We start from the raw sequence: 72,089 nt of genomic DNA on the forward strand, positions 1-72,089 counted from the left end.
GTGGCGATACGGCTTATGTACTTTGCCAAGTAGGATCCATGCTTGTGGCTTGTGTAGGCTATTATGTGACCACTAGAGACGTCATATGCTTTTTCGTGTTCTCTTTTGTTGTCATATGTTTCAATCTCGATACACATGTCTTGGTGTTGATTCGGACTCCGAAGTGCTCACTATGATGGTATAATTGATTTTGCGTGTGACTTTCCATTTACCAATGAACTCTGAAGGTGTACAAATTATGAAAGAAAAGTTCTATAAAAAAACACATGTAATCCATTCCTAGATGTGTTGAATTTGTGTTGCACACCTGTGATGTTCTCGTTACTCTAGCCTTAGCCTTCTTGTGTGCCTGTTCCTTGAAATGTGTCGCTCAATTTTTTTCCCCACTCGAAAAAGTTTCGCTCGAAGAACGAGAGGACCCGAGAAAGAGATTTGTTCTTTTTTAGCTTCTCGCTCACAATCAGAGATACTATCAAACATTGTTACTTGCAATAACTTTCACATGCACCAAATACGGTATTCTTTAGATCAAACAAAGTTAAAGTAACTTTTGCACTCATAATAATCTAGCAATCTTCAATAATCTATCTAACATATACATAAATAATTACCAATAGTATTGTAAACATGTTCTGCACACACTTTATGTGAACCAAACACATTAACATACATCTGCCATGCATATGCAAATCTGCAAGTACCTCAAATCAATCATTGTGCATAGTAGTGTGTGCAAAACATACACGAAACTAAAATCGCTGTCAAAACTTTTGCGACGAGTATCTATGAAAAAACATTGCAGAGCCAAAAATGAGGTACTCTAGACAACCAAAATAATAATAGCAAGGTCCTTTAAACCTTAAACACAGTATTCATTACACTTTTGCCTCACGAAAGAGGACTCCCAAAGATACGACGATGTCCCCTCTTGGTGTGCCTACTCCCGGTGTCCTTGACTAATAGCTAGCTACACATATTTACTTTTGAATAAAAGAAAAAGAGATAAAGTTACCTTACTCGTCTACCGCTTCCTTTTCTTGCCTCTTGAACTCGTTACGTACCAACGCTCTGATATCATGAGAAGAATGTGGGAGAGAGGGTGAGCTTGAGCTCCTTGTTGCAAGTAAACTTCTTCACACACACACACACACGAGTAGACAAGCAAACTTCTTCACACACACACACACGAGAGTAGACAAACACACAAGAGACCTATCATCCTTACATGGCATCTATATCTGTATGCATGCCTCAATATGAATGGTAGTAGGCTTTCCCTTGTATGAGCTCTTCCTCTCTACCGCCTCTTGTGAGTGAGATCCAAAGTCTAGGACTCCTTTTCTTATATTCATCAAAGCAAACCGAACTCTTCCTCCACATCTATAGCTATGTATCTCTCCAGTGTGATAATGGAGTCACATACCGAGCAACCAAACTAGAGCACCACACAAGAAGTTACGTTTGCAACTCTTTGACGAGTCTCCAATAACACATGTTTCAACAAGCCTAGGTAAGCAATTAAACACACACACACACACACACACAAAGAAAAACCTAATAACCATGTGAATGTATATGTGTAATTAAAGGTAACAAAATATAAGTTACTTTGATGAAATAAAAGAAAATCCATGCTCCCCAAAAAAAAAATGAGGTGCCACAACTATAAAAAATGAGTTCAAGACTATTACTGCTTTTTATAAGAAGTTTAAAACTTGAGAACTCCTATGAGAGATGAGAAGATGGATGAAAAGGAGAAAAGTGTGTGTGTGTGTGTGTGTGTGTGTGTGTGTGAGTGAGAGAGAGAGAGAGAGGGAGAGAAAGAGAGATTGAAATTTAGAGTCTTGCATGTGTCGAGATAAAAAGCATCAAAAAATAAGATATGCTTGTACATACAAACTTAGTGATGAGCAATACTTGAATGAGAATGTGCACGCGCATGCGCGGGTTTGTGTGTGTGTGTGTGTGTGTAATCAAATCAATAATGAGTACAACAAAGCTTCACCAAAGGGTAACACTTCACTTACAAGCTTTATAAGCACTACCCAGTTGTTATATCCATGTATTGGTGAAACTAGTTTGAATCCGAATTCACATCTTCCAAAGATGTTTTCTTTGAAAAAACGTGGTTTCTCAATTCAAAGCATTTTGGTGAAATAGAATATATTAAGGATAGGTGAAGCCGTGCATTGGTGTAGGATGGTTGCCAAATATGATTGTAGAGTAGTATTAGAATAAAGTTGAACCACCTTAACTACCCATATCTATTAGGATATATCATTCTTTCTTATCGATTGGATTCTTGGTAGACACGAGTAAGAGATGTCTGAAAGATTACAAACAACTTCATACTCAAATCTGATAACTAGACAAAGTTGCTTACCTCCTCTCTTTTTTTGTGGATGATGCAAACCTGTAAGGGATAGGGCCAGCAAGCTGTTCCTTCGCTTTGTTTGTTCACCAAGCTGGGTACAGCTATATGAGAGGCTTTTTCAAGTATACAGCTATATGAGAGGCTAACCAGCATAAGGAGAATGTAGAAAGCAGTTGGTTAACCAACATCAAACTAAATATAGCTCAAGAAAAACGCCGGTAAACAAGCAAGACTGGAATTCGAGCTTTGAATCCTGTCGGTAGGATCTAGCAAAGCTTACGGCTAGAATAGGTTTTAAATTGGTAAATTGTAGAGATCAGGCCCCAGTGAGTAAAGTCATGCATAGATTTGGTATGAACAAGCTTTTTTAAGATCTTTGGGACGCGTATACACTACCAGCACTTGCATTATATAAGCCGTATGACACTTTACCAGGATGCCACTTTAACATGCGTGCACAAAGGCTTCATATATTGATCACACTAAGAATGCTCTGCCTGACCAAAGTATTCACCCGCTATTGTCGTAAGGATATTAAGCATGTGAAGCTCTTCATCATCCGATTTCTTTTCCAATCTCAGCTCTGCACATTTTCGCAACAGGTCACGGAAGGCGGCACTAGTTTGGTCGTCAAGTGGAGAATCCACAACAGCTGCCAACGCAAAAAGCCACACTGCTCTGTCATACACAAGATTGCTTTGCTCTTTGAGCCATGACACATGATATCTGAACAGAGTTGCTCTTGAGACCTCGTCCAATCTCAGCAGAACTTTAAGAACAGGAGAATGCACAACTTCACAAATATTCTCTTTAGGAGAGGCGTCTTCATCTGTGGACGATATGCTTGCATCTACAGGCAAATCAAGACGAATTTCACTAGATATACTTGAACCGAAACAAAAAGACTTCCAAACAGCTTTGTTTCGAATCAGTGGCAGATCCTCAACAGTGTCTTCTTGCAGAGCTGACGTATTAGGTAAGGCCTGCAACAAGTCAAACGTGGAAAAAAAATATCAGAATACATACAACCATAAAATATCAGAATACATATCAAAATATAAGAATACATACAACCATAAAAATATGCAGCTACAATCATAAAAAAGAATATCTCAACATGTGGAAAAAGAGAGAACTTGGCAACAGCATAGCTATGATGAGTCCCACATGTCATGTGCATGCACATGGACATGCTCATCCCGTCCATACATGCTGGCCGACTGCATATGGGCCTATATAAAGGCTCAGCCAAGAACCTTTTGGATCATCTCATTCCTTTTGGGGATCTGATCATAGATTAGGACTCTTGGCGCCAGAATTATGTACCCTTTTTGTACATACTGAAAATACAGCTCTCTCTCTCTCTTCTCTCCATCTCTTCTTTGCATTTTGCATCTGTGTTCCTCTGAAAGGTGTTTAGGGTTGAAAGAAGAAACACAGCTTCTGCGCATGGGAGATTCGTATTAGAGCTTCAGGTTCAGCAATGCTAAATATTGATGGTGTCCCAGATGAAGGTGCCCAGTCCAAGGAGAGTAACACCACATGTGTCAAGACCCCCCGAAGCTTGTTGGTGTTCGGCAAACCCAAGGGGAGCGTTTCATGAGAGTTGGCAGCCATTTGGAGCTTCCCGATAGACTTTTACAGAGCACTCCAAGGGATGGAGTTCATCCGAGGGGTGGAGACAAGGATGCCCAAGACCAGTTCAAGGATTCATGTTTGTGTTCAAGGACAGGTCAAGAAGGCAAGGGGACAAAGTGGAACAGATGCATAGATCTTCATCTGATTTGGAGTGAAATAGGAGACATAGCACGGTTTTCAGTGAAAAGGTTGCCACGAAGAGAAGGATGACAAGTTTGGGAGTCCACCTGGAGACAAAGGGATGATGACAATCATCCAGGGTCAGAAGTTGGAATCCCATCATCAAGTTTACCAAAAAGGGATGTCATGTGCATGCACACGGACATGCTCATCCCAGGGCTAATCTCTGAAAGGCAGCAGATAAACAGAAGAATTAGGGCTTGAGCAGGGCACTGGAAGACGCCAAAAAGGATCCCTTTGGATCAGGCCTCAATCAGCCAGGTGTGAGAACCACTCTGGGCTGGTAGGCAGCACTTATGGATTTTATGTCCATAGATGCTGGCCGACAGCAGTTGGCCGGTATATGGGGGTGTCCCAAGGCCTATTTAAAGGCTCAGCCAAGAACCTTTTGGATCATCTCATTCCTTTTGGGGATTTGATCATAGATTAGGACTCTTGGGAGTCAAGACTACCTTTTGGGGATGCCTGTTGCTGCCAGAATTATGTACTTTTTTGTACTATATGAATATACTGAAAATACAGCGATCTCTCTCTCTTCTCTCCATCTATTCTTTGTGTTTTGAATCTATGTGTTCCTATGAAAGGTGTTTAGGGCTGAAAGAAGGCACAGAGCTTCCACACATGTGACACCACAATGGACCACACCCCCACGTGTACCCTGCAAATTTATGTAGACAATCACAGAAACAGACTTGAGAGTAATTTTTCGCACGACTATCAAATGGTGAATGCCAGAAATGTTATGACTCCTGCCCAAGTGCCACTCTGTTTACTCTTTGTATAGAACTTGGGGTTGCAAAGGCAAGCAAGGTGTCCATGGAACAGTTACGAGCTGCAGCTCCCCGCCCCCCCGCCCCTCCCCTCCCACACTTCATCTCCCTCTTCACCCCTCCTGCTGCCTACCTTCCCCTTTGCCCCCTCCTGCCCATCCGCCTTCCCCTCCTTCCCCTGTTTTCCCACCATTGAGCCCCCATCTCCTCTGCTTCCTCTTCCGCCTACCCTCCCCCACATTTGCCTCTCCCCCCCACCTGTCTTCGTCCCTCCGTCTCTTGCACACCTCCCCCATACCTGCCCTTGCCCTTCTTCACCCTCCTGCCCCCCCGTGGTATCATTTTCGCTCCTCCACGATCCCCTTTTCTCCCCCCTCCTCCCCCAACAGGTTATCACACTTGGACCATTGTTCTTCCAGGCAAGAGTCGGCTTCTTTCGTCTTGACCCTTCTAGGAGGACTCCATGGCAGCCACTCCGTCATCCCCGACTGAGGCTGCCACCCCTTGCCTATTTTCTGAAGCGCACCTCATCTACAATCTCCTCGCTTGTGGCCTCTTCACTCGTTTGCATGATAGTTGGGAGCCACCCAGCACACCATCAGATTCAGGATTTGCTACGGGCAGTCCTCATTAGTGAGCCCAAAAAAATCTCTAATATTCATTTTCTTGGGCACGGCTACTCCCAGGTGGAGTTTGAATGACCCGCACCCTTGGACCCTCACCCGGACCCACCCTAAGATCCCCTAGTAGGAGCAGAGGAGGCAGCAAGAGGTCATCCCCCCATCTCTTCAGCCCGGCAAGCAAGAGAGTGCCCCCCCACCCCCTTCTTCCTATCACGTGCACAAGGCAGTGCCATAACTAATCCTCATCATAGTCCCTAATTAAGGCAGTTAATCAGCATATTAGGAGCATTTAGGGCTTCAGCCAGCATGTAGCAACAGATGTTCAGCACATGGCAGCCAGTCAGCATCACAACAGTCATGAGAGTACAAGAAAAGGCACACAAAGCAATGTTGCAGATTACATGATAAGTGCCAAAAGTACAATATAAGATGATCCCTATAATGAAATAAGGGTGGGTTCACACCTAGATTGCACGGGGGGGAAAACCCCCTCTTATGGAGGATAAAAAGTGTCCCGGCTTGTCCTACGGGATTTCACCCATCACTGCCATGACAGAGAAATCTACAAACCCCCCTAGAGTGATGATGTGCACATGTACAGGGAGATGGCGCATCAATATAAATCAAGCAACCAACAACCTGCTGATATAGTCTCTGATCAAGAATCCTAAATGCTATGCTTGGCACCTGTCTCCAACTAGTGTACACACAAGCTTACAATTTTCAAGATCAAAGTTCAAACCTATAAGTAGTCTCTGTATGTATTTTGATTGCACACAAGCTTGCAATTTTCAAGATCAAAGTTCAAACCTATAAGTAGTCTCTGTATGTACTTTGATTGCATCATGACTATGCCATCATCATGCTATAGTATGCATCATGACTATGCCATCATCATGCTGTAAAAACTGAATCCCAAGTAAATACAACTGACCCACATCTCACATCTCACATCTCAAATGATGAATGTAATTCAGCTTAGAAAGCTGAAATCTGTTCCTCATCAAGGCTTGTGAGCAGCACGTCATCAATTTACAAGACGATGACCAACAGACTATCCTGAGTCCTCTTGACATAGAGGATACTTTCACTAGGATTGTTGCAGAAACCATGTGCAACCAAGCATGCATGAAACTTTTCACACCAAGCCCTCGGAGCCTGCTTAAGGCCATATAAGGCTTTCTTCAACCTGCATACTTTGCTTTCCTACCCCTTTTGTACAAAACCACGAGGCTGAGATACATATACCTCCTCGTGCAAGTCACCATTCAAGAAAGCAGTTTTAATGTCTGACTGATGTACATGCCATCTTGATGTGTTGCCAATGCAATGATGGACCAAATGGTGATCATACGAGACGTGGGTGCATCATAATCAATGATGAGCATAACCTTTGGCAACAAGCCTTGTCTCGTAGCCGGTCAATCAATGCTACCATCTGCTTTTCGCTTCAACTTATAAACCCACTTGATGTTGAATGCCTCTTTCCAACAAGTATGCATTAAACTCTTTGGACATGTACTCCTCTCATCTATTTGTACGTAGAGTTTGAATCTTACATCCAAATACATTTTTCAGCCATGAGTTGAAAGTGCTTAATGTTGGAGAATCCACAAGCAAAAGCATAAACTGAACAAGAGAGAGAGTAGAGAGAGCTTGTGGACAAGATCACCTTTTAAAATAGCAATAGGCTTTACAATGGCAATAGGCAACAAGAGATGTTGAACAATGTGCAAGGGAATGGATGAAGTGCACAATGGGAGGCCTCCTTTTATAGTAGGTGTGGAAGCTGGCCGACTACTCGTAGAGCTGGCCGACAGCTCCACAACTCCTAAAATAGGAGAAAATGAACAAAATACCCAAAAATGGGTAGAGCCTATAAATACACAATACATTGGGATGCGCTAATAGTTTAATTCTAACACCCCCTCTGCAGCTCATAGTGTGCAACAATCTGAAGAAGATAAGTTGATGAAGATGCAACCATGGACCCTCTGGCACCGCGAATACTGGAATCACCTCAGAGAGAGCACCCGCCAACCTGTTTCCTCGAAACACCACGAACAGCAAGGAACTTTGCTTGGCTACGAATTCCCACACAAATGTGCAGTGAACTCCAAGGATAGATGATGAGCTGCTGGACACACCACGCCCATAATCCCCAGCAATGGACGGAAAAGTTAAAACACATCACGTCCCAAAAGCCTTGTACAATGAACTCGGAACAGATCCAGTTCATAATCTCTACTACACAAAAGATAACCATGTCCTGCCAAATGTCTAATGCTTGGAATTTAGAATCACGGTTCCCATGCACCAATAAGTGGAGCTGCAATCAGCCCCCCTCTCCTGCCCACAAGCCTCCTCTGGCTGGAAGCACATGGGAGGAACTACATGTATACTAGAGAAGTACAGCATCTGGGTCCTCCTGACCCGAAAGCGCCCTGGGAGCCCTAGAAGTAGTACTAGAAGAATCTGTATCACTCTCATGTGTCGTGTCTTTGCCCTATGAAGACTTGCCCTTGGTCTTGTCCTTCTTCTTGCAAAAACAATCCTTGGGCAGATGCCCTCTCTTCCCACAAGAGAAGCAACGACTCCGACCTTTCTTTTGAACTAAAGTAAGTGCCTGATCAGAACTATTAAGAGACACCTTTATCTTACCCTAAGAAACAAGGACGGACTCTTCCTCCAAGAGTAGGGAGCTAAGATCATCAAAATCCAACTGAGTGGATGTGACCTGGCACCTCAAAGATCAAGAAATCACATCATAGTCCGGGAGAGGCTTGGTGAGGATAAGTGCAGCCATTTGAGCAGAGGACAAAGCAGCACCATTGCCAGTAATAACTGGTCATGGATAACCTTGGCCTTCATGAGGAACGACTGCGTAGAACTGCCTGCAGGGAATAACAAACCGTAGAGTTGCCCTTACAAGGTAACTGCCCTTATCGAGGAATCTCGAGCAAAGAGATCTTTCAATTTATAGACCATACCTGATGAGCACTGGTGAGAGTTTGCATGGCCGGTGATACCTCCTCTATGATGGTCCGCACAAGCATTGAATACACCTTCGAATCTCAATTCTCCCAGTCTTGTAATTCCGCAAGGAATTCATTCTCTTGATCCTGAGTCCACCGCCTAGAGTTCTAAGGATGCTCGGGCTTCTTCTCATTGCCCTGAACAATATCCCACAAACCCTTGTGGATGAACCAGATCCGCATTTGCAGTTTCCAATGGGCATAATTGGGTCCTTTCAACTCGTCATCCTTGTTCGTACAAGGGGGAGATATATCCACAACAACAAAAAACACAAATCTCAACTCTCCAAGACTCCTCTCAAGTGCTTTCCAACGAAGCGAGACTCCAGAACCAATCAACCCCCTCTCAAATCTAAGAGAAAGAGGCTAGACAGCAACAAAACAATCCTAGAACCATGACCAGAAGGGTAGGGACTCGTGGAGGAAGAAGATGTAGAGCCACTTGTCTGGCAACACCACATGCAAGAAACTCACCACAAACAGATGATGACGCAGAAACGCAGCCAAAACACTTCACAAACTGCCTCTGTAGAGCAAAACGCAGCCTTGAGGGCTGGCCGACAGCAAGCAGATGGTGGCTGGACCAGAAAACACAGCAAGGTACCAAAACGCAGCCATTGTAGGGGACTAATCTACAACCGGAGAAGCTATGGAAACAAAACGCACAGTAAAGTAGAAGACGACGAGCAATTTGCAGAAGGATGGAACCGCCTGAACCTAAGCGAGTGATACCATGTTGGAGAATGCACATGCGGAAGCATAAACTGAACAAGAGAGAGAGAGAGAGAGAGTAGAGAGAGCTTGTGGACAAGATCACCTTTTATGATAGCAATAGGCTTTACAATGGCAATAGCCAGTAAGAGATGTTGAACAATGTAGTGTACAATGGGAGGCCTCCTTTTGTAGTGCAGTGTGGGAGCTGGCCGACTGCTCATAGAGCTCCTAAAATAGGAGAAAATGAACAAAATACCCAAAGTAGAGCCCATAAATACACAATACACTGAGATGCACTAATTCTAACACTTAAAGCACGTAAATACCTTTGACTCCTGCTTCAGAGCATAGACCCAGTTGAATCCAGAAGGGTCATCATTGAACGTAACGTACTAGAGAGAACCTCCAATGGATGATACCCTCATGGGACCACATACATCACTATGTATAAGCTGCAATTTTCGGGAGTCCTCACTAAACCATCCTTGGGAAATGGTGTCCAATGCATCTTGCCTAAAATGCAACCCTCACAAACATGCTTGACGGGTGCATCGGCACTGGATGCCTTTCCTGCCTTGAGTGGCAAAAGCTTGGTTACCAATTCTCATTTCCGATCTGTTCGTCCAGGATCGCTCCTCTTGCAGGAGCAAAGACACGATCTCATCAAAAGAAAAGGCATACGCATTGCCTTTCATGAGCAAACGAAGTGTAGTAGCAAAGCCCTGATATGAATCACGCAATGCATTGAGGATGGTAGAGACAAGTGAACTCTCCAGAATATTTTTGCTAGGATTTAGGAGCCTTTTTACGCATTAACCATTCTATTTATGGGATTTTTCGGTGTTTTGTTGTCCAAGGACCTGGCCAACAACGGTCGGGTACAGGTAGGGGCAGTTCCCTAAATCTATAAATAGGCTCATCCAAGATCAGTCGGATTACCATCATGAAGCTTCGTAGGAGGGGATGTCACATGCACATATGTGGACAAACTTAACCCTCTATTTTAGTTAGGATTTAGGAGCATTTTTAGGCATTAACCATTCTATTGTCAAAATATGCAGCGGAAATGATAGCCAAACTTGGGTAGGCAAGAGCAAGTAGAATGCAGAAAATAGACAACACAAGAAACACAGAGAGATAGGTGTGTAAACTCTTCTCTATAAAAAGATCCCGCAAATGACTGAATGAGAAAGTGGTGGGGGCATGGGGCCTATTTATATGCCCCCTGCATGCAGTCGGCCTGCTATAAAAGCACTCCACGACTGCATCAGCAGTCGGCCAGCAGTAAAATACTCCACGAATGCTGTTTCAGTCGGCCAGCCACACGACTGCTGAATGGGCAGTCGGCCAGCCACCAGAGTCTTCTGCCACCATCTGGCATCCCTCCACACCACTAAAATGGGAAAAAAATAGGGAAAAATACGGGGAGTGAGGAAAAATGATAAAACACCTTATACAGGGCGGGCACACCCACAACAGAGGCCCTGGTGTATAAATATAGACAGGAGATGACTTCTAACACCCCCTCTCAGCTCCTGGCTGCGAAATCAACCCAAGGGAGCTGGAGTGCCGCCTGAGCGTAGCCTGAGGTAAAGACTTCGTGAAGAGGTCCGCCGCATTGTCCTCTATCGAACAATAAAGTAGCAAGATGTCACCAGCCAAGATCTTCTCACGTACAAAGTGATACTGTATCTCTATGTGCTTGGTCCGGGCATGGAAGACCGGGTTCCAAGCAATAGCTATACAACTCTGGTTATCGCACTGGATAACTGTGGGCTCCTTCTGTGGAAACCCAATCTCGCCTAGCAGCCTCCGCAGCCATACAACCTCACAAGCAGCACCACAAGCAGCCCGGTACTCTGCCTCTATTGAAGAAAGGGCAATAGTTGGCTGCCTCTTGCTGCTCCAAGAAACTGCTCTTGAGCTGAGGGTAAAACTGTATCCTGAAGTAGATCTCCTCGTGTCTGGATCTCCTCCCCAATTTGAGTCACTCCAACCTTGGAGCCTGACTCCATCCCCTCTTGTGTAAGAGTCCCAGATCCTTCGTACTCTGCAGATACCGCAAGATCCACAATCCTGCGTCCCAATGAGTCTTCAATGGCGTCTGCATAAAAGAGCTCAACAGCCCCACGGAGAAGCTCAAGTCCAATCTGGTGTTCAGCAACCAGATCAATGAACCAACCAACTTCCGGTACTGCGAGGCATCAACTGGCTCACAAGGATCAGTAAACGGTTAACTTTGTGTTCGGGTCCATCGGCGAAGTAATAGGCTTGCAGTTCTCCATCCCAAAGGCCTCAAGCAACTCATGAACATACCGCTGCTGAGAGACAAAAAACCCCCTCTGGGTCTGCCAGATTTCCAATCGTGAGAATGAGATCATCCACATAAAGGATGATAAGCGTGACCATGCCGCGTTCCCGAAAGAGATATAGGTTTGGATCTGCAACCGATCTCTGAAATCCAGTTCGAATAAAGAAGGAATCAATCTTCTGATTCCATGCCCTGGGAGCCTGCTTAAGACCATACAAAGCCTTACGTAACCTGTAAACCATCCCTTCAGATCCTGGAACAATAAAGCCTAGAGGCTGCTCAACATACACCTTCTCCTACAGGTCACCATTAAGGAACGCAGATTTTACATCCATTTGATACACGGGCCCCCTCCAAGAAGAAGCAAGGGCAAGAACGGTCCGAATCGTGGACATCCGTGCTGTCGGTGCAAAGGTATCCTCGTAGTCGATGCCTGGCCGCTGAGCATAACCTTTAGCCACAAGTCTGGCTTTGTGTTTGTCCACCGACCCATCAGACGCATATTTGGTCTTAAAGACCCATTTGACACCAATGACTAACCGCTTCAACGGCCTCGGTACCAACTCCCAAGTGTTGTTCTTCTCGATGGCATCAAGTTCCACCTCCATGGCTTTCCTCCAAGTATCCTGTGAAAGGGCTTCCTTTACGGAAGTGGGCTCTCTGTCCCGCATAATACGAGACATCAAAGCATAGTTCACCTGAAGAAGCTCCGCTGTGTTGCTTTTATCTCGGACTCTATGTGATCTTCGAGGGCCATCCTCTGTGGTCCACTCGGAGGGTAGCTCCGTGACACCTGACTCCCGAAGGGTGTCTAACAACCACCTAGGTACTCGAACAGATCGTTGAGCCTCTTGTGGTCGCGGGGGCTCTACTCCAGCTGCAGGCTCAACCTCCTGTACTGACTGAGGTTGATCAACTGGAATGATGGTCTGGGAATCATCATCAGACTCCTCTAGATCTCCAAGAAGTGGCGGCTCCTCGCGACAGTGGATACTGGAACATGCTCGTCAAAGACCACATCCCGGCTGACAACAATCTCGTTCCTGTCTCGATCATACAACCTGTATCCCTTGGAAAGAGAGTTATACCCCACAAATACAAGCTTGCAGGACTTGGAGTCAAGCTTCCCCCTTTGCTTCTTCGGAATATGTACATACACGTCACTCCCAAAGACACGGAAGTGCGAGACATCAGGTTTCCTGCCAAAGTATGCCTCAAATGGAGTCATATGGGATACTGAAGTCGTCGGAGATCGGTTGAGGGTATGGACAGCCATTGCCACAGCCTCTCCCCAAAGTGGACGAGGAAGATCACGATGCTCCAGCATGGTCCTCGCCATCTCCACCACAGTCCTGTTCTTACGGTCAACAACTCCATTCTCCGAAGGCGATCCTGTATTGGCCAGTTCCCTTTTGATGCCATGATCTGCACAAAATCTGAGAAATACAGTCGAGGAGAATTCACCTCCTTTATCAGCCCTGAGAGTCTTGACCTGAAATCCGGACTCTTTCTCCACCATCACGTGCCAATCCTTGAACCGAGCAAAAGCTTGGTCCTTCTCGGAAAGAAAGTAGACCCACGTGAATCTGGTACAATCATCAACAAGAAGCATAAAGTAAAGAGATCCTCCCAAAGATGGTGTCTGCTGAGGTCCACACAAGTCAGTGTGAATCAACTCCAATGGTTTCGAAGCCCGCCTGGAAGCCTGCTTCGGAAAGGATTCCCTGTGCTGCTTACCACGTATGCAAGAACTGCAACGCCCTTGCCTACTACCAACATTTGGCAAGCCAACCACCATCTGGTCTCGGAAAGCTCGCCTCAATGCATCCACATTTAAGTGGCCAAAACGAAAGTGCCACAAATCTCCGACCTGAGAACCTGTCAACGAGGAGAGTGCAGAGAGCTTGTAGATACCATTCTCCACACCGCCTTCCCAAACAACCTGGCCAGTCTCTCGGTCCCGTAGAGCAACTGAATGCTCCCCAAATTCCACCCGAAAGCCAGTCTTGCATACTTCATGCACTGACAGAAGATGAAAACCCAGAGCAGGGACATAAAGAACACAGGAAGCATGCTTGCCCCCTTGCCGTCGGGAATAATCTCCATCCGGCCCTCACTATGTATCGGAATAGTGGAGTTGTCGCCAATAAAGATGCAACCTGACTGCCGTTTCAGATCCAGAAAGAAGTCACGGGATGAAGTCATGTGCCTGGAAGCACCACTGTCAAGAATCCATTCCCGGGTATCCTTCGCGATGAAGCCAACTGCCTCCTCGCTCGAAGATGATGAACCGTCGGAGTCCACAAATGCCTAAGTCTTTGCAGCTGAGGCTGAGGAATCAGCACTCTTCCCTGTCCGCTTAGAGCACTTCCTCCAGTAGTGGTCTTTCTCGCCACAATCATTGCAGAATCTTTCGGCCTTCAGCTTCTCTCGTTCTGAGTCAGGCTTCTTCTCAGAAGACTTCTCCAGGGAAGCCTTCCCTTTGCCCATGTTGTTATTCCGGCCTTTCGACCGTTGGCCAGTTAAGGCCTCCGAACCGCCGCTATGAGGAGGGTTCGTGAAACGTTCCTCCTGGTCCAAGACCATTGGCACAAGCTCCTCCCAGGTTATGGTGCTAAGCCTGCCACTCGTAATCAACGAGGAATGGAAAGCAGAATACTAAGTGGGACAGCAAAGTGATGGCCATGTCTTCAGATGATATTTCTTTCCCAGCTTGTAGGACTTCCTGCTGAAGGGCCTACAGCTTGTTAATGTGTTCCCGCATCGTCGAGGACTTTGCAGGGTTCATAACCCGCATCTGCACTTCCAAGGAGATCCGTTTCATGGGTGATACCCTGTTATAAAGTGAAGCCAAGTGCTCCCATATGCCTCGCGCCAGCATCATGTGCTTTACATGATTGATCACTTGTGGTGTGCAGTTGAGGAAAATAAATGACCGGAACCTGGCGTTGACACGATCCCACATGTGTGCCTGTGCCTCTCGGTCCTTCCTCGTCGACAGTAACTCCCCTTCCTCTGCTTCCGGCCGTGGAACCCCGATGATGATGAAATCAGCAAGGTCATATGACTCCATCATGACCTTCCAGATGCCGTAATTGGACCCGTCCAACTGACGGTCCACTGGGAACGTGGGGAGAGTCGAAATATAAACGTGCTTCTCAGCCATCTCTAGTAAATCTGCCATCGCGGGGAGAAAACTGCAAGGGTGGGTGGGTGGGGAAAAAAATCTGTAAATCCTGCAAGTGGCTGTCCAGCACCTTTGGCCCGCCTTTCTCTTGCACCTTCTCTTCCTGTACAGTCCAAAACAGTCCACCAATCAGCAACCTAACGCTCCCCCTCTTGCTCAGAAAAAACTCCCAAGATCTATCACGAGCCTAGGGCTCTGATACCATGTCAGAGTATGCAGCGGAAATGATAACCAAACTTGGGTAGACGAGCAAGTAGAATGCAGAAAATAGACAGCACAAGAAACACAAAGAGATAGGTGTGTAAACTCTTCTCTATAAACAAGATCCAGCAAATGACTGAATGAGAAAGTGGTGGGGGCATGGGGCCTATTTATATGCCCCATGCATGCAGTCGGCCTGCTGTAAAAGCACTCCACGACTGCATCAGCAGTCGGCCAGCAGTACAGAAGTCCACGACTGCATACAGCAAGTCGGCCAGCAGTAAAATACTCCACGAATGCTGTTTGGGCAGTCGGCCAGCCACACGACTGCTGAATGGGCAGTCGGCCAGCCACCAGAGTCTTCTGCCAACATCTGGCATCCCTCCACACCACTGAAAAATGGGGAAAAAATAGGGAAAAATACGGGGAGTGAGGAAAAATGATAAAAAACACCTTATACAGGGCGGGCACACCCACAACAGAGGCCCTGGTGTATAAATATAGACAGGAGATGACTTCTAACTCTATTTATGGGATTTTTGGGTGTTTAGCTGTCCAAGGACCTGGCCGACAGTAGTCAGATACAGGTAGGGGCAGTTCCATGAGCCTATAAATAGGCTAGAGGAGTTCATTGTGTAGTCATCTAATCCCATGATTTGTGGGACAGGTCATAGGGATAGGAGATTCCTTTTGGAGGCCATGTTGATTCCTTTTGGAGGCCATGTTGGCTAGGATCTATGTACATCTTGATACATATATGCAGAAAACACTGTTTTCGCAGCAACATATCTCTCTCTTCTCTCTGTTCAACTTTGCGTATTTGCACAGTTCTTAATACATGCAGTTCTTCCGCATGCGACATACATGAAGGGTGGTCATGAGACATCTGTAAAAACCAGTTTATTGTCCAAGTCTAGTCTTGCAGCTCATGATGTCCATGCAGCTACAAGGAGGAGGTGGTGAATGGCATGGTGGGCTGGGTAGTAACAAAAGGTCTCACGATGAACTACAGTTATCCTGGTACCACCAGTGCCCTTCTCACAAACCCGAAACTCAACCCATCATGCAGCTTCTGGGTCTCTACATGAAACTCTGGTTTCTTAGGACCTATTGCAAATTGCAAAGTTGGTTCTCATGCACAATATAGCTTAAATCGACCGACACTGTCACTCCATCGATCAAGTGAATTTTTCCCATGCATCTGTTACATGCACTAAGGTTGATCGTGATAACACACAACAGGGCCTTCTTTAAACCTTTATGTGGTGAGAATCTGTAGCATCACCTTTAGAGAGTAGGGAGAGAGTAGAGAAGGAAGAATGTAGGAGAGGCTAGGGATACAAACTCTTACTCTCCTAGATTTTAGGGGACATGCCTAAAATTTGGACCAATGAGCTTTCACGACTTTGTAGTACCAGTGGATAAAATGTGCACTCCCCCTTCCCTTTTATTGGTCCACCACAAATCCCTTTTAAGTAATAAAAGGATTAAAAATAAAGTAAAGAGGCCCTCAAATCACTATTCATTAGGAAAGTGATTAAAAATAAAGTAAAGTGGCCCTTTTTATATTTCCATTTTCTACTAATGCAATGTGTCCAAATCAAGTTTTTTCTCACATTTCTTATCTTAAACCATCCAATGTTTTAGGGTCATATCGTTTCCAAATAAGACAAGAACTGAAAACTCCAAGAGCAAGTGCACAGCAGAAAAACGCAGAACTAGGAGAGAGAGAGAGAGAGAGAGAGGTGTAACTCAACTATATACACAAGAAAATCCCGAAATACAATGTACAATGTGGGGGGGGGCAAGGGGCTCTTTTATATGGCCCCAAGGCAACCAGTCCGCCTGCTGTAAACTGAATGGGAGAGTTGATTAGGGTTAGAGTTCATGTGTGGGAGACATACACAAAGAGAACAAGGGAGAGAGAGAGAGAGAGAGAGAGAGAGTTGTGGGGATAAGTCAACTCACCAAGTGATGAGTGTGTGACTCCCCCATCACACATGTATATTGCACTAGTACACATAGTGCACTTAGTACATTAAAAGTACTAAGTGTACTATGTACTATAACTTATGGGCTTGTACACACTATAAGGGTGGGCATAATGCCTTTACCCCAACAACCTCCCACTTAAAGGCAAAGTGCCCTTAAATGAAGGAAAAGAAAAATCAGCATGTACATGAAAATATACAACGCCATATCAAGGCTGAAACTGGCCTCATCCAATGCCCATCAAGTGTCTGCAATGAGCAAACCGCTCCGGAGGCAAACTCTTTGTCAACAGATCAGCCGGGTTGTCATCCGTATGAATCTTAACAAGCTGAATTTGCTTGTTCTCTATCACCTCTCTCATGAAGTGATACTTCACATCCACATGCTTCGTCTTTGCATGAAAGACAGGGTTCTTTGCCAACTGGATGGCACTCTGACTGTCACAATGCAACAATGGAATATCCCCTGTATAGCCCAAATCAACCACTAACCGAGATAGCCATAATGCCTCCTTGCAAGCCTCTGTGGCTGCAATATACTCGGCCTCTATAGTAGATAAGACAGTGCACTTCTGCATCCTGGATATCCATGACGCAGCACCTCCTGTGAATGTAAAAACATAACCGGTAGTAGACTTCCGGTTATCTGGATGACCGGCATAATCCGAATCTGTGTAACCATGCACTAATGCATCCTGTTTGCCAACACAAATGCACATATCCTGTGTGCCCTTCAGGTATCTCATGACACCTTTCACTGCTTCCCAATGCTTCTTGCCAGGGTTGGCCATGTATCTAGAAACCACTCCCACTGCAAATGCAATGTCCCCGGCCTAGTAGCAACCATGGCATACATGAGACTGCCACAAGCTGAAGCATACGGAATCTTGGCCATATCAGCCCTGCCACTATCTGACTGTGGGCTGTCCATAGCACTGAGCTTCACATATGGAGGCATAGGAGTACTAGTCTTCTTCCCCCCGTCCATATTGAACCTCTGCAAGACTTTGCCAATGTATTCCTTCTGAGACAAATACAACACATGCTGATTTCTGTCCCGAAGTATCCGCATACCCAAAATGTGATTTGCATCACCCAAATCCTTCATATCAAAGGTTTGATGCAGCCTCTTCTTCAAGGCATCCATCTCTTTACGAGATTTCCCGGCAATCAACATATCATCAACATACAAGATGAGGATCAATAGACTGCCATCCAAAGCTTTCTTGGTGTACAAGGAGTGATCTATGTCACTTCTCCTGAAATGCTGTGATTTCATGAATGTATCAAATTTATGATACCATTCCCTTGGTGCCTGTTTGAGCCCATAAAGACTCTTTTTCAGCTTGCATACAAGCTTCTCCTTTCCACTCACTGCATAACCCTCTGGCTGTTGCATATATATCTCCTCATGGAGATCACCGTGAAGAAAAGCAGTCTTCACATCCATCTGAATCAAGTCCAGATCATCATGCGCAACCAAAGCTAACACAGCTCTAAGTGTGGTCATTTTGACCACTGGAGAGAAGATCTCCTCAAAGTCCACACCATATTCCTGCTTGAAGCCCTTAGCCACTAACCTGGCTTTGTATCTTGGCTTTGCATCTGGTGCAACTTTGAGCCTGTAAACCCATTTGCATGGCAAAACCTTCTTGCCTGCAGGCAAATGCACCAACTTCCATGTTCCATTTTTGTGCAGAGAATCCATCTCTAACTTCATGCCACGCTCCCAAAGAGCCTTGTCTACTCTCTGTAAAGCCTCCTTGTAACATGAGGGCTCCCCACAGTCAGTAAGCATCAAGTAGTCAACCCCTGGAACAAACCTGTCAGGGACTCTAGAGGGACTAGTGGACCTCCGTACCCAATGACCATCATTTGCAGGTAGCTGTCCAGCCCGCATATCACCCATTGGTGGCTCCTGTTCCATGCCATAAGGCTGAAATATCATGCCCGGTATCTCCTCTAACTGTGGTATATCCATAGGGATATCTTCTGCCATCTCTGGCTGTCCATTTGGACCATTTTCAGCACCATTTAAGGGCTGGTTTTACTGCTGTAATGGCTGATTTACAGCCCTTGGTTGTTGTCCATGATGTCCATCATCATCAAAGATGACTCTGCCAGGCTCCTGTTGCCTTGCAGGCTCCTTATACATGCATGTTTCATCAAAAATGACATCATTGCTGCGTATAATCTTTCTATTCACGGGATCCCAAAGTCTATACCCCATTTCACCTCTGTCACCATATCCTAGGAATATGCATTTGTGAGACTTAGAATCAAGTTTGGTGCGCATTTCCCTGCGCATGTGCACGTACGCAACGCAACCAAACACTCTCAAGTGCTTGTATGACGGAGGCTTCCCTGCCGATACTTCCTCTGGCACTTTCCCACCAAGCCTCGTGTTAGGTGACCTGTTTATAAGATGAACGGCTGTCATAACAACTTCAGCCCAAAAACCATGAGGTAACGTAGCATGTGACAACATAGAACGGACCTTCTCCTGAATGCTCCTGTTCATCCTCTCTGCTGTCCCGTTTTGTGGAGGATCATAAGGAGTAGAGAGCTCCCTCTTGATGCCTTTAGCATCACAAAAGTCCTGAAACTGTTTGGACATATACTCTCCACCATTGTCGGAACGCAAAGCCTTCAGTGTTTTGCCAGTTTGATTCTCAACATGAGCAACAAACTTCTGAAACACTGCGAATGTATCACTCTTCAAACAAAGAGGATAAACCCACACCTTGCGTGTGGCATCATCAATAAAAGACACAAAATATTTTGCCCCTCCCAAAGAAAGCTGAGGCATCTCACATACATCTGTATGCACAAGCTCTAACTGAGCATCTTTCTGTCCAAGAGCTTTCTTGTGGGGGCACTGTAGTTGCCTACCATATATACAATGCTCACAAAACTGAAAACTTGAAAACTTTAGAGAAGGCAAGTAACCCAAACGAGACAATTGCTCCATTCCTTTGACACTCATGTGTCCCAACCGGCTATGCCACATAGAGATTTCCGGCAGCTCGGTTGCATTTACATTAGCATGGTGACAAACACCTGCATGCATGAAATAAAGAGTGTCCACCTTAGAGCCTCTGGCAACAACCAGTGAGCCCTTACTAATCTTCCACTTTCCACGACCAAATGTGGTAACATAATCAGCATCATCAAGCTGTCCAGTAGAAAGCAGGTTCTTCTTGATCTCAAGCACATGCCTGACATCATGGAGCATAAGCTGTGAGCCATCTGAAAATACAAGCCTCACATCACCTCTACCAAGAATCTTGCATGCATGGTTATCACCCAAATAAACTACTCCTTCATTGCCAGCAGTATACCTGACAAACAAGTCTCTGCAACCTGTGACATGAAAGGAGGCACCTGAATCAATGATCCATGAGTGCATACCATGACCATCTCCTGTAAGAAGTGAACGGGCATCAAGTGAAGACGTGAATAGAACCTCATCCTCACTGTCACCTGCATGTGACACATTGATTGTTGGGGTAAAGCATAATGCCCACCCTTATAGTGTGTACAAGCCCATAAGTTATAGTACATAGTACACTTAGTACTTTTAATGTACTAAGTGCACTATGTGTACTAGTGCAATATACATGTGTGATAGGGGAGTCACACACTCATCATGAGTTGACTTATCCCCACAACTCTCTCTCTCTCTCCCTTGTTCTCTCTGTGTATGTCTCCCACGCATGAACATTAAACCCTAATTCTCTCTCCCATTCAACTGGTATCAGAGCTAGTTATTTTTCTAGGGTTTCGTCGCTGCAGAGAACCTGCGTGTGCTGTATGGATCTGCGTGTTACATCATAGCAGGGGTTGGTCGCCTGTGAGTGCTGGTTCTCGTGTGTTGGGCGCAGCCTGTGTGTGAAGAGGCCAGAAGCGAACCAGAACCAGGTGTAACTGGCTGCGAACCACAACCAGCGTGGGCTGCCCAGCCAGTAGCGTGGGCTGCCCCGCAGCCACGAGGTCTGCCCAACATCGCCTTGCACACAGCCAGGCGTCTACACGTTTAGTGCGAAGGGGAGGCAGGCGAACGTGGGCAAGCATGTCAGCGCATCGTAGCGAACCACTAGGCGAAGGCGTAAAACCAACTAGTAGCACCTTCTCCAAGGCGCCGTCTACTGTGTAGCACAACAACGAGTGGCGCCGTCACCTGCAATCAGCAACGAGCACCTGCAATCAGCAACGAGCACCTGCAATCAGCAACTTCCGGCGCCCGTCAACAGCACATTCTACGGGCTTCTGGGCAGCGCTCGTAGAAGGCCCCAGGATAGGCCGTTTTGTCGTGAATGGGCGGCCAAGCAAGCTCCACGTCACCTTCTCCTCTACGGCAAACATCACCAGCAGCTAGGAGAAGCCTTGTACGCCTGCATTTGCCCATTTCTGCAAAAGCAGCAGCAGCATCATCAACCCCTTTTTCTTGCAACAAAAAAAAAATCAGAAATTACAAGGTATCTTGCTTCAATTTTTTTTTGGGACTTGCAATTGAGCAGGTACAATCATCAATTGAGCAGGTACAGGTGCCGAATTGCTCAATTTCTGAGCAAAATTGGCAAAATTGGGTGACATTGGTCACAATCAGGATCAATTTGCAGGAAATTGGTCACAATCAACATCAACTTGCAGGAAATTGGTCACAATCAGGATCAATTTGCAGGAAATTGGATGTTGAAATTTGGGGCTTTTGATGTAATTGTGCAATTAAGCATTGATACATGCTGTATGATGTGAGAAATCGCACATTTGGGCAAAATTGCAACAAATTGCAGTGCAAATCAAGGGGCTTTTGTGCCGATTGGATTGATTTGCATGCAGGCAATCGCATTTGATGTTGAGGATAATGTGTTGATGCCTTACAAGCACTCAGTGTGCCTGTAAATCAAGGGGCTTTCATGTATTGGATGTATACGTGGCCAGGGGGAAGCACTGTGAAGACTTTGGATGCCTTCATGTGCGTCAATGTACCATGTATGATCAAAAATTGATCTTAAATCAAGGGGCTTTTCAAGTTCGTATGCTTGTTGAGCTTGGCAAAGCAGCAGGCAAGACATTTATGCCTTGAATCCTCAAAAATCAGCTTGCAGTCAAGGGGCTTTTGCCCAATTTGTGTTCGGGACTGTTGTATGCAGTGTTCGGGACTGTAAAAGTCTGATTTTCACTCATTTGGACAGCCAAGAGAGCATTTATTGCTACTGTACCTGCTGGTACAGATTTGGCACAGCTTTGTGCAAGTTTTGGCATGGCTGTACACTGTTTTGAATGAGGAAAAGGTTCAATTTCAGCTGCTGTACTTGCCGGTACAGGTTTGGTACATCACAGGTGAGCACTTAGTACTGCTCTACAGTACTTTGGAAGGGCAACAGAGCACATTTAAGGTGCTGTCCTAAATCTGCAGCAACCAGATTTTGGTGATTTCATCACATAAAGTGGAAGAAAAGTTGCATTTGTGCTTCCGCAGTGGGAGATAAAGCTTGGGAGAACAACTGTGAGCACTTTGTGTGCTTTTGGTGCAGTGTTTGCACACTTGCAGGGAGTCAGGCATTGACAGGTTGCATATTGCTATGGCAACCACAGGTGAGAGCTCTTCATTGCTTCACATCAAGAAGCTTGAAGGCTCACATAACTATGATATTTGGCAAACCCAGTGCTATAATGTGTTGCTCCAGAAGAAGCAGCACAAGCCTATCAAAGAAAGGGGTGTAAAGCCCGCTTCTCTTACTGCTGAAGAGTGGGAAGATATGGATGAGCTGGCAAGATCTACTATCATGTTGTCTGTGTCAGACTCTTTTACTTTTCAGCATTCGTGAAGAGAAGACAACTTGGGGAATGTGGCAAAGATTGCAGGACTTGTATGCCCAGCAAAGTGCCTCAAGCAAAGTGTATTGATTGAAGAAACTCATAAGTCTTCAGATGAAGGAAGGGGCGTCTATGGCAGCCCATCTAAATGAGTTTAATGGTATTGTCAGCCAAGTCATTAATCAAACGTTGGCAATGGACGATGAGTTCAAAGCCACTTTTCTCTTATGCACTTTGCCAGAGAGTTGGGACACATTCAGGACAGCCACTAGCAATTCGAATGCTATGTTGTCATATGCAGATGTTGAGGGTGCTCTTCCTCAAGAAGAGATGAACAGGAAAAACAACTCTGTTGGAAAGTCCAATGCAATGAATGCACGTGGGAGATCCCAGCAAAGGGGTAAAAGCCAAGAACGGGGAAGGAGCAAGTCTCGCTCCAAAAAGGACTTGGAATGCCATTATTGTGGCAAGAAGGGACACATTAAAGAGCAATGCTACAAATGGAAATATGATCAAAAGGAAAAGGGAAAAGGCAAAGACAAAGACAAAGATGAAGCCAAAGATGTAAAGCCAAAGGGCAAAAGTGGAGTCAAGATTGAAGAAGTCAATGTGTCACATGTAGGTGACAGTGAGGATGAGATCCTATTCACGTCTTCACTTGATGCCCATTCACTTCTTACAGGTGGTCATGGTATGCACTCATGGATCATTGATTCAGGTGCCTCCTTTCATGTCACAGGTTGCAGAGACTTGTTTGTCAAGTATACTGCTGGCAATGAAGGAGTAGTTTATTTGGGTGATAACCATGCATGCAAGATTCTTGGCAGAGGTGATGTGAGGCTTGTGTTTTCAGATGGCTCACAGCTTATGCTCCATGATGTCAGGCATGTGCCTGAGATCAAGAAGAATCTGCTTTCTACTGGACAGCTTGATGATGCTGATTATGTTACCACATTTGGTCGTGGAAAGTGGAAGATTAGTAAGGGCTCACTGGTTGTTGCCAGAGGCTCTAAGGTGGACACTCTTTACTTCATGCATGCAGGTGTTTGTCACCATGCTAATGTAAATGCAACCGAGCTGCCGGAAATTTCTATGTGGCATAGCCGGTTGGGACACATGAGTGTCAAGGGTATGGAGCAATTGTCTCGTTTGGGTTACTTGCCTTCTCTAAAGTTTTCAAGTTTTCAGTTTTGTGAGCATTGTATATATGGTAGGCAACTACAGTGCCCCCACAAGAAAGCTCTTGGACAGAAAGATGCTCAGTTAGAGCTTGTGCATACAGATGTATGTGAGATGCCTCAGCTTTCTTTGGGAGGGGCAAAATATTTTGTGTCTTTTATTGATGATGCCACACGCAAGGTGTGGGTCTATCCTCTTCGTTTGAAGAGTGATACATTCTTAGTGTTTGAGAAGTTTGTTGCTCATGTTGAGAATCAAACTCGCAGAACACTGAAGGCTTTGCGTTCCGACAATGGTGGAGAGTATATGTCCAAACAGTTTCAGGACTTTTGTGATGCTAAAGGCATCAAGAGGGAGCTCTCTACTCCTTATGATCCTCCACAAAACGGAACAGCAGAGAGGATGAACAGGACCATTCAGGAGAAGGTCCGTTCTATGTTGTCACATGCTGCGTTACCTCATGGTTTTTGGGCTGAAGCTGTTATGACAGCCGTTCATCTTATAAACAGGTCACCTAACACGAGCCTTGGTGGAAAAGTGCCAGAGGAAGTATGGACAGGGAAGCCTCCGTCATACAAGCACTTGAGAGTGTTTGGTTGCGTTGCGTACGTGCACATACGCAGGGAAATGCGCACCAAACTTGATCCTAAGTCTCACAAATGCATATTCCTAGGATATGGTGACAGAGGTGAAATGGGGTATAGACTTTGGGATCCCGTGAATAGAAAGATTATACGCAGCAATGATGTCATTTTTTATGAAACATGCATGTATAAGGAGCCTGCAAGGCAACAGGAGCCTGGCAGAGTCATCTTTGATGATGATGGACATCATGGACAACAACCAAGGGCTGTAAATCAGCCATTACAGCAAGAAAACCAGCCCTTAAATGGTGCTGAAAATGGTCCAAATGGACAGCCAGAGATGGCAGAAGATATCCCTATGGATATGCCACAATTAGAGGAGATACCGGGCATGATTTTTCAGCCTTATGCCATGGAACAGGAGCCACCAATAGGTGATATGCAGGCTGGATAGCAACCTGCAAATGATGGTCATTGGGTACGGAGGTCCACAAGACCCTCCAGAGCCCCTGACAGGTTTGTTCCAGGGGTTGACTACTTGATGCTTACTGACTGTGGGGAGCCCTCATGTTATAAGGAGGCTTTACAGAGGGCAAACAAAGCTCTATGGGAGCGTGCCATGAAGTCAGAGATGGATTCTCTGCACAAAAATGGAACATGGAAGTTGGTGCATTTGCCTGCAGGCAAGAAGGTTTTGCCATGCAAATGGGTTTACAGGCTCAAAGTTGCACCAGATGCAAAGCCAAGATACAAAGCCAGGTTAGTGGCTAAGGGCTTCAAGCAGGAATATGGTGTGGACTTTGATGAGATCTTCTCTCCAGTGGTCAAAATGACCACACTTAGAGCTGTGTTAGCTTTGGTTGCGCATGATGATCTGGACTTGATTCAGATGGATGTGAAGACTGCTTTTCTTCACCGTGATCTCCATGAGGAGATATATATGCAACAGCCAGAGGGTTATGCAGTAAGTGGAAAGGAGAAGCTTGTATGCAAGCTAAAAAAGAGTCTTTATGGGCTCAAACAAGCACCAAGGGAATGGTATCATAAATTTGATACATTCATGAAATCCCAGAAATACAGGAGAAGTGACATAGATCACTGCTTATACACCAAGAAAGCTTTGGATGGCAGTCTATTGATCCTCATCTTGTATGTTGATGATATGTTGATTGCCGGGAAATCTCGTAAGGAGATGGATGCCTTGAAGCAGAGGCTGCATCAAACCTTTGATATGAAGGTTTTGGGTGATGCAAATCACATTTTGGGTATGCGGATACTTCGGGACAGAAATCAGCATGTGTTGTATTTGTCTCAGAAGGAATACATTGGCAAAGTCTTGCAGAGGTTCAATATGGACGAAGGGAAGAAGACTAGTACTCCTTTGCCTCCATATGTGAAACTCAGTGCTATGGACAGCCCACAATCGGATAGAGACAGGGCTGATATGGCCAAGGTTCTGTATGCTTCAGCTTGTGGCAGTCTCATGTATGCCATGGTTGCTACTAGGCCGGACATTGCATTTGCAGTGGGAGTGGTTTCTAGATACATGGCCAACCCTGGCAAGAAGCATTGGGAAGCAGTGAAAGGTGTCATAAGATACCTGAAGGGCACACAGGATATGTGCATTTGCTTTGGCAAACAGGATGCATTAGTGCATGGTTACACGGATTCGGATTATGCCGGTCATCCAGATAACCGGAAGTCTACTACCGGTTATGTGTTTACATTCACAGGAGGTGCTGTGTCATGGATATCCAGGATGCAAAAGTGCACTGCCTTATCTACTACAGAGGCCAAGTATATTGCAGCCACAGAGGCTTGCAAGGAGGCATTATGGCTATCTCGGTTAGTGGTTGATTTGGGTTATACAGGGGATATTCCATTGTTGCATTGTGACAGTCAGAGTGCCATCCAGTTAGCAAAGAACCCTGTCTTTCATGCAAAGACGAAGCATGTGGATGTGAAGTATCACTTCATCAGAGAGGTGATAGAGAACAAGCAAATTCAGCTTGTTAAGATTCATACGGATGACAACCCGGCTGATCTGTTGACAAAGAGTTTGCCTCCGGAGCGGTTTGCTCATTGCAGACACTTGATGGGCATTGGATGAGGCCAGTTTCAGCCTTGATATGGCCTTGTATATTATCATGTACATGCTGATTTTTCTTTTCCTTTACTTAAGGGCACTTTGCCTTTAAGTGGGAGGTTGTTGGGGTAAAGGCATAATGCCCACCCTTATAGTGTGTACAAGCCCATAAGTTATAGTACATAGTACACTTAGTACTTTTAATGTACTAAGTGCACTATGTGTACTAGTGCAATATACATGTGTGATAGGGGAGTCACACACTCATCATGAGTTGACTTATCCCCACAACTCTCTCTCTCTCTCCCTTGTTCTCTCTGTGTATGTCTCCCACACATGAACATTAAACCCTAATTCCCTCTCCCATTCATTGATTTCTTCAATCTTGACTCCACTTTTGCCCTTTGGCTTTACATCTTTGGCTTCATCTTTGCCTTTTCCCTTTTCCTTTTGATCATATTTCCATTTGTAGCATTGCTCTTTAATGTGTCCCTTCTTGCCACAATAATGGCATTCCAAGTCCTTTTTGGAGCGAGACTTGCTCCTTCCCCGTTCTTGGCTTTTACCCCTTTGCTGGGATCTCCCACGTGCATTCATTGCATTGGACTTTCCAACAGAGTTGTTTTTCCTGTTCATCTCTTCTTGAGGAAGAGCACCCTCAACATCTGCATATGACAACATAGCATTCGAATTGCTAGTGGCTGTCCTGAATGTGTCCCAACTCTCTGGCAAAGTGCATAAGAGAAAAGTGGCTTTGAACTCATCGTCCATTGCCAACGTTTGATTAATGACTTGGCTGACAATACCATTAAACTCATTTAGATGGGCTGCCATAGACGCCCCTTCCTTCATCTGAAGACCTATGAGTTTCTTCAACCAATACACTTTGCTTGAGGCACTTTGCTGGGCATACAAGTCCTGCAATCTTTGCCACATTCCCCAAGTTGTCTTCTCTTCACGAATGCTGAAAAGTAAAAGAGTCTGACACAGACAACATGATAGTAGATCTTGCCAGCTCATCCATATCTTCCCACTCTTCAGCAGTAAGAGAAGCGGGCTTTACACCCCTTTCTTTGATAGGCTTGTGCTGCTGTTTCTGGAGCAACACATTATAGCACTGGGTTTGCCAAATATCATAGTTATGTGAGCCTTCAAGCTTCTTGATGTGAAGCAATGAAGAGCTCTCACCTGTGGTTGCCATAGCAATATGCAACCTATCAATGCCTGACTCCCTGCAAAATGTGCAAACAATGCACCAAAAGGCACACAAAGTGCTCACAGTTGTTCTCCCAAGCTTTATCTCCCACTGCGGAAGCAAGAATGCAACTTTTCTCCCACTGTATGTGATGAAATCACCAAAATCTGGTTGCTGCAGATTTAGGACAGCACCTTAAATGTGCTCTGTTGCCCTTCCAAAGTACTGTACAACAGTACCAAGTGCTCACCAATGATGTACCAAACCTGTACCGGCAAATACAGCAGCTGAAATTGAGATTTTTACTCACTCAAATCAATGTGCAGCCATGCCAAAACTTGTACAAAGCTGTACCAAATCTGTACCAGCAGGTACAGTAGCAATAAATGCTCTCCTGGCTGTCCAAATGAGTGAAAATCAAACTTTTACAGTCCCGAACTCTGCATACAACAGTTCCGAACAGAAATTGGGCAAAAGCCCCTTGACTGCAAGCTGATTTCTGAGGATTCAAGGCATAAATATCTTGCCTGCTGCTTTGCCAAGCTCAACAAGCATACGATCTTGAAAAGCCCCTTGATTTAAGATCAATTTCTGATCATACATGGTACATTGACGCACATGAAGGCATCCAGAGTCTTTGCGATGCTTCCCCTTGGCCACATATACATTCAATACATGAAAGCCCCTTGATTTACAGGCACATTGAGTGCTTGTCAGGCATCAACACATTGCCCAAAGCATCAAATGCGATTGCCTGCATGCAAATCAATCCAATCGGCACAAAAGCCCCTTGATTTGCACTGCAATTTGCTGCAATTTTGCCCGAATGTGCGATTTCTCACATCATACAGCATGTATGAATGCCCAATTGCACAAATACATCAAAAGCCCCAAATTTTGACATCCAATTTCCTGCAAATTGATCCTGATTGTGACCAATGTCACCCAATTTTGCCAATTTTGCTCAAAAATTGAGCAATTCGGCACCTGACCTGCTCAATTGATGATTGTACCTACTCAATTGCAAATTGGACATGCAAATTCCAAAAAATTGAAGCAAATACCTCAGGTAATTTTTTGATTTTTTTTTTGTTGTTGCAGGAAAGGGGGGTTTGCTGAATTTGCTACTGCTGTATACTACTGTTGTAGTCGGGCAAGTGCTGCACGTGTGTTAATGCTGATGCAGAAAGGGGGGGGGGCGCTTCTTGCTGATGTGCCTGCTGCTTTGCAGGTACGAACGGTTGGGCAGCCCTCTGCGCTGCCTGGTTGGGCAGCGTGGCTGCTGCTGCCTACGCCCAATGCGTTGCAGCCTTACGCCTTGTGGACCAGCGAAGCGACCAAAGCCTTGTGTGTTCGCCTGGGTTCCCCTCGTAGAGCCAGCCGTCGACCAGAGTTGCCGCCTCCGCCTGTTGACGCCTTGTGGCTGCGCCTGGGTTCCCCTCATAGCCAGCGGTCGACCAAAGCCTTGTGTGCCTTCGCCTAGTGGCCAACGGTCGACCAACGCTTCCCCACGTTCACACAACCTTACGCTCACACAGACAACCTAGCGTTCAATGCTCACACACAGAGAGAAAAAAAAATCAGCGCCTGCACCTTCTTCTCCTCTACAGCAAATTCGACACCACCATTGTTGGAAGTAAACTGCACATGCAGAGAGCTGCAGACTGGCTCTGATACCAGTTGAATGGGAGAGTTGATTAGGGTTAGAGTTCATGTGTGGGAGACATACACAGAGAGAACAAGGGAGAAAGAGAGAGAGAGAGTTGTGGGGATAAGTCAACTCACCAAGTGATGAGTGTGTGACTCCCCTATCACACATGTATATTGCACTAGTACACATAGTGCACTTAGTACATTAAAAGTACTAAATGTACTATGTACTATAACTTATGGGCTTGTACACACTATAAGGGTGGGCATAATGCCTTTACCCCAACAGTAAACAGCCGACACCAACCACTACTACCCACGACCAGCAATCAGTGCCAGTCGGCCAGCAGCAGCAGACACATGTCGGCCAGCACTCTCCAGTCGGCCAGCATACATGGGAAAGCCGGGGGCAGCAGCGCAGTCGGACAGCCCTCCACACCAAGGAAAAAATATAGAAAGTGGAGAAAAATGAGAAAACACCTAAATCGGGCAGGCACACCCGCAGCAGAGGCCCTAGTGTAAATATCCCATAATTGTGCTTGTGCCTCCCGTTCCTTCCGAATATAGGGTAACTCCCCTTCCTCTTAACTCCGGCCATGGAACCCCAACAACAATGAAATCAGCCAAGTCATAAGACTCCAAAACAGATTCCATCATTACCTTCCATATGCCATAGTTGTTCCCGTCCAACTAATGGCCCACCGGGAACGAGAGGAGTGTCGGGATCTTCACGTGCTTCTCAACCATCTCAAGCAAATCTGCCATTGTGGGGTTTTAACTAAAAAGGGAGGGTGGGTGGGAAAAAATGAAGAACTAAACCTGCAAGTGGCTGTCCAGCAACACGGCCCGCCTTTCAGCTTGCTTCTCCTCTTCCTGTACAGCCCAAAACAGTCCTAAAGTCTTGTGAAAGGAGGTGGATGAGATAAGAAATAACAAGTGGCTGTCCAGCACTCAGCCCGCCAAACGCTTGTAATCCTATTTCCTCAAAGCCCAAACAGTCCTCCAAACAGCACTTCAAACTACCCCCCTCTTGCTCACACAGTTCCCGAGATCTTCCAAGAGCCTAGAGCTCTGATACCATGTCAGAATATGCAATGGAAATGAAGACAAGAGCTGAAAACTCCAAGAGCAAGTGCACAGCAGAAAAAACGCAGAATTGGGGGCGAGAGAGAGAGAGAGAGAGAGAGAGAGAGAGAGAGAGAGAAGCGTGTAACTCAACTATATACAAAAGAAAATCCGGAAATACAATGTACAATGTGGGGGGGGGGGCAAGGAGCCATTTTAAATGGCCCCAAGGCAGCCAATCAGCCTGCTGTAAACAGCCGACAGCAACCACTACTGCCCACGACCAGCAATCAGTGCCAGTCGGCCAGCAGCAGACACATGTCAACCAGCACTCTCCACTCGGCCAGCATACAGGGGAAAGCCGGGGGCAGCAGAGCAGTCGGACAACCCTCCACACCAAGGAAAAAATAGGGAAAAATATGTAAAGTGGGGAAAAATGAGAAAACGCCTAAATCGGGCGAGCACACCCACAACAGAGGCCCTGGTGTAAATATCCAGACAGGAGATGACTGCTAACACCCTCCCCCCCTGCAAGCAGGAGTATTTGCTTATATTATTCTTTGGAGAAAATGTTGTACAATGCTGAGTACAAATGATATGAATGCCCAACGCAAGGACGAGGAGGCCCAAACGTCGACGGAGTATCCAGCTATCAGGAGGCTCTGCTGAAGACTCTCCTTGGCCATTGATGCATGCAAGTCCAAGGACTGCACATATGCTGGCTGAGATGTAAGGAAATCTTCCTTGTTGCCTAGAGATGAGTAGGATGCTGCAAACTGAAGTTGTTTCTGCTGAATACCTGAATATCCATTGTGGGAATAAGGCCATGCCTTTTATACTCCCTCAAACAGCAGTCAGCTGCCTCTAGGAGGCTTTCGGCTAAAGCAAGAAGTCCCACGACTGATGAAATACCAGTTGGCTGTAAGAAAATACCCTAACGATTGCAAGATGCCAGTCAGACAGCATAAAATGCTGGTCGAGTACAACATTCTGTAACTTCTCCCTACAGGAGGCCTCACAAATCGGAAGATAGAATACACATATTTTAGATCACTTAACTAAGTTAAACAATGGACAACACTTGCTACATTAAAACTGAAAAATAATAAGAGCACTTGACACCAGCACTGGGGCCGGAAAGGGCCGGGCCCCCCCCCCTCAATACTATTGTATTTCTTGGAGTAATTATTTGTACAAGTGTTCACGGGCCCTAGGCCAGATTCCTCCATAACAAGGAGTGAATACAACTGGTAAACAATAAGAGGTTGTCGGTGTAGACCAAGTCCCAGGTAATCTCCCACCTTCACTAGGTGAACACCTGCCCTCACTGGTTTTCCGAGACCGTGCACCAACAGGCACGCCCGTACTAATGCCTGGCAAGGAGAACACCATGGAGGGAGCAATACCTGGTGCTCCTGAATCAGCTTTGCTCCCAGTTTTCCCTCATACCCAAAATGACCTTCACTAGCTCCTCCAAAATAGAAGGACGGGGTCACGTAATCATGGGAAAAAGTCACCATCTTGATGGCCTTACTGAAGGCAACAGGGTGTGATATTTTTGCCTGACAAAACTTGTTCAAACAACATTTAATTTTTAATTATTACTAAATCTGAAAAATACGGAGATAAATACCTAACAAATATTCAAATTCGAGTCCCAAGAGAGGCTCATCTCCTTTTTATTGCACACTCAAATTGTAGGTGTTGGGAACCAGCTGGTACAACTGAGGATACAATCAGGTATAGCAAGTACAGTAGGTATTGCATGTACTGTTGGTACAGCAAATACAGTAGGTGCATCAGGTACTGTAGGTACAGATGCAAGTACAGCAAGTATAGTAGGTACATCAGGTACAGTATGTACAACAAGTATTGTTGGTACAGATACAAGTACAGTAGGCAGGTACAGTGCTGGTACCTACATCTATACCAGTAGTACTTCTTGTACCTGCATCTGCACCTGTAGTACCTGTTGTACTTGCATCTGTACCTACAATACCTACTTCACTTGCTGTACCCATAGTACATGCAGTACCTATTGTACCTGCTATACCTGCTGACTGTACCCTCAGTTGTACCAGCTGCTTCCCAACACCTACTGTTGCCAGGATTTGCTAACAATTTGAGAGTGAAATAAAAAGGGGATGAGCCTCTCTCCTAGGAATCGAATTTGAATATTTGTCAGGTATTTATCTCCGTATTTTTCAGATTTAGTAATAATTAAAAATTAAATGTTGTTTGAACAAGTTTTGTCAGGCAAAAATATCACACCCTGTTGCCTTCAGTAAGGCCATCAAGATGGTGACTTCTTCCCATGATTACCTGACCGCGTCCTCCTATTTTGGAGGAGCTAGTGAAGGTCATTTTGGATATAAGGAAAAACTGGGAGCAAAGCTGATTCAGGAGCACCAGGTATTGCTCCCTCCATGGTGTTCTCCTTGCCAAGCATTAGTACGGGCGTGCCTGTTGGTGCACGGTCTCGGAAAACCAGTGAGGGCAGGTGTTCACCTAGTGAAGGTTGGAGATTACCTGTGACTTGGTCTACACCGACAACCTCTTATTGTTTACCAGTTGTATTCACTCCTTGTTATGGAGGAATCTGGCCTAGGGTCCATGAACACTTGTACAAATAAATACTCCAAGAAATACAATAGTATTGAGGGGGGGGGGGGGGGGGGGGGGGCTTTCCGGCCCCAGTGTTGGTGTCAAGTGCTCTTTGTTATTTTTCAGTTTTAATGTAGCAAGTGTTGTCCATTGTTTAACTTAGTTAAGTGATCTAAAATATGTGTACTCTAACTTCCGATTTGTCAGGCCTCCTGCAGGGAGGAGTTACATTGGTATTAGAGCCCGATCGTCTCTCTTTCTCAAGAGGAGACACAGTGTTTTGAGATCGGAAGCAAACACAGACACTTGACTCAATGGACAACCAAGGCAATCCTTTGGAAGTGCCAAATTCAAGAGGTCAATCAAGTGCCTCTTGCAATTCCGAAGCATTGCATGGAAGGCACAAGCCTCTTGAGAGAGTCTATGACAATGCTTTCATGGGACAACCATCCCATGGAAAAGAGCCTGTGCATGAGGATATTGACGGCTGAATTAAAGCACATGAAGAAGCTTTTGCAGGCAAAGGAGCAAGAGCTGAAATTTTTGCATGAAGAACCCCATGTACAAAGGGTCATTGAAGCAAGGAAAGCTAATGATATGATGGATATGACCTTTGAGTCCATGGCTCGTGAAGTGGGCAAGAAGCCAAGGGAGTTGGCACTCTCCTATCTCATCCGAAAGGGTGATCTCAAGGAAGGAAAGGATGGTGAGTTAGTATTCAAGAATCCGCCTCATTTGAAGCAGAGGTCTTTTATACACAAGGAAGAGGTATCAATCACTTCTCGCCATGCATCTACTCCTCATGGGACAGGAGGCGCAACAAGTATGTGCATGTTGGTGCACGGTCCCGGAAGACCAATAAGGCAGGTGTTCACCCACTGAAGGTGGGAGAATGCCTGTGATTTGATCTACTCCAACAACTGCTTCTTCATCGACAAAATCTTATCGTTTTTCAGTTCTACTCACTCCATGTTATGGAGAAATCTGGCCTTGAGGCCCGTGAACACTTGTACATATAAATACTCCAAGAAATACAAACTGTATTGAGGGGGGAGGCGACCCTTTCCGGCCCCAGTGATGGTGTCAAGTGTTCTTGGTCATTTTCAGTTTTAATGTTGCTAATAATGTCCATTGTTTGTATTAGTAAGTGAACTAAAAATGTGTATTTTATCTTCCGATTTGTAGGCCTCCTGTAGAAAGCGGTTACACATTCCCTGTCAGCTGGTCATTAAATGTTGGTTGGGTTGTTGCACAGCTATCGATTGTCCCACAGATGCTGGTCGGGTGCTGTAGCAATGCCTGTCGGCTACTGCCCGACTATGAGGCAAAGGCCTAGGTTGCCTTTGCAAGGCTAGCTAAGCTTAGGCTGCCTTGGGGCTGGCCCCCTTCTATGTGAATGCACCTACAATGCTTTACATGCAACTAATGCTAAGGTTGACACATACATGTTCCTGAATGATACTTTCTCCAAGTGGGTTAAGAGGACTGACAACTGACTGACCTCTAAAGCTTAGAGACTGACCTACGTAACTCGAGCCTGACTGTCCCTCGACTGAGGGCTCACAATGGGCAAGGCCTCCCAATCGAGTCTTTGCTGGAACTCTCGGCCGGCCTTCTCTCTACAGCATTGGCCTTCCTCAAATTTGCATGTGGCTTCCCTATCCCTCTGTTCCTCTGCACATCTCAGTTCTTTTTCTTCATCTGCTTTTCTTTTTGCTTCGTCGTCTTTTCTTCGTTGTTCTTCAATGTGTAGCAGGACCTGCGCCAATTCTGAGATGCCTTCTTTGGGCTTCTCCTTTTCGGCGACAAGCTGCAACTTCAAAGAATTTAATTGCTCCATCATCATTTGCTCTTCTGTGCTTGGCAGAAGCGCTTTTTCTGTTTGGAAGCTTTGTGCCTCCATTCCTTCCTGCTGGCTTTCTTCATGATGTGATGTTTCTTCCGACACGGTGGAGGCCTAGGTTTCTTTTCCCAACCGTAGTATAACCATCCACCGGATGCTCTCACCTCTTTAGGTAGCCGAGTTGGGTTACCAACCTATGCTCTGATACCAATGTTACATGCACTGAGGTTGATCATGATAACGCACAATAGGGCCTTCTTTATACCTTTATGTGGTGAGAATATGTAGCATCAACTTTAGAGAGTAGGGAGAGAGTAGAGAAGGAAGAATGTAGAAGACGACACTGTATTGGGTCCAGCTATCCCGAGGCTCTGCTGAAGACTCTCCTTGGCCACTAATGCAAGTCCAGATGACTCAAGGACTGCACATATGTTGGCTGAGATGTAAGAGAATCTTCCTTGTTGCCTAGAGATGAGTAGGATGCTACAAACTTAAGTTGTTTCTGCTGAATACCTGAATATCCATTGTGGGAATAAGGCCATGCCTTTTATACCCCCTCAAACAGCAGTCGGCTGCCTCTAGGAGGCTATCGACTGAAGCAAGTAGTCCCACGACTGATGAAATACCAGTCGGCTGCAGTATAATACCCTCACGACTGCAAGATGCCAATCGAACAACAAAAAATGCTGGTCAGGTACAACATTCCCTGTCGACTGGTCATTAAATGCTGGCTGGGCTGTTGCACAGCTGTCGGCTGTCCCACAGATGCTGGTCAGGTGCCGTAGCAATGCCTGTCGGCTGCTGCTCGACTGTGAGGCAAAGGCCTTGGCTGCCTTTGCAAGGCTAGCCACGCTGAAGCTGCCTTGGGGCTGGCCCCCTTCTATGTGAATGCACCTACAATGCTTTACATGCAACTAATGCTAAGGTTGACACATACATGCTCCTGAATGATGCTTTCTCCAAGTGGGTTAAGAGGACTACGTGACTGACCTACGTAGCTCGTGCCTGACTGTCCCTAGATTGAGGGCTCACAACGGGGTCACGGCGTATGACAAATAATCCTAGAAAAAGGTTCTACTTCTGTACAAATGCTGCACTGAAGATCATGCCAGTGTGTCACTGTGTACCCCAATGCAAGTGCAGGGTGCACGTGACAGCATCTCAGTAAGTGCCTTGCTTACACCACGTCGAATAATAATCACATACTCAAAGAAGTTTGAAACAGACTGCAGAGAAACTGTAGAATAGTAGAGAAATTTAATGAGCCGTTGGCACTATGCAATATTCCAGTGGTTAGAAAAAGCTTTAAATGAACAGCAGCATGAAAACGCCACTTAAGCCTTGCAACATCCTGTTAAAACCTCCCAAAGGCCTAACCTTGTGGCAGTGTACAAATGAGATTTACCACTGAAACGGATTTTCCAACCTCAAAAAAAATGCAGAGCCTCCAAAATGCTCTGAAGGCGATGTCTCAAGCAAAGGTTTCATGAACACAGAGTTTCAAATCAAAAAGCAAAATGCCTCTATTGACCATGTTCCTTTCTGCATACAAAAAAATCAACAAGCACTTGTGTGCTTAAAATTAACTGGAAATAAAATGACTTACAGCACGTAGGTCTGAAAAATCTTTCAGAAATGTTTGAACCCAATCCTTAGAAGGAAGCAGATCAAGTGAGCACATTGGAATAGGCGGGATTGCCGGCATGTATATAGTCTGCTTACAGAGAAGCTTTTTCTCGCCAATTTTTGCTATTTTCACCTTTGGGCATCGGGAAGCCTCCCACCTTGAACAAAACCACAGTCACAATTTCAGCTTCATAAAATCACGCAGCTATACAATGTTCTTCAATACAACATATAACATTGTGACACACAGATTATGGTTTTTTGAAGAGCTAGGAATACCTTTGCATACCAATGCCATAAAGGTATTCCTTGGTGGCAATCAGCTCACCACCGCACGATTAGTTCAAGTTCTGAGAGAACTAATATATCAATGCCCAAAAGAATTAACACTTGAAAATCTTAAGGGACCCTATTGTCTCACCAATACGGCTTACCTTAAGTGCTTCCAGTTTCCATCATCCCTTGAGAAGACACCGATATAAATTACAAATAGCCTAAATTTCATGAATGGAGCATCTCATATGCATCCAGATTCCAAGTTCTTTTAGTTGATAGATGCATTGGCACGCCCATTACACACCTAGAAAATAGACCTCATATTTCATGCCCAAATTTGTTGATCCCTGTACCAAGAAAGAAAAGAGAGAGACCGTTGTAAAAAGAACATCTAAACTTTTAGCACTTTAAAGTATGAGATTGTCATGCTTATGACCGGCAGAGAACAGCATCCTCAAGGTAAGGAAATCATGAAGCATAGGTCCCATCTCAGGGCAGGACCATCTTATAAGACCATGTGACCTCCAAACATTCAAGAGAAGGCAATAGTGTTGTTGTTAAGCAATCGTGTTGTAGGTAAACTCCCTCCCCTTCTCTTACCTACTCACCCTCGCAAGGAGAAGGGGAGGACAAGAATTGCAAGGTATGCCAAAAAATCTAATACATGCCACAAGCCAAGATTGTTCAAACATGGCTACTCTATTGTCACATGCATCCCGCACTATCAAATCCCCATTGGATCTCCTCGTGGAACGCTCCTGGTACAAGACTCGAAACCTACAAACAAACGAAACAAACGTGAAGGGGGTGCAAGCCTGACTCACCTCCCAACCTCGACAGCCGTGGGCAAGTCCACAAGTCTTGGCTGTCCCCACCGAGCCACGAGCTGAGCTAACTAGATGGACGTACCGACCAATCTCTACCTCGTAACGTCCCATACCGCCACGAAGCTACCCTCGCGGGCCTTGAGATTGCTGCCGGCCTCGGCTGCATGAAGCAGGTGCACGTCTGCACTAGATCCAAGCTCTTGACCATAGAGCTCTCACAAAGTCACGAGAGACTCTATATGACTAATGACTAATGACTAACCTTGGCCACCCTTTTATAGGCTCTTGGCCGGTCATCGGGCGTCCACACTTGGGCGCCCGCCCGCCCATACTTGGGTGCCCGCCCGTTAGTCTATCCCTAACTCAGCTCGTCACTCAGCCTGCCTAGCTCCAAGCTTCCCCAACCTCGAAGCTAGTCTTGTGTGTGTGTAGCACACGGTAGATACACACTGTGCACATGACATACTCCCCTTCCTCTAAGAGCTCACTCCTGAGCTCACTAAAAAGCCCCCATGTAGCGTCCTCCTCAACACGATCCTTCCACTTGATCTTGTATTCCGTGATAAGCGTATTACGCAATCTTCTCTTCACGAAATCCAAGAATCTTTTCAGGTTCGTGTGAAACAAATGTCATGTCCTCAACATCTATGATTTCTTGAGGAGTAACTAACTGGTCTGTTCCACCCAGTACTTCCTTAAGTCTACTGACATGAAATACAGGATGAACTTTCACACGAGAAGGCAGATCCAATTCATATGCAACTGAACCAATCCGTCGTGTAATACGAAATGGTCCACAGTATCTAGGGGATAATTTCGGAGATCGACCTGTCCTCGAAATCTTTCAGAACTCGCAAATACACCATCGTTCCTTCATAGAACTCCCTGGGTGAACGATGTCTATTAGAATAAAATCTGTATCGGTCTTGAGCACTTCTAATAGATTCCTTCGCAACTTGTAACATTTCTTGCATATCTTGCAAAAAATTATGTGTTGCATCATGCTGAAGTTTTGAGAATCCCACTGTAACAGGTGATCTAGGTTGAAAACCATACATAAGCATGAAAGGACTAAAACCTGTACTCGTATGCTTAGTACTGTTATATGCAAATTCTAACATAGAAAGATAATCCTCCCATGAACTCTGCCTTTTGGATACATATGCTCGAAGCATATCCTCCAAAATTTGATTCACTCTTTCAATCTGGCCATCAAATTGAGGATGATCTGAGGAACTTAAATTCAAAGTTGTTTCCAACTTCTCAAAAACAAGTTTCCAAAAATCACTCGTAAACTTAGAGTGACTATGTACTGCAGCAACCCGTACAGTCTAAACAATTGCTCGATAAACTGCTTTGCTAATTGCGTAGCTGTAATGGTCTTCCAGGTCGGTAAAAATCTAGTCATTTTTGTCAAGCGATCTACCACAACCCAAATAGACTCATAGCCTTGATGTGTTCTTGGCAATCCGGTAATAAAATCCATGGAAATACTTTTTCATTTATTACCTGGGATTTGCAAAGGATGCAACAACCCAGCCTGTCTAAAGCGTTCAGCTTTATTTGCTTGACAAACTTGACACTTGAGAACATAATCTTCTACATACCCTTTCATCTTTGGCCAATAAAAAGTGTGTTTCACTAACGATAATGTCCTATGTACCCCAGGGTGTCCAGCAAAAGGGGCATCGTGACACTCCTTAAGAATCTTGGACCTAATGTCCGGGATCTGTGGTACACAAATTTTGTCATTACGGAATAGTAAACCATTCCGAATCATCCACTAACCTCCTGCAGCCTGAATGGTAGGCTGCTCAGTCATTGATTCTTGGCAAATCAATGAGCTCCCGTCCTGGATCTTCTACCAAAATAACTATCAGTCCTGCAAAGCCCTCTCAATGACTGCAATAAATCAGTAGAAATCTCGGTGAACAACAAAGTATTCACCTCTCTAATTCGACTAAGCTCATCTACAACACTATTCATGGACCCTTTTCTATAACGAATCCCAAAATCAAAATCTTGCATTAATTCAGCCCATCGAGCTTTTCTTCCTCTCAAATCATCCGCATCACACACATACTTGATTGACTGATGATCAGGTCATCTGATCTAGGGAGAGGATAACGGTTCTTAGTTGTCAGCTTGTTCAATCTCTTGTAATCTATACACATTCTCCAGGTGTTGTCCTTCTTTCTCCTAAGCAACACAGGTACACCCCAAGGTGATTTACTTGGACGGATCTGGCCCATCCTCAAATAATCTTCAAGTTGTTTGGCCAACTCATCTTCCTCAGCTTGGCTCATCCTGTAAGATGGAATACTAACAAGGGATCACGTCAATACGATAATCTACAGCCCTTTGAGGTGGTAAGCTCGATAGCAGTTCCTTAGGAAATATATCTTGAAACGAATCAAGTATCTTCTGTAATTCTTTGCTTTCAAATATACTTAATTCATTGACATTCATAGAAGGTATAAGAAATGACGAAAGTGGAATCAATACACAATGGAAAGCAGTATACAAAGAAGAATCCATTATATTACCAAAATCAACTTTATTTACAAAAGGTCCCTGAGAGGGATGTATACAATCACCTAAGATCCTATATTGGGTGTTCCTATGTTCAAAAGAAAAAATATGACTAGTGTACATGATATTAATAAAATACTCCAAGGGGGGGTCGGCCCATTCCGGCCTCTATGCAGTGTCAGTTGTGCACATCTCTCTTTTCCAGTTTGTGGACTAAGTGTCATATGTTTTAAGGATGTGGCCAATTCCCTTGCATTAATGGTCAAGTGTTTTGCAAAACCGCGGGCCCCTCCGGAAGTTACAGTGCAAGTCCCGCACATGACATAGTGCCAGCGTCACATGCACTCTGCACTCAGTGCTTGGTGACAAACTAGCTCATCATCAGCAGTGCAACATTTGTACATTATTAGAACCCAGTAGGATGATATTTGTCGTACGCTGTAACCCCATTGTACATCCTCAGTCTAGGATAAGTCAGGCACGAGCTACGTAGGTCATTCCTCAGCCTTAGCCAGTCAATCAGTCAGTCAAGTCCCTTAACCCACTTGGAGAGAATCATTCATGCATGTAGAGTCAGTAGAAGCCTTAGGGTTTGCATCAGAAAGCACTCTACATCCTGCATAATATGCATTCATATGCCTGTGCATCATTTAGAACATCCCAAAAACCTTAGGGAATTTACTAGGATTTATCTAGTATTTTTTCCATATTTATGGTATTTATTTAGCATTTATTGTCATTTATAAATATAAACTTTATTAAATAAATGACCAACCAACTTGACCAGCCTCTAGTTAGTATAAATAGGCTTGCATAGGGCTTAGACATTCATTCAGTCTTTAGAAGCTAGGCACCCTTCATCCTCAGCCTTAGGAGCATCCCCGCCTTCAGCCCTAGACTAATCCAACACCATTGGAGCTTCTGCGTTTGCTTCTCCAGCCTTGAGAACCTGCGTTTTGCTTCAATCAGCCGTACAGCAGTACTTGTACATCAACGCAGTAGTCCAGTAGACATTCAGCAGCTCAGCAGTCCTTGCAGATGATAGGCGTAGCCATTCAGCACTTCCACAGGTCCCAAAACAGCATATATCTCTGCGTTTTTGCATACATGACAGCCGCCTGCAGTTCAGTTCCACAGCAGTCATACAGTCTGCGTTTCAGTCCAGCATCAGTCCTACAACAGTATTCAGCCCTACAGACCTGCGTTTGCAGATTCCCAGCAGTTTCAGCCTTGATTCATCAGTCTACATCAGTATCCACCATTCAGTGCATCATCCAGGCATACACCAATCATCTGGTAAAGGTATTCTATCATTCATAAGCATTTACAGCATTCTAACATAGCTTAGAACAGTCCACCGCCTTCTTTTCTCAGCCTCAGCAGGGGTGTGCAGCCCTTCCTCGTGCCCTTGGGAAGAGTGCATAGGCTCGAGATTAGTTCATTGAGGTGTTTCTACAATTGTGTACAGTTCAGCCAGGCTTCCGATCCTCCGAGATCTTGCGTTTGGCTTATCTATAGTCCACAATCATTCTCTCTAAAGTAATAAAGCAAATACTATCTCATTATCGGGATGGGGGCCCTTCAGTGGGTAATTTGGGACCCAATCTCGTGTACAGTTCTCATATCTCTCTCTGTCATCTCTTTAAAGTTTGAAGTATTAAAGTGGATTGCTAAACTCACGAAACTCAGGATACAGAAGACGGTGTGAGCATTTGTGTGACAGGATCTTCCAATACAAAGACTTCCGCTGCATATCACAGCCAGTCCGTACTGTAAATCACCCTCTGGAATGATGACAGATGTTCTAGGTGTTCGCTTGTAGCCAAATACCAGGCATCTCAGTAGCATAGCATGTAGTTACATGTAGGTAGAAGAGGCAGCCCTGTGGGCCCCCCTAGAAAAGGGTTAAGACCCTTGCCTACAAAGGGGGTAGGCCTTGTAGGCCACCCTAAGGGCCAAGGAGGCCCATGGTGTCATGTGCAAGAATTGCCATGGACATTCTCAGAAGATAATCCAGAAGGGGCAGCCAACAAAAGAGCATTTAGAACCAAAAGTGGAGCATTAAGTGCAGAAGTGGCTAGTGTGGACTTGGAGAAGAACCAGAAGACCTGTCGGCTGCAAGGAGGGTCCTGTCGGTTGAACCAGATGAGGCGGCTGCAGGCGCATCAAGTGATATGAAGATTTTGTCCAGTCGGCTGGCCGACTGCTAGTCGGCCAGATCTCCTTTGGTCCAAGAGGCCTATAAAAGGCACATGTGCTCATTGTTGTTGTCATTCTCTCCCTTATGGAGTGGATCAAGTACTAGGACAGATGTTGGTGTGTTGCACCTTTTTAGCAAGACACCCTAGGGCTGTAGACTGAGTACCCTTTTTGTACCATATCAATATACTGAATTTTCCAACACATCTCTCTCTCTCTCTCTACTCTCTCTCTATATCTGCGTTTTGCATCAAATGGTTTCCAGGAGTGTTTAGGGCTGAAAGAAGACTCCCAGAGCTTCCGCCCGTTACATTGGTATCAGAGCATCAGGCTCAGCAAAGCTAAACACTGATTTAGTCCCATATGATGGTGTACAGGTCCAAGGTACATGAAAGTACACGGATACGAAGCCCAAGGCAAGGAACACAGGAACGGGAAGAGTTCCCAGGAGGTTTGTTGGTGGTGTTCCACAAAGCCAGAGGGGATGGCAGTCCTATGAGCCAGATAGGTTCTCGGGCAACGGTCCCAAGGGAGGATTATCCTCCAATGGGTGATGTGAGAGTGCCAGACTCATTTCTCACGAATGAAGACCAAGATAGTGTTCAGAGTTAGGGCAGGAACGGATTGGGGACTGGATGGAACAGATGCATAGATCTTATTCAGAGTCAGAGTGGTTTTGGAGACCGGGCCGGGTTTTCAGTGAGAAGGGTTGCCAGAGATGGATGGATGACAGAGGGACTCCGGGAATAGAGTGGGATGATGACAGTCATCCAAGGAAAAAGTTGGAATCCCGTCATCAAGTTTAGCAGAGGGGGATGTCATGTGCAAGAATTGCCATGGACATTCTCAGAAGATAATCCAGAAGGGCAGCCAACAAAAGAGCATTTAGAACCAGAAGTGGAGCATAAGGTGCAGAAGTGGCTAGTGTGGACTTGGAGAAGAACCAGAAGACATGTCAGCTGCAAGGAGGGTCCTGTCGGTTGAACCACATGAGGCGGCTGCAGGTGCATCAAGTGATATGAAGATTTTGTCCAGTCAGCTGGCTGGCCGACTGTTGGTCGGCCAGATCTCCTTTGGTCCAAGAGGCCTATAAAAGGCACATGTGCTCATTGTTGTAGTCATTCTCTGCCTTATGGAGTGGATCAAGTACTAGGACAGATGTTGGTGTGTTACACCTTTTTAGCAAGGCACCCTAGGGCTGTAGACTGAGTACCCTTTTTGTACCATATCAATATACTGAATTTTCCAGCACATCTCTCTCTCTCTACTCTCTCTCTCTCTCTATATCTGCGTTTTGCATCAAATGGTTTCCAGGAGTGTTGAGGGCTGAAAGAAGACTCCCAAAGCTTCCGCGCATTACATTGGTATTAGAGCATCAGGCTCAGCAAAGCTAAACACTGATTCAATCCCATATGATGGTGTACAGGTCCAAGGTACAGGAAAGTACACGGATACGAAGCCCAAGGCAAGGAACACAGGAACGGGAAGAGTTCCCAGGAGGTTTGTTGGTGGTGTTCCACAAAGCCAGAGGGGATGGCAGTCCTGTGAGCCAGATAGGTTCTCGGGCAACGGTCCCAAGGGAGGATTATCCTCCAAGGGGTGATGTGAGAGTGCCAGACTCATTTCTCACGAATGACGACCAAGATAGTGTTCAGAGTTAGGGCAGGAATGGATTGGGGACCGGATGGAACAGATGCATAGATCTTATTCAGAGTCAGAGTGGTTTTGGAGACCGGGCCGGGTTTTCAGTGAGAAGGGTTGCCAGAGATGGATGGATGACAAAGGGACTCCGGGAATAGAGTGGGATGATGACAGTCATCCAAGAAAAAAGTTGGAATCCCGTCATCAAGTTTAGCAGAGGAGGATGTCATGTGCAACAATTGCCATGGACATTCTCAGAAGATAATCCAGAAGGGGCAGCCAACAAAAGAGCATTTAGAACCAGAAGTGGAGCATAAGGTGCAAAAGTGGCTAGTGTGGACTTGGAGAAGAACCAGAAGACCTGTCGGCTACAAGGAGGGTCCTGTCGGTTGAACCACATGAGGCGGCTGCAGGTGCATCAAGTGATATGAAGATTTGTCCAGTCAGCTGGCTGGCCGACTGCTGGTCGGCCAGATCTCCTTTGGTCCAAGAGGCCTATAAAAGGCACATGTGCTCATTGTTGTAGTCATTCTCTCCCTTATGGAGTGGATCAAGTACTAGGACAGATGTTGGTGTGTTACACCTTTTTAGCAAGGCAGCCTAGGGCTGTAGACTGAGTACCCTTTTTGTGCCATATCAATATACTGAATTTTCCAACACATCTCTCTCTCTCTACTCTCTCTCTATATCTGCGTTTTGCATCAGATGGTTTCCAAGAGTGTTTAGGGCTGAAAGAAGACTCCCAGAGCTTCCACGCGTTACACATGGCCAAGCCCAACAGCCACCGTTGGCTGGGATGTTGTCGGCCAGGCCTGGGCAACAACGCAAGCCTAGCAGGGCTAGGGACCAGGTCGGCCAGCCCTTATGGCCTTTGCCAGCCTGTCGGCCAGCACACAGGCAAGCTAGCGCACAAGCCCGGGCAGCAGCTTGGACAGCATCTCCAAGGCGGCCAGCGAATAGGAAAACAAGGCGTCTATTTAAGGCAACTGAAACAAGTCGTGGAGGTATTTTCAACAGACCAACAGCCTTTTTGCATCCACCGACCAACATGTGAGAAGACCACCGACCAACTATAAAAGCATAGGCTAGAAGCCTTTTTGCCTTTTTGCATCCACTGACCAACTATAAAAGCATAGGCTAGAAAGTCATTTTAGCATCTCATAATTCACAAAGTGCTAAAGAACTCCAAGGGCCAGGATGGCCAAAGGGAGCCTAAAGCAAAGGTGAAACTTGAAGGTCAAGAACAGATCAACCACAAGCTGAAGGTTTACAACCACAGGAAGATACAGATTTGAGTCGTTTCTCATGATTTAATAAAGAAAATACAGCATCCTTGGTGGGGGCCCTGCAGAGAGTATTTGGAACCCAATCCGGTGTACTGTGTCTTTTTATTCTCTCCTCTCTCTCATTCTCTCCCCTCTTGCACTCTTACTTCCGCTACATTGTGCAAATCGTCAGGAACCAAGGTGCTGAATATTCGTTATCCAAAGCTTTCGCATGTTACAATGGCATCAAAGCTCTACCTTTTGGTAAAGAGATCCAACCAAGAAAAAAAAATCGCTTGTGTGGTTGGTTTTAGGACACTGACTACACTCCCACTTCGGTGTGACTCCTATCCCTCGGAGGACAGTTGGTTTATAGCGACCGCAAACATCTCCCGCACACACAGTGGATGGTATTGTTGTGGTCCAGGAAAATCCTTGCCACTCCCACTATGGCGAATTCTAACGATGAGGATCCCAACATAAATTGTGTCCTTGACATCGACTGCTTCCAGAAGCCTAGTCAACACCAATGACATGAACACCATGTTCCGGGAATTTATGCGCGTCATCGCATGACAACAGGAACAGATGCAGGCATGTACGGCTTCTATACAAGCCTTGGAGAAACGGATACCTCTTCAAGAAGCCCCCCTCCTTCCTCCACCGGTCATCACTGAGAACCCTTCCCAGATCCATGCTTCGGCTATCTCCCTTGAGTAGTTAACACAGCATTCCCATGCGTTATATGAAATGCAAGTATGGGAGGTAGAGCTTCGAACACAGACAACAGCCCGCGTTGCTACACTCAACGACCAACAATGACACATGGAGCACGAGCAATACCTTGCACTTCTTGACACAAGGTCAGTACCCACAACTTCTTCGACTCATCTTCACGAGAAGGTGAATTTCAGTAAGTATAAGGTAAACTCGATCCCACAACTCTTTATTCTTGGATTCATCAGTTTGAAGCCTACTTTGCGGTGGGTAGGAAGTCAGACATAGAGAAGGTGGTGCTAGCTAGTTGCTACACTGAAGGGGAAGCCATCTCATGGTGGATTCACTAGGCCCAAGTCAATTCCAACTATGGAGTTGTTGACTACAGGTGGGACCAGTTCGTCAATTATCTCAAAAAGCGATTTCTACCACCTCATTATCTCCAGTGACTGGGGATTGCGCCAAAACACGCTACCTATCCTTCAATTTGCAAACAAAGTCACTCACCTGGCTTTATAGTTGCAGAAGTCGGACGCAAACAAAAGAGGACAATTCCTCTACGGTTTGGACACACAAATACATTGGGATGTGCGCATGTTCCAACCAAAAACTTTTGATCGAGCACTTTCGCTTGCGCAAAGTGTTGAGATGAAGTACAACAATGCGAAACCTGTGAGAATAGTTGAAGAGAAAGCGGAAGCAATACAGAATAGAAAAAGGCAAAGTAATCAGACAAGAGATGAACATCGTCCAACACCTCATCTCAGCTCCATCATGGTGGTCCGACTCCCACACTGGTGAAGAGCTGATCAATAGTACCTCGAGGAAGAGGTTTGGTGAAAACATAAGCAAGCTTGTCCTGTGAGGGACAATACTCCAAAGAAATAATGCCGTCAGCGACCAACTCACGAACAAATTGAAAGTGGACCTCAATATGCTTGGTCCTGCCATGGGAGGATGAAGTTCGAGCCAATGCCAAGGCTTCTGGCTGTCCGTAAGAATACGGATCAGAGAATCCGAGAGTGACTGACCTTGTTGAAACTTGATCCACCATGGCAAATTCAGGGGCTCTTGTATCATCAAGTAGGCTTTACACTCTAGGTTTCATAAAGACTTACCTTATTGAAACTTGAGATACCTAATTAGTCCACCGTGGCCATAAATTAATAAGGTCACAACTTCTATCAAAAAAATTTGCTTACAACTTAACATTAACACTACTCCATCTGTAAGGAAAAGGGCATGGTGACAATCAACATAATGTTAAAGAATGGTCACTCTCTAGCTGCTTTGTTGACCATTGAGGCATAATTTAATGCAAAGCAAACCCAAAGAGCACTTTAATTTACAGGTGTGGATGATCTGATGTCAAATGACAAATTTCCAAACATTAATGATATACACAAGATGTTGCAAAGGGACTTACATGACCCGTCGAAGATACTCAAATCCGTCTTGAGGTGGGCCTGATTCAAAATCAGGTTCACCCTCCACCTGAAAGGCAAGTGGCTGGAGACTCACTTCCTCGTCGCTGTCCTCAAAGGCATCCTCCTCTTCACTGAAGTCTTGATAGCCACCATCAGGAGATTCATTGAAATTGTAGGTCCTGCTGTCCAAGTTTTCTGCAGGCTGAAGCCACACTTCGACAAATAATCGTCCAAGGGTAAGGTCATGAAGGAAATTAAGGGCAATCCGGAGTGCAGAGTGCACTATTGCAGGTGCTTACCAGGGGGATCGGTCTTGTGTTGTGGGCGCTGACGCCTGTCGGTGTTTCTGCGGCGTTGGGCGGGGAGAAGTAGGCTGGGGTCGGCCACGGCCAGGCTGCAGAGCTCCTGGTAGAGAGGAACCCCCATGGAAGCCACGATGTTCTCCCAGCAGCCATCCACTTCAGCTGCTTGTTGCCAACCCAGCAGTTCATGCTTGGTGTAGCGAATCGGCTCCATCATGTACGTAGCGTAGCCTCGTCTCTTCGCAGGTTTTCTGTCCCCCTCTCTAACCTTTCGCAGGCAGCAACATGGAGCCAAATTAGTGCTAAAAACATTTGTTCTTTTAATTTCTTCTTCTTTTTTTCCTTTTTTTGAACATAGGCTTAAGGGGGAATTTTTTTCTTCACCTCTAGGGTCATCTATGTACATGAATTTCTTTTCCTCGTGTTGTGATGTGTCATGATGATCAACGGAGGCTTAGCAATCGTTGTTATTATTAGATTTTTGGTTATTAGTACGTATGCATGTTTTTAGTTTTTAGATTCCTTGATCTTGCTCTTCTAATTTTTAGATTATAGTTGGTCTACTGCATGTTTTCAGTTTTTAGATTAGTCTTGAGGCTCTACGATGGTTATTATTAGCTTTTTGGTTATATTGGTTCTTACTGACTGTGATTAGGCCGTGCATATAGTTATGGTCTATGAACCTTCTGACGCTGATGTACGATTCGGTTTTTGCATTTATTAATAACGCGAGAGAGAGAGAGAGAGAGAGAGAGAGAGACAAAGAGATTTCGTGCATTTAAAATGACTTAGGATTCAGTTTTTAGAATTCAGTCTAATACAGTTAAGTGCACTTTTGGAGCCTCACACACCAGTATACAAAGCCCATCACAAATTGGAGCTCAATATATCTATTGCTCTTTCAAACCCAATCCGTCATCCTCAACAATCTTTTTGATGGGGTCTCGCCAAAAGTAGGATTCCCACCAAATTTAGCAAAACCCTACGTGCTGTGCTGAGAGAGATCTAATTGGAGGGTGGGGTTCAGGCTTAGTATTAAATTATGGTATATACGTGTTTTTTGGCGTTATTTAATATTACTAATAATATCAATAATAAAGGCGGTGGTTGCCATGGCACTACCCTTCTTTCCAAAAGTCTTTGGCATTGATGTGATACTATAATATGCCCCCCTTCCTCTTCAAGGGTGCAAGCTTAAGGAGCCACGCCTCTCTACTCCATTGACATCAAATGTGTGAAAGGCCTTAGTCAGCAAGGTGATCTCCATCTTCACAATATACACATTTGAAATATATGTGTTTGCATGTTTAGGCTTTTTTATTCATTCAAGAAGAGTTTTACAATTCTATAGCCTTCATTAAGCAAGCTTTTTAAAAATATTGAAAGAATTATTTTATTTTCCTTCCAAAGTTAACCTCGTCAATTATGAAGTAATATTGAGAACGTTTTGTATGCATATTTATTAATGCCACTCACGTGGCATTAATAAACGTTCTTGGTATACCTTGAATAAGGTATACCTTCGAGTCCAATGTTCACCTTCCTCCTCTAGCCTACTTGCCACTGCAAGCAACATGCATGTCCCCTCCCCTCCCCTCCCACCTCCTTGGCTTCTCTGTGTAGCTGGTGTTTGTTTCTTGTCCCTTCACCAAGTACATGGTGCTCCCCAAGGTTGCTAAGATTGGCTACAGTCCAAGAGAGGGGGAAACCTTGTGTGGACGCCTACATACTCAAGACAGAGAGTGGGGCGTGCAAAGAGAGAGAGAGAGAGAGAGAGAGAGAGAGAGAGAGAGAGAGAGAGAGAGAATGCTTGAGACAAAGGCGAGGTGCATGCCGACCAAGAGAAACAAAAGGCATGTAAGACATGTCAGACTACACAAATAAAGAAGCATACTAATAACGGACAATTTGAAAAGTTTTGAAACCCTTCAAAACATTTGAAATATATCACTTCTTTGAAGCGCACATTGATTAATTAATTAATGTGCTACAAGAAAACATTTTGGGGCCATATTATGAAGCAATATGGTCCTCTTTTTGTACTTTATGAGTATTGCATGAGAAAGGAGGCCTACTTTACAACTTTAATGAACAATGACTTAGCCACTTAGATGACCCACCGATAATTTTACCTCAAGAGAACTATGAGACTATAGTAAAACTTATAGCTTCTAACATCCTACAAGTTATATCCCTTTATCCAAATTTTACACATAGACATTGTAAAAACTCCATTTTTAATATTTATTCCAACCCATGTAAGGTAATAGCTTTAAGGCACATGAAACGAACATTTTCAAGAACTCACACTGGATACAACTTAATTATGATTTTTTGTTGTATTCTCTATATTTCTTTTTGTTGTATTCTCTATATTTCTTTTTAGAAAACTATAAGCTAAATAGCATCACAAACGTTAACTAAATAGATTAGCGAAAAATATCTATCACAAACGTTTTTCTCTTCCAAGAAATACATGTTTGTGGAAACAAGGAAAGATGTAGAATTGTGCATCTATGGAAACAAGCAAAGAAGTTCTATCCCTTAAAATAATACATTAAATTCTAAAAAATAAATAAGTACAAAAAAACATGAAATAGATCAATAAATACGTGTCTTTCTTTTCAAGTTATGCATTTTTCTTCGCCCCACAAAATGCATATATTAAGTTCAAGAGCTTAATTTGGCTTTGCCAACCATGTGTTGTTGGAAACTTTACGTGAAGAGCCATAAAACACAACTTTCCAATGTGGGTTTTCTTATTCGCTTGCACGAATCCTCACTCTGTTATCACATCATAGAGTTGCTCCATAGTAATGGATGTGGAGGAGCAGCTTTAATGCCCTGATGGAGATAAGAAGAGGATTTTCTTCATGGTGGTTCTCACTCACAAGAGGTGGTATGAGAGGGGAAACTCGTACAAGAGAGCCCCTACATAAGCATCCATTAAGCAATGCAAAGCTCCAAGAGAATTCATGCAAAAGAGTAGGGAGAAGAGGGAAGAGAGCTCACATTCTATTGTGAAAGAGGATTTCCACTCACTTGTGCCATTGGGGTTCTTAATAGTTGGTGTGGCTACTAGTGCCAGACCATGTGTTGTTGGATTTCCGTGTGCGATTGGGGTTCTTGATAGCTAGTGTGGCTGCCCTTGTCGAACCATGTGTCATTGGAAACTTTGCCTGAAGCGTCAAAAAGTACAACTTCCAACTTCCTTGTGAACACATTTCCTCATTATGACATCATCTCTTAGCCCTTCTTATAAATTATTCCCACTATCAATTGATTGGGGGCACCTTCTTGATCAAGTGTCTCAACAACCCCTTGTCCTTGTTGATAGGACGATCTATTAGAAGACCATTAGCAAAAAAGTGGGGGGACACTTTCTTGATCAGGCATCTAGCCCTTTCCTTATTGATAGGACAGATTGTTGGAAGACAATTAGCAAGAGTATGGGATATGTTTTGTACGTGGTCAAGGTGGAACAAAGGAGAATCCAAAATATTACCTTCCACTCTTAAAGGGGAATCTCCATTTATAATTATGAAAAGGTGATCATCAACATGAACATGCACCGATACCTTTCTCAATGTGATGGAGAAGTCAAATTCCAAAAGAATGTGATTGATGGTGGTCGACAAAGGCTTGTTCACCAAGTATTATAGTGATTGATGGTCGACAAAGAACATAAAATTGGTAGTAAGGAGATAATGTTTGTACTTCTTTACATCATATACCATGGCTAAACCCTCTCTCTCTCTCTCTCTCTCTCTCTCTCTCTCTCTCTCTCTCTCTCTCTCTCTCTCTCTCTCTCTATTGTGGTTTAATTATGTTTAGTGTCACTGAGTTGCAAACGTTGTCATAGGGAAGTCCATGTTGTGCTCCCTTGGTTGTACTTACATGCATTCAATATAAAATGCTCATACATCAATATGCACATTGAAAATCATATCCCAATTTGGGATCTCGAAATGGGTGTGCTTGCTAATGCCTTCTTTAGCTTTTCATATGCCCGTTAAGAGCTAAGTAATGATATCCAAAATATACACAAAAAAACATCGTATGTCCATGAATATCTCCTAGCACCACGACTGTGATCCCTGGACCAGGAAGGTATACACTACTAAGCCTGAACACTCTGAGACCACTATGTCGTCTAGCGCAAGGAGTCCACAAGTCTCACACCCAGATCATGTAATGTAAAATCACATGAAGCTGCTTCTGGTAGCCATACCACTCTCAAGGCAAGAACACTCCAGCCAATGCACAATAGCCTTGTAGTAGTTGACACTCAATCCAAGTCCCCAAACACTTATTGGCTAGTATAAAACAGGAGCTGCCTCTCATCTCTCACACCAATTGTGTTAGGAGCACACCTTGCTGCCAAGATGGGTCAAGGTCTCAGATGACTGCAGTAGGATCATCACCCGGATGACATTCATCTGGAAACATAAATGCATGTGTGTTACCTTCACAGGCTTCCACAATAATACATACAATGAATATAGAAAATAATCAATATAAAAAACAGGATGATCGAGTAGTGATGCATTGAGTTGCATTGAGATTTGACCCTACACTCGGCATGTGTTTGTGTTGTGCATGCATGAGGGTGCCTAGTTGGCTATAAAAGGGACCCTTCCCCCTTTCTTTTCCCATGCCTGGTAATTGGGGTGGAAGCTATCAATTTCATGCCATTTACTTCTCTTACTTGAAGCCTTTAGCTAGTCTAGCTTGTAGTACATATAGTATAGCCTTTACTGTGCTATTTGGGTTCTAACTACAAGGGAGAAAACTCATGGAGAATTGAAGGGGTTGAGGAGCTCCACATCACTTGCCAGTCTACATCAAAATCTCAAGCCTAGTTCAAAGTAAGTGGCCTATGCTCTTTAAATTTTCAAATATTTGAAGTATAATTGTCCTTTTTTACTTTTCAATTCCAATACTTACCAAATTTTCCATTTCCTATTAATTTAAGCTCTTTGTAATTTACAGTAAGCATATTAAAAAAAAAAGGAATTATGTCCTTTTTGACCATAGAGCTATTTTGTGAATAGATGTTGACATTTTTACAAATTAAACCTTAGCTTTTATAAATACCCTTGACTAAATCATTAATTTATGCTCTGTAATTTTTTGCACACAGCCTTAGGATAAAATAAATTGTCAACTTTAGTGTATATCTATGTCAAATTGTATTCAATTAAATTAACCCTCTTTCTTGTAGAATTTTTGCATAGTAAATTATTAAGGTTTAATGCCCTAGCTTGACAAATTGAGAATATTTATAAAGATGGATTAAGCTAGAATCAATTAAGGCACCATAGGAACACATAAATCAATGTGCTAGATGGAATAAGCTAGAATTAATTACAGCACCATAGGAATACATAAATCAATGTGCTAGATAATGCACATATGTGTATATGTGGGTTTTTGACATAAATTATTTTACAATTAACTAAAGTAGAATTTGCACATAAAAAATGTGTAAAGATTGGCAAAAATAGATAGATGGATTTTAGAGAGAGAATCTCTTTAGTATTAGCTTGAATTAATAAATAAGGGACTTGTAGCAAGAAAAAATAGATTAATGATGCCTTGAGATTTTAGAAGAAATTTTAGGGTCTTAGAATCATAGTTTTAGAGAGAAGGGGTCAAATTTTAGAGAGAAATAACCTAGTTTTAGAGAGAGAATAAATTTTAGGGTCTTAGAATCATAGTTTTAGGGAGAAGGGGTCAAATTTTAGAGAGAAATGACCTAGTTTTAGAGAGAAGAAATTTTAGGGTCTTAGAATCATAGTTTTAGAGAGAAGGGCCAAAATTTTAGAGAGATATGACCTAGTTTTAGAGAGAGAAGAAAGTAAATTGGATCCTTAAAATGTACATAATGAATCCATGCTTAGAATTCTACACATCCATATGCACTCAACAAACTCTTTTCTTTCATTATTTACATCCTTAATAAGAGAGGGTTTCATCTATAACCTTTTTCCTTCTTCTTTTATAGGACTTTCTCTCAGTAGAACTAATTTGGATATTCATTGAATTTTAAAAGGGGATATATTGCTAAAATAGGTATCGATTTCATTTTTAAGAAATATTTACACCACACTATTTGCATATACCAACAAACTCTTTTCTTTCATTATTTACATTCTTAATAAGAGAGGATTTCATTTATATCATTTTTCCTTCTTCTTAAATAGGACTTTCTCTCACTAGAACTAATTTGGATATTCATTGAATTTTAAAAGGGGATCTATTGCTAAAATAATCCCTAATGAAAATTCTATTTCTTAACTTAATTTACAAGGTATCTATTTCATCTCTAAGAAATATTTGCACCATTCTATTTGCATATACGTGCACATAAATGTGCACACTATCTTCTCAATTCAAATTTCCATCCTATAGCACTCAAGTGTAAATGATGGGGTTGCTAGGGTCATGGTTTAGTCCCTCTCTAGTTAATTGTGGGCTGGAACCAGATTTTTGGTGGCTAGACTAAAGCTTAATCTCATGCATGCAAATCATTCGAAAATGTACTAATACAAGAGATGACACAACACTAGTTTTCCCTTTCCACCAACCTAAAAGAAACCATGAGAAGTTTACCACTTTACCATTTAGCATAAACCATGGTTTCACAACCTATTACTCAATTAATTTAATTAAATGTGTACACCAATGTTTAGGCCTTAGTAAATTAAAATTTTACCATGTGAACCTTAACTAATTAACTCTTAATATTTTTCTATGATCAATTAAATTCTAAATTATTATTATTTTTTCATTACTTTAATTAATTTATTTCACTTGACTTCAATATTTTAGCCTTTAACAAGCGCGAGAAAAATGTGCACACATACGCACCTAGGGGTCGCACGTTAATTTCAACATTTTTAACATATGAGACCTATGAATTTATTTAGAAAAAGATTATTCCAACTTAGATAAATTTTAATTTTATCAAGAGATGAGATTTTTTAATTAAAACTAGTAAATTCTCGTTTTCTCTTTCCTTATAACTACATACTTTGGCAAAAGTAGTAAATTCTCATTTTCTCTTTCCTCAAAACTACATACCTTGGCAATTTTACACTTAACAATTTATAAGGGATAGGGATCTTACAAAAAACTCAAGTAAGAGGGATGTTAGCTACATCTTTCTATGGTATTTGGGAATGCGTGAAATATCATTGCACCATGTTGGTAGTTGATATCATGGGTGATTCCATTATTAAATACTAGGGGGCTAGTGTTATTGGTGTATGCACATTCAGGGCCATATGCTAGTGTTATTGGTATTAATGGTAATTTTGTGTTATATATTGAGCTAGTGTTATTGGTGTTTATGTTTGTGCCATGAGGGAAGTGGAGCCATGCACGTCAGGGTGGAGAGAGATTACACCTATGCCTTGTCTTGTGTTAATTTCTTTATGCTTTTATATGTTTTTTTCATGGTTTATTTATTTACACATGTTGTTCAATTCTAGTTTGAGAAAGGTGAGTGAGTGAGTGAGTGGTGAGAGATTTCTCCCTATACTAAGATCTTATCATTGAGGAGGTTAGGAGTTGATACTCCTACTTGCACTGTGTGACTGGTTTTTGGATTGCCTCCCCTTGATGGTACTATTGCAAAAGGGAGACGTCGCGATTAATGTAACTATGGTTATTGGGCTGCTTAGCCATGGCCAGCTTGGGGCATCGACATGGTTTGAGCACTTCTACTTTGGGACCAAACTTTGAGGTTCTTGCTCCTGCTCCTTCACTAGAGCTTTACCAAAAGATAGGATGTTTTAATCTCCTTTTCATGAAGGTAATTGCACTATACATTGAGCATGTTGGTGAATCTAGGACTCACATGACCATGGTAACTTCCATTTTCTAGGGGTTCCATTGTTCATCTGGCTATGTTTATGTTTAATTGGCTCAAGCTCCTTGCTTGAGATAGAATTAAAGAAGTCTTGCCTTCTTAACAGGGGATCGCACTATTAAGTACTAGGCATTCAGTGATGGTCATTTGATAGGACCAAAGGCTAGGTGGGTTTAAAGAGGTATGGTTTGATGCACTATAGTAGTTAATTGGATTGTCGTTCCAACAATTAGTTCAGACTCACAAAGGGTTTCTCTTGAATCGGTCTTTCTTAATGAATTCAGACACGTATATGCTGCTCTAGTTGCAAAAAAGAAATGTTTTTTTTTGTGTGCTTGAGTTTCTTGGTTTTTGAACCTTTCTTTTAAAGGCTCACTTTTGTGGGCTCACATTTGTTACTATGTCTATTAGCTCGTGGCTCTTTTTTGATGAAATAGGCTCATGTTGTGAGTTTGGTGAGCTAGACTCACCTCATGCTTGGTAGGCTCATATTTGTGGACTCAGATCTTATGGGTTTCATGCCTAGTTGGGCTTACATTGCTTTAAGAAGAGAAGCTACACCATCGATACATGGTAGATCCTAGCAAGTGGGTGGTGGTGGTGGCTAGATGGTAAGAGATCACACTAGGTGGTGGCTAGTTTAGAAAGTGGGTGGACATTGGGTGGTGGTGGTGGCTAGATCATAAGAGATGACACTGGCTAGATGGTAAGAGATGGCTTAGCACTAGTCATGTAATTGAGCCACACAAGTGGCTTAAGGATGATTTATGAATTTTGAAGAAATGGCAAGGAAAACCAACTTAGAATTCCATGAAACTAATTAAGAATACTTAATTAGCATATAAGATCTATTCGCCTCTTGGCTAAATTAATAGGATCAAATAGTTTACCTTTGATAATGGCTCGAGTATAAAGGAATATAATTTTTGAAATAGCTATAAAATTGATGGGGACTTCATAGTAAGCTTCTACATAGGGCGAGTGACAGGAAAAGATACGGGGAAGAGAGAGAAAATTGTATGACCAAGTGATGTGATGGATTGATGTGATAAAACTTCACCAAATATAATGCTTTTGTAGGCTTGAAAAAGTCACCTTACCTTTTGACACATACATAGGACATGTTTACGCACATACTAATGGCGTGGCACACTTATCCTATCCACATATAATGTTCATGTCGAGATATCAAGCTACGGTGGACATTGATGACCCGTCTGGGTGATAGCTTTTGCACTTATGCCACTGGCATGGTTGGTGAGATTATGGTTGATATGCTGCCAATGGATGATAGGCTGTGTGGAGTACTAGAGTTATGGCATAGCTATAGTGCCAACTCATATAGTTGGGTTCACACTATAAACCGACCATTGTATGTTGTTGTAGGAGAGTACTTTCCCTTTATGTATGTACTCTTATCTTTTAGTTATATGGTTGTAGAGAAGAGAAGAAGATAGAAGGAAATTCATCCATCCATCTCTCTCTCTTGTCTTGCACTCTCTTATGTGTGTGTTTGCTTGCAAGGAACTCAAGCTCTCCCTCTCCCCACATTCTCTTTATGGTATCAGAGCTCTGGTTTGTGTGAGAGCTAAGAAGGCAAACAAGGAAGCGGTACACAGGTAAGAGCATTATTATCTCTTCCCCTTCTTGTTTAGATACAACACCCCCTCAGTAGCTCCGGGAGCTACACGTCTCTAACTGAGGAGCTGTCTTCGCAGGCTTGAAGGTGCGTGTGTGGTACGCAAGCTTGGAGGTGCGTGTGTGGTATGGACTCAATCAAATTGTCAGTAACGACAAGCTGGATAAGAACACCTTCCATGCTTGGAAGTTCAGAATGACCAATTTACTGATGGGTAAAGGATTTTGGGACTATGTTAGAGACTGAGGAGCCTCCAGAGTTGAGAATGCCACTCCAATGGATATAAAGGCATTTAAGGACTAGAATCAGGGTGTAAAGAAAGCTATGTATTAGCTTTTGATCAGTGTCATAAACAAAATGATAGGACACATACATGATGTTAACACTCCAACAGTTACATGGCAGAATTTGGTGTAGATGTTCCAAACCAATACAAAGGCAAGGAAACTGCAACTAAAATAAGGGCTGCATACAGTGGAAAAGAAAAGCATGTCTATCAATGAGTATGCTTTAAAGATCAAGGGCATTGTTGAATCCCTTGGGTCTATCAATGTATCGGTGGAAGATGATGATTTGGTGAGTGTCTATTTGAATGGGCTTAGCAAAGAGTACAAGCCATTTAAGACCTCCATTGTAGTCAGAGAGAATATTCCCAAAATTTGGGACTTGGTGTCTATGCTGATCATAGAAGAAAAGTCTCTAGGTGAGGACTCTTCTTCACAAAGCAAGAACACATTAGAATAGGCCTTCTACTAGAGGTAGAGGTAGAGGTAGAGGTAGAGGAAGAGGTCGTGGTGGTCGAGGCCAAGGTGGTGGCCTACAAGGAAACCAGAATTTTGGACAACAACAATCCAATGATTTGCAACAATAGTAATCATACACAGGTGGAAGTAACCAGTCTAGAGGTAGGGGGAGACAAAGAGGCCAAGGTGGTTGGCAAGGAAATCAGAGCGCAAATAGCATAGAGTGCTATTATTGTGGCAAACTAGGGCACATGGTAAAGGACTGCTATAAAAACCAGAATGACATTAAATGGAAAATTGCAGCAAGTTAACTATGCATCAATAGAGTGATGATAACAGAACTAAGCAACTGTTTATGATGCAGCACATGTTCAGTTCCACAACAAGAGATGTGTCAGGATCTCAAGATATATGGTATGTGGATTTTGGTGCCTCTAACCACATGACCAGTCATGGTGAGTGGTTTAGAGACATGTAGAAAATGGAAAAACAAGGTTATGTAGAAACATGTGATGATATTGCGCATCCCATTGCGCATGTTGGTAAAGTGTCATTGTTTATGTAGGATGGCAAAATGAAGTACTTGGCATATGTACTTCTGTTAGAATTTATGTATCTCAGTGTATTTGGTATTTGGGTTGTACCTTTTATTTGGTATTTTATGTAATTTTCTTCTATTTATTTGTCTTGTGCCAGCAGCCGCCAACCCTAGAGGCAGTTGGCCAACTCACACATGGACTATATAAGGAGTTCCCCCATTATTGACTAAATCATCCACTTCCCTTGCACAAGTTCAACATCTCTTGCTGGCCTATTGCCATTGTAAAGCTTTAAGCTAATATAAAAGGTGATCTTGTTCACAAGCTCTCTCTACTCTCTCTCGTCTTGTTTATGCTTTTGCCTGTGCATTCTCCAACATGGTATCACTCGCTTAGGTTCAGGCTGCTCCATTTTCTGCAAATTTGCCTACGTTTTTTCCCTAGCTCCTCCTGGCTGCAGATCAGTCCTAAACAGCGGCTGCGTTTTCCTAATCTGCTGTGTTTTTTGGTCCAACCAACCCTTCCCTTGCTGCTGCTGGCTAGTTTGGTGGCTGCGTTTTCTCCTACAGAGGCAAGCCGGCTAGGTACTTGGCTATGTTTTTTTAAAGAGGCAAGTGTTGGAGTTTTTGGTTGCAAATTCTGCTCTGGCATCAGTTTTGTTGGTGAGTTCTCTTGCATGTGGACTTGCCAGACAAGTGACTATATGTTTCCTTCTACCTCCATGAGTCCCTATCCTTCCGGTAGGGGGTTCTCGGTGGTTTCTTGGACTGTTTTGCTACTGTCAAGCCTCTTCTCTCTCAGGTTTGAGAGAGTTTTTTGATTGGTTCTAAAGCCTCGCTTCATTGGAAACCACTTTAGAGAAGTCTTTGAGAGCTGAGATATGTGTTTCTTGTTGTTGTGAATACGGCTCCCCCTGTGTACGAACAAGGATGAAAAGTTGAAAGGACCCAACTATGCCCATTGGGAAGCTTCAGATGTGGATTTGGTTTATCCACAAGGGTTTGTGGGATATTATTCAGGGCATTGTGAGAGGAAGCTCGAGTGTCTGTGTGCATGATAGAGTGGCCTTAGGGCCATTTTAAAGCATATTGTGCTTCCAAGAATGGCTCTAGAATCGGGACTCAAAGGCGCATTCAGTGCTTGTGTGGACCATCACAGAGGAGGTCTCACCGGTAGTGCAAACTCTCACCAATGCTCATCAGGTATGGTCTAATCGGAGAATCTCTTTGCTTGAGATTCATCGAATGAGGGTAGTTACCTTGCAAAGACAACTCTACGGTTTGTTATTCCCCGAAGGCATTTTAGTTGTTCCTCATGAAGGCTAAAGGTACCAGTTTTACTGGCTATGGGTGCTACTTTGTCCTCTTCTTAGCTGGTTGCACTTATCCTCACCAAGCTTCCCCCATACTATGATATGATTTCTCGATCTTTGCGGTGCCAAGTCACATCCACTCAGTTGGATTTTGATGATCTTAGCTCCCTACTTTTGGAGGAGGAGTCCGTTCTCGTCTCACAAGGTAAGTTGAAGGTGTCAGTTAATAGTTATGACCAAGCACTTTCCTCAGTTCAGAAGAAAGGTCGGAGTCGCTGCTTCTCTTGCGGGAAAAGAGGACATCTGTCCAAGGATTGTTTCTCCAAGAAGAAGGACAAGACCAAGGGCATGGCTGCATCTCAGAGAAAGGGCAAAGAAACGACACATGACAATGATACAGATTCTAATACCACTTCTAGGGCTCCCATGGCGCTTCTGGCTTAGGAGGACCCAGATGGTGTACTTCACTAGTACACATGCAGTTTTCCCCCATGTGCTTCCAGCCAGAGGAGGCTTGTGGGCAAGAGAGGGGGCTGATTACAGCTCCACTTTACTGGTGCATGGGGACCTTGATTTAGAGTACCAAGCATTAGACATTTGGTGGGACATGGTTATCTTTTGTATAGTAGAGACTATGAACTGGATCTGTTCCGAGTTCATTGTTCGAGGCTTTTGGGACATGATGTGTTCTGTCCACTATTGGGGATTATGGAATATTGTGTCCAGCAGCTCATCATCTATTCTTGGAGTTCATTGCACACGTGTGGGAATTCATGGCCAAGCAAAGTTCCTTAGTATTCGTGGTGGCATTTTGTTTCGAGGACACTGGTTGGTAGATGCTCTCTCTCAGGTGATTCTAGTATTCGCGGTACTGGAGGGTCCATGGTTGCATCTTCATCGACTTATCTTGTTCTGACTCTTGCACACTACGAGCTGCAGAGGGGGTGTTAGAATTTATGCATCTCAGTGTATTTGGGTTGGATCATTTATTTGGTATTTTATGTAAGTTTCTCCTATTTATTTGTCTTGTGCCAGTCAGCTAGCCCTAGACCAATCGGCCAGCTCACACATGGACTATATAAGGAGTTCCCCCATTATTCACTAAATCATCCACTTCCCTTGCACAAGTTCAACATCTCTTGCTGGCCTATTGCTATTGTAAAGCTTCAAGCTAATATAAAAGGTGATCTAGTCCACAAGCTCTCTCTACTCTCTCTCGTCTTGTTTATGCTTCCGCCTGTGCATTCTCCATCAACAACTTCATGTTCCAAATATTACGAAGAACTTGGTTTTTGTTGGATAGATGTTTGAGTAGGGTCTATAAAGTGAACATGCCTGAGGTAAAGGCAACCATGTTTGTGCATGGAACAGGTGCCATTGCAGATATTAACATATGGCACAAGCGCATTGGTCATGTGAATATACAACGATTGAAGTCTATGCAAGCCCAAAATATTGCAGGTTTGCCAAAGTTTAAGATTGATGCTATGCATAAAGTATGTGAAGCATGCTAGCTTGGTAAGCAGGTCAAACATGCTTTCCCACATGAAAAGCATGTGAGTGCAAGGCCATTTGATGTTATACATTCAGATGTATGGGGATCGGCCAAGACTGCAACAATTGCAGGTTGCAAGTATTATGTTACATTCTTTGATGACCACACTAGAAAAGTATGGGTTTACTTCATGAAAGAGAAAAGTGAGGTGTTTTCTCACTTTCAGAGATTTAAATCCTTGGTTGAGAAGGAAAAAGGCATGTAAATAAAATGCCTGAGATCAGATGGTGGGGGGAATATTTCTCCAATGAGTTCAACGATTTCTTGAGAAAGCAGCGAATTACGAGAAAGTTTATATTATGCAAGTACATTCCGTAAAACAGAATTGTGTTATAGAGAGAAAAAATAGGCACATTGTAGAAGTGGCACGTGTCTTGATGGGGCTGAAAAGAATATTCCACATTGTTTTTGGGTAGAAGCAGTAGCAAACATTGTGAACAGGACACCCATTTTGCAGGTGTCATTACAGATATTAACATATGGCACAAGCGTATTGGTCATGTGAATATACAACGATTGAAGTTTATGCAAGTCCAAAATATTGTAGGTTTACCAAAGTTTAAGATTGATGGTATGCATAAAGTATGTGAAGCATGCTAGCTTGGTAAGCAGGCCAAACATGCTTTCCCACATGAAAAGCATGTGAGTGACATGAAAAGCATGTGAGTGCAAGGCCATTTGATGTTATACATTCAAATGTATGTGGACCAACCAAGACTGCAACAATTGCAAGTTGCAAGTATTATGTTGCAAGTTGCAAGTATTATGTTACATTCTTTTATGACCACACTAGAAAAGTATAGGTTTACTTCATGAAAGAGAAAAGTGAGGTGTTTGCTCACTTTCAGAGATTTAAATCCTTGGTTGAGAAGGAAAAATGCATGCAAATAAAATGCTTGAGATCAGATGGTGGGGGAGAATATTTCTCCAATGAGTTCAATGATTTCTTGAGAAAGCAACGAATCAAAGAGAAAGTTTATATGCAGGTACATTCCGTAATAGAATTGTGTTGTAGAAAGAAAAAATAGGCACATTGTAGAAGTGGCACATGCCTTGATGGGGCTATAAAGAATATGCCACATTGTTTTTGGGTAGAAGCAGTAGCAAACATTATGAACAGGACACCCATTATAGTTATTCATGGTATGATGCCTAAACAAAAGTTTACAGGCATAAGACTAGATGTGTCTCACTTGAAAGTGTTTGGGTGTATTGCATATGTGTCTCACTTGAAAGTGTTTGGGTGTATTGCATATGTGCATGTTCCTGATGAAGTAAGAACAAAATTGGATCGAAAGGTAGAGAAATGCATGTTTATTGGTTATGTTATGGAGTAGAAAGGTTATAGATGTTACAACCCTACCACCCGTGAGATGTGAGTAAGCAAAGATGTTTATCTTTGTTGATGAGACGAGTAGCTGGTATGCATGAGTGGTGAAGACAATAGAAGATATAGATGTAAGAATTACTGATGATGTGCTACACCACATGTAGAGAAGTAATCATAGGTCCTTAGTGGACTTGCAGAGCCTCAGTAGTGGATCCAATGTCGGTCCATGGTCAGGTAGGTCGAGGACAGATGTAGGTACACATGTATCACACAAAGGAAAGGAAAGAGATAGATCAACCTTTTGTGTCAGATTTGTCAGCATGTCACTCATATGTAGATGGTGACTCTAGCAGCTCTGAGTAGAGCCTTGATGAGGAGCTTGGCATTCCATCTGTGGTTACTCCTAGTGTAAGGCGAATTAGGGTTGTTTTGAGGATACCTGCCAATCCAGGTGTACGCAGGTCTACGAGCTGTTGATAGGTTGAGACACGATGGATATATAGTCCATCATTATGCTTACATGGTTAAATAAATACAGGAGTTGGAGCCCACTTATTTTTCGGAGGCACTTGGAAATAAAAAATGGGAAGATGCCATGAATGAGGAGATGGCATCATTGGATGCAAATGCAACATGGGAGTTAGTGCCTTTGCATGAAAGTAAGGCAATTGGATGTAAGTGGGTGTATAAAGTCAAGCATAACGTTGGCTCAGTGAGTAGGTATAAGGCAAGATTGGTCCAAGGGCTATGCACAGACTTATGGCATTGACTATAAGGAGACATTAAGCTCGGTTGCAAGAATAGCAACCATGAGAGCTGTCATTGCTATGGTTGTAACAAAGGGTTGGTCTTTACATTAGATAGATATAAAGAATGCCTTCTTGCATGGTGATTTATAAGAAGAAATATGCATGATGCAGTCACCACGTTATGAGAGTGTTGCACACCTAAATTTTGTGTGTAGGTTATGCAAAGCCTTGTATGGCTTGAAGTAGGCACACAGAGTATGGTCAAACAAGATCGGGGAGTATCTTGTTACCATTGGATTTCAGATATCCAATGTAGATTTATGTGAAAAATACAGATAGAGGGATCATGCTACTAGTCATCTATATGCATGACTTGATTATCAATAGTGAAAGTGATGCTGATATACATGATATTAGGAGGCTTTTAAAGCAAAAGTTTTAGATAAAGGATTTGGACGAGCTATGGTATTTCTTTGTCATAGAGGTGGTGAGATCACCTCATGGTATTTTGTTATTATAGAGGCAGTATGGCTTGGACATGTTGTCCAAGCATGGTATGATAGGCTGTAAGCCTATTTCATTGCCATTGGAGCAAAACACGTAGATACAAGTGAGCTTTTGGAGGACCCCACTATGTACAGGCGTATAGTGGGTAGCTTAATCTACATGACCATTACTAGGCCTGACTTGAGCTATGCTGTCAGACTTGTGAGTTAGTTTATGCAGGCCCCTAGGAAGCCACACTTGGATGCAGCTAGATGGATTCTCAGGTACATAAAGTCCATAGTTGATTATAGACTTTCAATGAGACTGGTACAGAGATACAACTACATAGGTACATAGATGCTATGATTGGGCTGGTAGTGTTGTAGGGAGGGATCTAGTGGTTTTATGTTTTTATTTGGAAGTGCGGTTGTGAGTTGGAGAAGTAAGAAGTAGAAAATAGTTGCCTTGTTGAGTATAGAGGTAGAGTACATAGGTGCTGTTATGGTAGCTTGTGAGGTAGCTTGGTTTCAAAAGCTACTTGGTGATATGGGTGAGTCCGTGGTTAGGGCATTTGTCATTTATTGTGACAACATGAGTAGCATACAGCTGGCTAGTAACCCAGTATACCATGCTAGAACGAAGTACATTGAGGTGCACTATTGCTTTGTGAGAGAGAAGGTTCTAGTAGTAGGTGATGTAGATCTAGTATATGTCAGCATAGAGGATCAGGTGGCTGACATCTTTACGATGACATTGGGCGCAGAGAAGCTTTGTAAGAGAGAAGGTTCTAGCAGGTGATGTAGATTTGGTATCTATTAGCAGCACAGAGGATCGGGTGGCTGACATCTTCACATTGAGGTGCACTATTGCTTTGTAAGAGAGAAGGTTCCAACAGGTGATGTGGATTTGGTATATGTTAGCACATAGGATCAGGTGGTTGACATCTTCACGAAGGCATTGGGCACAGAGAAGTTCCACAGGTTTATGAGCTTACTTGGAGTGTAGTGCGTGGAGTTGAGCTTGAGGGGGACTGTTGAGATATTGAGCTCAACTAGTGCGTATACATTTTTGACCCACCTAGGGGAGTGTTGAGATATTGAGCTTGAGGGGGGGAGTGTTAAGATATTGAGCTCAACTAGTGTGCAAACATTTTTGATCCACCTGGGTGATAGCTTCCGTAACTATGCCACTGACATGGTTGGTGAGATTATGGTTGATATGCTGTCGTTGGATGATAGGCTCTGTGATGACAGCCACTTTGGAGTAGTAGAGTTATGGCATAGTTATAGCACCATATCATATAGTCCGGTTCACACTATAGAGAGCGACCATTGTATGTTGTTATAGGAGAGTACTTTCCCTTTATGTATATACTCTTATCTTTTAGTTATATGGTTGTAAAGAAGAGAAGAAGATAGAAAAAAATTCAGCCATCCATCTCTCTCTCTTGTGTCTTGCACTCTTTTGTGTGTGTGTGTGTTTGCTAGCAAGGAACTCAAGCTCTCTCTCTCTCTCTCTCTCTCCCCCGCATTCTTTTTAGTTCACACCTAAGTAGGTGTTCACACACACATACATATGGATAAGGCTACACACAGAAGATGGACATAGACATGAAGCTCTGAAATGCCCAACAAACCCCCCTTCAAGTGACGGAGGTGACACCCAATACACAAAGGAAGTAACTGCCTTTAAAGGAGTGATCTAGCCATGCGCACCTCCTATGCTATGCTAATCCTCCAATCATCAAGTGACCGGAGCTTCACGACCAGCTCTTCGTCACCCCCCCATTTGCTCCTAATAGGGATGATAGATAAGGAGCCTTACACAAGACCATAAAAACACAAACATTGACACATACACTGAACATTTATTACAACTCATTTTTGGGGGACTATTGGGGTAGAGTACCCACACACATAAATAGAGAGAGGACTTAGAAAGTATAGTCAAAAGTTTTTCTCATCATGAAGGGAGACATTTTGGAACCAAATAGTTGCAGCAGCACAGCAGGGATTTCTTCTTCGTTGTTGTGTTTGGATGGCTCTGGAATGTCTTCTTCAGGTGAAAAGATTTACATGGTGTTGCTCTTGCTCCTTCTCTTTCTTCTTGAAGCAATTCGCTTCTTCATGGCCCACACCCCCTTGCAGTATTTGCATTGAATTTTCTTGCCACTTTTCTAGTTGTTGGACCTGGCGAAGACTTTATCGTGATCATAGTTGTTGCTTATTTGTTTTTCTTCTTTATTTATCATATCCTTCTCAAGGAGTACATCCATTAAGCCTTCAAAGATTGTAGCTACCAAGTGAAGGGCTTCCAAAGTGCGCTCAAATTGAGTGATCCCATGCATACTCTTAATAGGTACAACCACTTTATCTTCATCTTCAGGCTCACATTTAAGACTAGCAAGGTGCTTGACTACTATTAACTCGAGCTGAAGATCATAAAATTTGAGCTTCAAAAAAACTTTGGAATGATTGATTATATTACCGAAGATGCTCTCCAATTTGCCCAGTTTTGCTTGGCTGTGGACTTGAAGTCAACGTGATGAACCGAAGAATCCGTGATGCTGAGCCCTCTCATTTTGTTTTGCTACCATAGCTTGTGCTTTTCAAGTTCAGTGCTCTCTAGGATTCTCAACGGCTCCAGACACTATTCCCCATATGCACTATTCCCCATATGCGCTCATGCATAAGGAGAACAACGAACGGGGTGCTAGCAGACATTGGTAGGGCAATTATACTTTCACTTTTGCTACACGTGTAACTATTGCTTGTATATAGGTGAAGATTTTATTATTGACATGAAGCAAAGAGGGCTACATGCAAGTAGCCCGCACATGTAACTCGTGGGAGGACTAATGGGACCACACAGAGGAATGACGAAGAGGAGGTGCAATAGAACGTGAAGATGAGGTGAAGAAGACATCCAAGGTTGGGAGGAGAAACTGGCGCAAAATGCAAAGTCGACAGGGAACCCTTTGAAGGTGGACCTCCGCCCAAGGAGCGAGCAACTCAGCCCGCCCCACCAGTCTGCCCAGCTGAGCAGGTGGCTCAACCCAGCCTAACCGGCGGGGCTATCATGAGCTCTGCCACCCTCGACGGTGAATCAATGAAGCAACAAGTAGAGACGACGCTTGCGGGTAGCCCTGTGAAAGACACGGATGCGCAGAGCAGAGAGTGTGGCGAATGAAGGTGGCTTTGATACCAATTGTAGACTATATAGTGAGCTTTTGTAGAGAGAGAGAGAGAGTGTGTGTTTCACAACCAAGTGAAACTTCACAAAGTACAATTCTTTTGTAGGCTTGGGAGTAGCCTTATCTTTTGACACATAGACATGACACATGTTACACATACTAATACTAATGACATATGTTACACATACTAATGACATGTGGGACACTTATCCTATCCATAGATAAGGGGGTGTGCACACCTAAGTAGGTGTTCACACACATTCGTATGAATAAGTTTACACACATAGGATGGTTACACATAGAAGATGGACATAGACGTGAAGCTTCGAAATACCTAACAATTGAAAGGAGTGCGTCACGAAGAAGTTTTCAATTATATTTTGTAAAAGTCCTTATGTGGGGAGACTGGTGATACCATTCCCTGGTGTTTGTTGTATATGATGTGTATGGACTTCTACCAAGGGGATATATAATTATAATACTACAGTTATCCCTGGTGTTTGTTGTATATGATGTGTATGGACTTCTACCATTCCCTGGTGTTTGTTGTATATGATGTGTATGGACTTCTACCATTCCCTGGTGTTTGTTGTATATGATGTGTATGGACTTCTACCAAGGGGATATATAATTATAATACTACAATTATCCCTCAAAAAATAGAAATCCAAAAGTCAAAGGCAGTGCAATTCCACATATTATGGCGTGTCGCTTATAAATTAAAGAAATAGAATGTAAAGGGAAAATAAAATAAAATAAGTTGGAAAGTAAATTTTTTTTGTTGTGTTGCTTAAAAAATAAATTGAAAAATGTGAAGGGAGGGGCAATATTGCTTTTTAAAGCGAAATTGATGGTTGGAAATATCTTGTCCTAATGCAGGTGCATTGATTTGTAAACATCACGTCCCTTTAGTATAACAAACATATCCACAACCCATTGCACGGGAGCATGCAAGGCTATAAGTGCCGCGATCACTTGCCCATTTGGGGCAATTCATGCTTATGATGATAGGATGAAGATCCTAAAGAGTATGATTAAGATCCAAATGATCCATCATGCCCATTATATGTGTGTGCCATATGCACTTCAGAGTAACGATTCAATGAGATCTCTAAGATCCCACCCAAAAACTGCCTCCCATGATATATTGCTAAGCTAAAGCATTGGACAACAAAGTGCAAATACATTCGAAAGATATAACTCCTAAAGTTGTTTGATTGAAGCGAAGATATAATGTGGATAAAGAAATTGATGGCTCCATATATGCTCCTCTCCAACGAGTAAGCATCGATTTATACACAACTTGAATTTGTTTGTCTTATTGTTTTTTTTGGAACAAGGAAGATTGTTTTGGACACAAGAGGAGAATCACACCACCCATTGCATGGAGCATGGGCATTCATGTGCTCATGATGAATTTGGAGATGCCACAGCCCATACCTATGCCCATGCCCATGATGATAATTTCACAATACATTTGCATTAGGATTATGATCATGATCAAAGGATCCTAACAACTATTTTATGTAGGTTTTGGTGTAAGCCCTAAAACGCATTTCAAAGGAAGCAAGTCCTACTAGCTCCTCTCTCTGTCTGACCTTTGTGTTTTTGTGTGTGTGTGTGGGGAAACCCTAGCCTGCCAAGATGAAGACGATTCTGGCTTCTCAGACCATGGACATCCCGGAGGGGGTGAAGGTGGAGATAAAAGCGAAGCAGATCCGCGTGACAGGGCCTCGCGGGCAGCTCACCCGCAACTTCAAGCACCTTAACCTGGATCTGCAGATGATTGAGGGCGGGAAGAAGCTCAAGGTGGAGGCCTGGTTCGGTTCCCGCAAGACCATGGCCGCCATCAGAACTGCCCTCAGCCATGTCCAGAACCTCATCACTGGCGTCACCAAGGGCTACCGCTACAAAATGCGCTTCGTCTATGCTCATTTCCCCATCAATGCCAGCATCTCTGCTTCGAAGAACAATATCGAAATCCGTAACTTTCTTGGCGAGAAGCGGGTATTTTCTGCATCCATTTCCTTGTTTTACATTAACGTTTAAGCGATGGGATGGGGCGAAAGACTGATGGATGAGTAAAATTGTCTGGCAAGGCAATAACGTTGATAGAATGGCGAGTTTCCCAGTAATGGCTTTTCTCGAGATTATGAGATGTATGGGCAGGGTGCCTTATTATTGAGTTTTGGGGGCAAGGTAGGGTGGAGCGGGCTCGATGGCTGATGGTAACGCCTTTGGGAGGAAAGTGCAGTTAGTGCCTATGTGTGGAGGTGGTCAAAGGAATGGAAAACTCTCTAAAAATGTGATTATGGGTGGAAATAGATTATCATGCAAGGAATGGCAGCCTCCCCTGCATTTTATTGGAATGGTGAAGCAGAGCCCATCCTGCCTTAAGAAATGGACTGGAGTTTCATACCTAGTGTTTTTATGCATACAATAACCAGAAGTATCCATAATTCTTTGCTCATGTGTATGTTGGCCCTGAAACTCCCATGCTTCTGTCAAAATACGCAGCGGAGATGATAACCAAATCTGAGACCACAAGAGCAAGTAGAGTGCAGAAAATAGACAGCCCAAGAGAAGGAGAGAGATAGGCGTGTAACTATTCTCTATACACAAGATCCTGCAATGAAAAGATGATTCAAAGAAGTGGGAGGCCATGGGGCCATTTTATTTAAATGGCCCATGAGTGCAGTCGGCCTGTAGAAGAGCAGCCGACAGCATGCTGAAGTCACCCGACCAGCATTTACTCCAGTCGGCCAGCATGCACACACGTGTGAGGTCGGCTTACTCTAGTCGGCCAGCAGCCAGTAGTCGGCCAGCATCTGGACCATCCTGCCAGCACAAGGCAGGGGCGGGCACACCCACAACAGAGGCCTTGGTGTTTGATAAAGACAGGAGATGACTTCTAACACCCCCTCTCATCTCCTGGCTGGGAAATCAACCCTAGGGAGCTGGAGTGCCGCCTGAGCGTAGTGTGAGGTAGAGACTTCGTGAAGAGGTCCGTCGCATTGTCCTCCGTCGAACATTAAAGTAGCAAGATGTCACTAGCCAAGATCTTCTCATGTACAAAGTGATATTGTATCTCTACGTGCTTGGTCCTGGCATGGAAGACTGGGTTCCGAGCAATAGCTATACAACTCTGGTTATCACACTGGATGACTGTGGGCTCCTTTTGTGGAAACCCAATCTTGCCTAGCAGCCTCCGCAGCCACACAACTTCGCAAGCACCACCACAGGCAGTCCGGTACTCTGCCTCTGTCGAAGATAGAGCAATAGTTGGTTGCCTCTTACTGCACCAAGAAACTGCTCCTGAGTCGAGGGTAAAACTGTAACCTGAAGTAGATCTCGTGTCTGGATCTCCTCCCCAATCTGAATCACTCCAACCTTGGAGTCTGGCATCCCCTCCTGTGTGTAAGAGTCCTAGATCCTTCCTACTCTGCAGATACCATAAGATCCGCAATCTTGCGTCCCAATGAGACTTCAATGGCGTCTGCATAAAAGAGCTCAACAGCCCTAGGGAGAAGCTCAAGTCCAATATGATATATAGCAACCAGATCAATGAACCAACCAACTTTCGATACTGCGACGCATCAACTGGCTCACAAGGATCATTAAGAGTTAACTTTGTATTTGGGTCCATTGGCGAAGTAATAGGCTTGCAGTTCTCCATCCCAAAGGCCTCAAGCAACTCATGAACATACCGTTGCTGAGAGACAAAAAACCCCCTTTGGATTTGCCAGATCTTCAATCCCAAAAAGAAGTGGAGTAAGCCTAGGTCGGTCATCTCAAACTCCTTTGACAAGGCAACCTTCGTCACGCCAATGTGCTCCACATGACCGCCGGTGAAAATGAGATCATCCACATAAAGGATGATAATCGTAACCATGCTGCGTTCCCGAAAGAGATACAGGTTGGGATCTACAACTGATCTCTGAAAACCAGTCCGAACAAAGAAGGAATCAATCTTCTAATTCCAAGCCCTGGGAGCCTGCTGAAGACCAAGGCACGTAACCTGTAAACCATCCCTTCTGATTTTGGAACAACAAAGCCTGGAGGTTGCTCTTACACCTCCTCCTGCAGGTCACCATTAAGAAACACAAATTTTACATCCATCTGATACACTGGCCACCTCTGAGAAGAAGCAAGGGCAAGAACGGTCTGAATCGTGGTCATCCGTGTTGTCGGTGCAAACGTATCCTCGTAGTCAATGCCTGGCCGCTGAGCATAACCTTTAGCCACAAGGCTGGCTTTGTGTTTGTCCACCGACCCACTTGACGCATATTTGGTCTTAAAGGCCCATTTGACACCAATGACTGACTGTTTCGACGGCCTCGGTACCAACTCCCATGTTTTGTTCTTCTCGATGGCATCAAGTTTCACCTGCATGGCTTTCCTCCAAGTATCCTGTGAAAGGGCTTCCTTAACGGAAGTGGGCTCCTTGTCCCGCATAATATGAGACATCAAAGCACAATTTACTTGAAGAAGCTCTGCTGTATTGCTTTTTTCATGGACTCTATGCGATCTTCGAGGGCCGTCGTCTGTGGTCCACTTGGAGGGTAACTCCGTGACACGACTCCCTAAGGGTGTCCAACAACCACCTGGGTACTTGAACAGATCGTGGAGCCTCTTGCCGTTGCGGGGGCTCTACTCCAGTTGCGGGCTCAACCTCCTGTACTGACTGAGGTTGATCATTGGAACAATGGTCTAGGAATCATCATCAGACCCTTCTAGATCTCCAAGAAGTGGCGGCTCCTTGACAGTGGATACTGGAACATGCTCATCAAAAACCACATCCC

At 43.9% G+C, this 72,089-nt stretch overlaps 2 protein-coding genes across 3 annotated transcripts in view; one reads left to right on the forward strand and one right to left on the reverse strand.

Moving 5' to 3' along the window:
• Window positions 1-681: 681 nt before the first annotated feature.
• Window positions 682-48,167, reverse strand: LOC147609824 (uncharacterized). Of its 2 annotated transcripts, XM_086786978.1 has the most exons (5): window positions 47,863-48,166; window positions 47,563-47,776; window positions 36,660-36,837; window positions 2,384-3,357; window positions 682-1,068 (listed from the first exon to the last, which is right to left on the reverse strand). In XM_086786978.1, exons 1-4 carry the CDS (start codon window positions 48,080-48,082, stop codon window positions 2,857-2,859), a joined length of 1,113 nt encoding a protein of 370 aa, XP_086643104.1. In that variant the 5' UTR covers window positions 48,083-48,166; the 3' UTR covers window positions 682-1,068; window positions 2,384-2,856. The 2 variants fall into 2 exon arrangements, with proteins under 2 accessions (XP_086643104.1, XP_086643105.1); XM_086786979.1 differs by lacking the exon at window positions 682-1,068 and having other exon boundaries at window positions 2,548-3,357; window positions 47,563-47,765; window positions 47,863-48,167.
• Window positions 48,168-68,823: 20,656 nt separating this feature from the next.
• LOC147609825 (large ribosomal subunit protein uL6-like) overlaps window positions 68,824-72,089 on the forward strand; it is a 12,629-nt gene continuing 9,363 nt past the window's right edge. Inside the window, exon 1 of the mRNA XM_086787113.1 lies at window positions 68,824-69,294. Coding sequence (XP_086643239.1) covers window positions 68,932-69,294 — 363 coding nt within the window. The 5' untranslated portion in view covers window positions 68,824-68,931. The remainder of the gene's footprint in view (window positions 69,295-72,089) is intronic.

Source organism: Cibotium barometz, chromosome 50 (genome assembly GCF_041138505.1).
Source record: "Cibotium barometz isolate CiBa-2024 chromosome 50, ASM4113850v1, whole genome shotgun sequence".
Taxonomy (NCBI): domain Eukaryota; kingdom Viridiplantae; phylum Streptophyta; class Polypodiopsida; order Cyatheales; family Cibotiaceae; genus Cibotium; species Cibotium barometz.

Bases quoted from the DNA above. Each gene is read 5' to 3' on its own strand.
- LOC147609824 (XM_086786978.1), bottom strand. From the start codon at position 48,082: ATGATGGAGCCGATTCGCTACACCAAGCATGAACTGCTGGGTTGGCAA. The intron at 36,838-47,562 runs GTAAGTCCCTTT...GTTTTGTTCAAG, and splicing joins GAGTATCTTCGACGGGTCAT to GTGGGAGGCTTCCCGATGCC. The intron at 3,358-36,659 runs GTAAGTCATTTT...GACTTGTTGCAG, and splicing joins ATTTTTCAGACCTACGTGCT to GCCTTACCTAATACGTCAGC.